This window comes from Cricetulus griseus, chromosome 2 (genome assembly GCF_003668045.3).
Source record: "Cricetulus griseus strain 17A/GY chromosome 2, alternate assembly CriGri-PICRH-1.0, whole genome shotgun sequence".
Classification (NCBI taxonomy): domain Eukaryota; kingdom Metazoa; phylum Chordata; class Mammalia; order Rodentia; family Cricetidae; genus Cricetulus; species Cricetulus griseus.
Genome location: NC_048595.1, coordinates 173,543,366 through 173,608,189, shown reverse-complemented (window position 1 = coordinate 173,608,189; position 64,824 = coordinate 173,543,366). Strand labels below are relative to the sequence as shown.

General features: G+C 44.3%; 1 protein-coding gene across 1 annotated transcript; it reads left to right on the top strand.

Moving 5' to 3' along the window:
• Positions 1-7,134: 7,134 nt before the first annotated feature.
• On the top strand, positions 7,135-61,658 carry LOC100769987 (O-acyltransferase like protein). Its single transcript, XM_027402717.2, has 15 exons — positions 7,135-7,282; positions 21,767-21,906; positions 22,834-22,912; positions 29,408-29,549; positions 30,384-30,610; positions 35,438-35,617; positions 36,361-36,463; positions 41,697-41,798; positions 48,710-48,875; positions 50,985-51,064; positions 53,077-53,190; positions 55,664-55,796; positions 58,440-58,626; positions 60,096-60,238; positions 60,543-61,658. The coding sequence occupies exons 1-15, from the start codon at positions 7,135-7,137 to the stop codon at positions 60,666-60,668; spliced, it is 2,070 nt and encodes a 689-aa protein (XP_027258518.1). The 3' UTR covers positions 60,669-61,658.
• The last annotated feature ends 3,166 nt before the right edge of the window (positions 61,659-64,824 follow it).

Genomic DNA, 64,824 nt, shown 5'->3' with positions numbered 1-64,824 from the left:
TTCTTCCACAGTATGAAGACTACTGTACACTCCTGCCAGGGCTTTGGCAGTGGCATTTCACCAGCATCTCTAGGCCTATGTGAGCCCATCTCAGTGTCCGACCAACACTGGAATTTCTACTTGATTACTTGGGGCAGCTACTATGAGCACCAAATAGACTTATAATAGACTTAGGCTGTGAACACTTAAGAAAAAATGCCCACTTGGAAGGGGAAATAAAGAAAATGTGCTGAAGAGCTTACAAGGACTCATAGAACTTTTAACCCAAGAAAATACTCTGAAAATACAGTGTACCAGATGCACGGGGGTTCTCACGCTGTGATACATACAGGGCAGGCTGTGGGTGGGCGCCCTGAACCTCGGGTCTTCTGGTAAAACCATGACCTCTTCAAGCATAGTGTGACCTTCCTTAAATGGCTCCTTCAACCTGCTTCTACTTGGTGCTTCGCCCCCACCCCCCATGAGCCTCACACTGTTACAGAGTCAACTGTAAGCCTAATGGTGTGATTGCATAACCTGCAGATTCACAGAACATGAATAGGGATTCAAAGCCACCACAATGGAAAACCACTAAACCACAAAGGAAGACAGCAAGAGGAAGATAGTGAAATAGAACTCCCAAGCCAGAAAACGCATGAGCCACTGTAACCTCAAGTTCTTAACTATTACTGCTGCTGTGTCTGCAGACTCATCCTATCCTCCAGTGAAGCAGCAAGCTACGGCATTTTAAAAGCTCAGCTGTAGGCTATATACAGGAGAATCTCCTTTACAGGTATACAAAGACTGGAAGTGATGGGTGTTCACTCAGGAGAAGTAAGAGAGGGTGGGGATTCTTAGGCAAAACAGGCAAAGTAAAAAACTAAAGGGATAAAAGACATTCTGTAATAAGGCCAATTCATCAACAGATTGTACCAATTGTAAATGTAACTGCACCCCCAACACTGAGCCCCTACATATATCAATGAAATGGTAATAGATTTGGAGGGAAAGATACTATATTACAAAAATAGCAGGGAACTTTAATTCCTCACGATCAACAAGGGCCATTCCCAGACCAACCAATTAGGGAAACATTGGACTTTAGTTACACTTTGGACCAAACAGACCTAAAAAAAGACATCTACCATACATTCCATCCAGCACCAACAGAGCACACATCCTTTCAAATATTCAGGAGGCAATCTCCAGGACAGTTACTATATTAGCTACAGAACATGTCTGAGCAAGTTTGGAAGGACTGAAAACATCAAGTGTCTTTCCTGGCCACAACGTATGAAGATAGTAATAGAAATCTTGAAATGTTCCATTAGAAATTAAAAGGGAAATCAAGAAGTTGGGTACATGAAATGATATGAAAGTAAAGCAAGCCCTGTGGGCCATAGTACGAGTAGTTGCAAGAGGGAAATGTAGAGCAATACATGTATCTCTACTGTTCCTAAGAACTTCTAGCCTAGCCAGGAATTCTGTAGTTATCACCACCCCAAAACACTCATTCTAAATACGTGGGCCTTGGTCCATCTGGCTCATGGTCCTCATGTCCATGTGGACATGAGGTTAATTTGAAACTTGGTTACTATCGGGCCTCCCTGAGTGTTCTCTTTTCACCCCCACGTTAGCTCTCTCTGCAGTGCTAATGGGTTCTTGTGATTATTTTAGTATACACTCAAAACATCATGCCTCTAAGGCCGGAACTTGAAAGGTCAAGGCAAGAAGAAAACGGTTGATTTTTAGGCTGATCTGGGCTAGCTATGTAATGATTTCAAAGTCAGCCTGTGCCAGAGTGAGACCCTGTCTCCAACAAAACCACAACCCCCTCAATATATTATGTGATGAAACTTTTATAACCAGCTTCCTCCTTTTCCTCCATGGGCTTCTGCTCACTTATGTTCTCTGTCTTCTTTGGAAGGGCAGATTCAGGGTGTCCAACAAAGATCTTGTTTTAATAAATTTCTCAGCAGAACACAGCGTTCTAGAAAAGATTTAACTCTAATGATATTATAAAATCTTATTTAACTTTGAAATTCATTACATTTATATGTGCAGGTTTGTGCACATGAGCGCAATGCCAGCAGAAACCAGAAGACAGGATCCCCTGGAGCTGGAGTCATCTGTGGGAGTAAGCCTGGCGTGTGTGCTAAGAGTCGAACTCAGGTCATCTGCCGGAACAGAATATGCTTTTCTTAACCACTTAGCCAGTCCTGGAAAGGATTAACTTTTAAGAGAATTCAAAATGGGCTCTACAAAGCTGTGCACTGTGCAAGGGATGCTGAGGCCCTTGGGGACTATCTAAGTGCAAACCTGCCCTCAGCCATGAGAAGACTAAGCAGTTTGGGACAGACAGCCATGGACCAGGGCCCCTCAGTAGCAGGCATTGCAGGAGCAGGCTGTGTCCGTTGCCAGAACAGAGGCAGCAGTCAGAAGCTACTTGTTTTCTTGCCAGCATGTATTGCATCTTTCCAGGTAGGGTGAAGATGGACCAAGGAATCAGCTCACCAGGTTTGTCCTGGAACTATATCCTCCTCCCTTGCCCCAAGTGGATATTTTTACTTGAGGAAATGGAACAGCATTTCTCAGAAAAACATCCTTTGCCAGCAGCTTCTAAATTCAGCCAGTAAGGCTATCTCCGAGTCATGACCGGACACTGTTTATATCACTTGTATATTACAGTGTTTAAAGGAACCGTTATTCAGCTGGCTTTTTCTGCAGCAAGTTGTTTATCCTGGAGCTGTTCTCAGAGTCCTACAGAGCACTGTCATGTCACATCTGTCTCTAAACACAAGAACAACCACCTCGTTTGCAAGAGTATGTGGGAAAATACTGTCTTTAGAGTCCCCCATGACAGACATTCCCCTTAGTTCCAGAAATTGTAGGCTTAGTCCAAGCTATTCTTTGATCTTTGTGTCATGTTAGGCTTAATCAGACCAGTTATTTCTGAGAGTATCATGTGTGGCAGAGAATAGGGCAGGCACAGGTCTACTGCTTGATAAGGACCAATAAAGCGGAGCTGCCCTAGGGAACCTGCTATAGTATGGATCTTGGCAGGGGACAGATGTGAACTACTCCTGTAGAGGCCAGAAGATCACCCACCTGGCACTCACTCTACTTCGACTCTTCTGTAGAAGCAGGGGCATTTGAAATGTATCCATGGAGGTGGCCATGACTGTGGTGGCTGCCCTTGTTTGGTTAGGGGGAAAGAGGCTGGTCACCTTGAAGGTTGGAGAGATGACTCAGTGGTTGAGTGGTTGCTTTTGTAGAGGACTGAAGTTTGGCTCCCAGCACCATACATACCTTGGGTGGCTCATAAACACCAATTCCAGGAGACCTGATACCCTCTCCTGGTCCCCATGGCCACGGACATAAACACACACATATTTTTAAAGTAAAAATAAATTCTTAAAGGGATCTTCAGAACCATTTTGAATGCTTACATTGTGGGGCACTGAAGTTTAAGCTCTGCTGCCCTCTGAATAAGTCACCTGCCAAGCAACATACCAATGCTGGCTATTTTAGAAGAGACTCATCAGGATAACTGGAAATGAAGTTGAGAAGTTGATCCCCATCTCCTTCCCCCACATCCTGTCTCTGGGAGGACCTCATCTCCCACTACTTCCTCTCTCCCATCCCCATTCTTTGCATACAATCTCACCAGGCTGTTCTGTCCCTCCTCTGCAATGCAATGCTCTCCCACAGTTATTCCCAGGAACGCTTTCCCCATCTTTTGATTCAACTTAGAAGAGCTCTGCTACAAGAGCTCTTTCTATTTCCCCAGCTAAAATGTGAGCCTGCCAGTGGCTGGTTGTGGAGCAGTCCTGAAATCTCAGCATTTGGAAAGGAGAGACAGGAAGATCATAGACCACTGAGAAAGATCCTGTTTTGAGGAAAAATGGATGGATGGACGGAAGAATCGATGGATGGATAGATGGAGAGAAAGAGGGAGGGAGGGAGGAAGGGAGGGAGGGAGGGAGGGAGAAAGGAAGGAAGGACACATGCCAGTCAGCTGCACACATACTGACTACATTAACCTCCCACTTTGTGCTGTGTTATTTTTCTCTGCAGCATCACCCCTGCCTGATGCTAGCCGTCTCTTTGCTAACTGTCTGTCACACTCTGGATGAGTGTCCTCAGCTTTTCCATAGCTCTGCTTCTTCCTAATCCAAAGTCCCCTTTCTTCTCACATCCCCACCCCAGAGCAGTAGAGACCAACTTCACTTTCTCCATCACATTTACGTGTACTTTTGTCAGCAAAGACAGGTCCTTGTTTTCCCCAGCCCATCTCCAAATGATGAGGTCTGTGGCCTTTCATTTTGCATAGCCAGCTCTAGAAGGAAATGACCTTGGCATTCAGAACTTTGGTCAGCTGACGGCTGCTGCTTCAGGAAATGATGAGGGCCTGTTGGCAGGAAATGAAGGCCCATGTTTATTTTCCTGTCCTATTTTTGTGCCCAGAATGGTGTCTTGCATCAATCAGGGGCCTAAAATATCCTTGCGAATGACTGGGTCTCCTTAAGCCTCGACTAGTCATAATTTTAATTTTTTAAGAGTTTGGAGAAACATTGGAAGGACCTTAAACCCTTAATTATCCAAAAGTAAGGTTTCAGTTGTTTGTTGAGACTCTCTCATGTAGCTAGGCTGGTCTTGAACATTTGATCCAGCTACCTTTATCTCCTCAGAGCTGGGATTCCAGGCATGTGCCACCATGCCTGGTTTATGTGATGCTTTGGATTCATTCCAGGGACTTTTGTATGCTAGGCAAGGGCTCTCCCAACTCAGCTATAGCCTCAGCCCCTGTCATTCTGATTTTTGATAAGTGTATACTAGCAACTATTTAATGAATAAATCCAAGGTTCAGAGACATTTCTGTTCAACCATTCATAAAGATTCAAATTAGCTAAACCTCGTTTTGTTGTTGTTGTTGTTGTTGTTTTGTTTGTTTGTTGTCATCATTGTTGTTTCCAATTCTCTCTTCACATTTTGGTGTGGGGGCACAGTACTTGGTATTGAATCTAGGACATTATTCTTGCATGGAAGGCAAACAGTCTACCATGACCCCAGCCCTGTATACACTTGAAAATAAAGCAAAACAAAAACTAGGGAGCTGGTTAGCAAAAATAAAACCGGTTGGCATGGAAAACTAACTGTAATATGATGCTTATGACTGGAGTTAAAGTGTTCGTGTGTCCTGAACTTTAACTCCATTCTACAAACACCTATGGGAGGCCAGTGATTGCATGATTTTTACAGACAGCAAAACTGAGCTAGCTCCTGATGGGCCTGGACCATAAGCTTCTGACCCCAGTTACTTGGGAGAATGAAGAAGGTGGACAACAATTCTAGGACTGCTTAGGCTACAGAGTGAGTTCAAGACCAGTCAGGGCAGCTCGGTAGGACCCTGTCTCAATATAAAAAGTAAAATGAGGGCCCACTAGTGGAGTGCTTGCTCAACAGGAATGGAACCCTAGGTTCAATCCCCAGAACCATGCTAAAAAAAGAATTTAAAAAATTGAGCCAGCATCTGACAGAGCTAGAGAGTAAACCTTGTCATGTAGACTAAAGAGTGTGCAAAATCAGTACAGGAAGTGGCTGTTCTCATGGGGTGGGGGGATCCCAGGAGGGTTTCCTAGAGGAGCCAAGAGTGACTTAAAGAATAAGTTGAAACGGGGCTGTGAGGTGGCTCAGAGGGTGACATGCTTGCCACAGAAGCCTGACAACCGGAGTCTAAGTCCTGCAACCCCATAAAGGTGAAAGGAGAGAACACAGACTCCTTCAAAGTTGCTTGCCAACCTTCACATGTGTGCACACTGTGAACACACACACACACACACACACACACACACACACACACACCAATAACAACCTTTAATTTTTAAATTTTTTCAGACAGGGTCTCATTATGTAGCCAGGCTGGCCTTGAACTCAGAGATCCATTTGTCTCTGTCTCCCCAGTGTTGGTGTTTAAAACATGCATCACCATGTCCAGACATAAACACTCTACTTTAAAAAAAAATTTTATTGTATGTGCATTGGTGGTTTGCCTGAATGTATGCCTGTTTGAGGGTGTCTGTAACTGGAGTTACAGACAGCTGTGAGCTGCCAGGTGGGTGCTGGGTCCTCTGGAAGAGCAGTCAATGCTCTTAACCACTGAGCCATCTCTCCAGTACCATGCCCCCCAATTCAATACAGCTTCAGAGGAGGATGGTGAGAAGGATTATCCAGGTAGGGTGGCCCAGGAGGACAGCAGTGTGTGTGTGTGTGTGTGTGTGTGTGTGTGTGTGTGTGTGTGTGTGTACATGCTTGTGTGTACCCTTTCAAGGCCAGACGAGCAGCCTGGGATACTAGAAGATTCTTTAAACATGTAGCAGGGTGTGCAACCGAGTCTGGACTCCCCACGAATGTATTCAGGCAGTGTAAACAAGGTGTTCAGACATGTCGCTCTTCAAGTGGAGATGCAGCAGCTACTATGTAAAGACAGCCTTTCTTGAGTAAGCATGTTTACCTGTGACCCACACATTTTGTTTTCTTAAAGTGCAACCAACAACCAGTATCGCGTCCTTTCCCAGATGTGTGTTCCAAACCTTCATGTGTGTATCTGCCTGGAGCACTTGCATCACGCCCAGGCTGACACTGCTTTCAGAGTCCAGTAAATCCATTAGGAGCTGTATGACCCTTCCTGCTGCTCACAGAGAAGCCCGGCTTTGCTTAACATCCAGCCAATCATTTTACAGGTCGGATTTATCATCACTCTTGGTCGAAACCCAAATATTGCTACTTCACATCATCGACATGTTTTGTTTTTAGTTTTTTTAAACCCAGAGAGATATACCAGGCCATCTATCCAGAGACAACCCGAGTCTTAGTCTTGTGTGCCGGACATGTTAATCTGCATAACTAAAGGAAGCCAGGTGGCCAGCGGCGCCACATCCACAGCACTGTCTCACTTGACAATAACAAATTGTGTATAAACTGGTTTCCATGGTTTATCTGTCCGCTTTGCAGGTGGCTGAGGAGATGCGGTTTGTCTCTTTGCTTGTTAAGCATGAGGGGCGTCACATTTACCCCCAACACATTACAGACAAGAGCTTCATAAATATTAGGCTCTTTGTCTAAGAAATGAGTTCAATCCTGACAGATTGAGAAATGATGGCCTTCACTTTGCTGGCTTGTCTGCACTTCATGTTACCTTTTGTTTCTCCTGCAAGAAATATTTCTCTCAAGTGCATGCAAGACACTGACGAATTCCTTTCTGATCTGAATGCACTGGAGCCCAAAGAATACGCTCTGAGAAGTAAGTAGGTTTCCCTCTCCCTCTTGGTAGCAGAGCATAGAACAGTCTGCCATATTTGCAAGAAGCATTCTAGACTAACCCATGGAAATTTTAAAAGGCACCAAACAGGAAAGAGAAGACAAACCCAAGGGTGGCTGGGAAGCATTGTCATTACAGAAGTCTGTGAAGCCAGTTTAGAAATGCTATTGTAATGAGAAAATTGTTCCTAAATACTGTGTGCTTAACTAATGAAATCAATAGCATTTTACTTTGCACAGCAAGCATGGATTTGTCTCCTTTTTGAGACATTTGATCTGCTTCTGATAGTTGTTTTCTTATTTCGTGAAACCAGCTCATCTGTTGTGCGGATAGTAGCAGATTGGAAGGTGTGTGTGTGAAAATACATGGGCTCAGGCGAGCAATGAGACCCTTTTGCATGTTCCTTGTCTGGCATGCATTCACATAGTTGACAATTTGGTTTTTGTGTGTTCCTCAAAATTATATGCATACCTTTCTGCCACAACAGAGGCTGAAATCAAGGGTACCTTCTCCAGGAGTGAGATTCATTGTTGTTGCTGATGGAAATCATGAACATGAAATGTAAAAACTTTTAAAGCCAGATAGGCTAACATATCCATTTCCATTTAGAATACACAGCCACTTTGTTCTGTATTTAAAACCACCTGTATCATAATAGGGAATAAAAATAGACCATTTGGGTAATTCAAAATGCCATGACATTTGAAGCAATTCCTGTTCTACATGGGGTAAGATAGCCCTGGATTTGATGAAATGGTGGTGAAATACAAACTCAGTTAGTTGAATAGATATTTTGTTTAAGTACTATGTTGGAATTGATTGTGTTTCATAGCAATACTTGGTGATAGTAATAGGGGATGTTGCAACTGAGCCAGGCAACTGGCCAAGAGACTCCAGAAGGTGTGACAGCAGGCACAGATTTCTGGGACTGAGATGGCAGCACACAGACATCACCAGTCACAGCCACGTGGACACTGTTGGCCTTGCAAGTGTCTCTACCCATTTGCTCCCTACTCATGTTCTGACTGCAGGTACCTGGGAATTGAAATTTTTCATTTTTCTCTTCATTAAAATAGAGATTTCTCAGGCTAGGGAGACAACTCAGTTATAAGGTACTTAACTATGCAACTAAACTGAAGTTCGATCTCCAGCACCCACACAAGAAAGCTGGGTGTGGTGTGGTCCACTCTTGTAATTCCTATTCTGGAGAGGCAAAGACAGGTAGATTCTTGAGGTTTTCGGGATTGCCAGTCTACCCTGATCAGTGAGTCCTAGGCCGGTGAGAGACCTGTTCCCAAAATCAAGATGGATGACTCTTGAGGGACAACAATAAGGTTGACCTTTGGTCTCCATATTTATGTACACACATACACCTGCACACACATGAACAAACCCCACCCCCACACACAAACGGGAATGGGTAGATGACTGTCAGTTGACTGCAATGGATATGTGTCTGTCTGGAGTGGCTGTGACTTGGCACAGTTGCTTTGACATTTGTCTGAAATTTTTGAGCACAGAATGTGCTGTTGACCTTGGTTCTCATCAGGATTTTCCTGGTGGGCATATGGAAGGAAAAATAAGAAGAGTGAAGAGTGAGTACTTTGACATAATTAGTAGATACCCTTTAGAACCTTGTATAGGAATTGTCCCTTTTGGGCTTTTCAAATCGCCTTTATGGGAAGGGAAAGTCATTGTTGTTTAGTTTGTGAAGGAGGAAATAGAGTCATGGAGATGCAAAGGGTTTGTGTGAATTAAGTTGTAGAATTACCATTTGAGCCTATGTCATCTGATTCCAAAGCCCTTCTCCTGTCTCTGCCCAAATATATATTCCTAAATATATAAATTCAGCCCTCTCATTCTGCATGATGTTACTTGTACATATGTTTTGAGGACTGACCATTTGGTATTGGATAACCAATTGGTATGCTTATCCCTGGGGAAGACTGTTTCTCCTGCCCTCAGCTTTACTTAGTTGCCCATAGTTCTTTGTGTAGGGTTCAGATCACTTTAGTGTGTCTATTGGTATCATCCTTGTTTATCTCATGTTTAGGCAGTCCTGCTGGTGAGACTTTATGAGTGTAGCTTCTGACATTACTAGAAGACACACACTCGGCAAATTCCCTGACCCTCTGGCTATTACAATTTTCTGCCCCACTTCCACAATGTTCCCTGAGCTTAGCTTTGGTAGTTGTGTTGTAGAGGTATCTGTTGGGCCTGGGCTCTCCAACTTTGCATTTTGATTTTTTTTTAAATTTTTGTACAGTTTCCTTCTATTGCAAAGAGAAGTTCCTTGATGAGGCAAGAAGTCTACATTTATCTGTGGGTATAAAGACAAATATTTAGTACATACTATGTTGATTTAGTAAAGTGGTGGTTGGAGGTTCTCCTCTGAGATCCATGACCTCACTGGGTCTGAGGGGTTGGCTAGGTTTCCAAATCTAGGTATGAGTTCTGTCTTTTTAAGCAGGCATTAAGTCCAATCAGAGAGCTGCTGGTTGCTGCAAAGGTACACACACCACTTCCACACCCTCAGGGTTATTATGCCATGCTGGTTGTTACCGTGGTTCACAGGCATCACAGCTGGGTAGGACTGATGGTTCTCTCCTTCCTTTGGAAGCTTGTACGGTACCTGCTGATACCATGAAAGACAGTCCTCCAGGTGAAGGCTTTCAAATTGCCAAGTCCTTACCTTTGATCATTGCCTAAATTATTCGACCAGAAAAGACTGAGACAAAATGCAGCCACAAAAAGGGATGGGAGGTACATCTATGGATATCCAGCCAGCCAGAAAAATGGCATCACGAGGGAATAAAGTACCTAAATTTAAACCAATTAAGGAGATTAAGACTGTCTGCTGCTAGTTGTATGCAGTGCAAGTGTTATGGAAGGTATTCTAATGACAGCCTCCATCTGTAGTCTGGGGTGGCATGGCGGTGGTGGTGAGGGTGAGTACAGCTGGGACCACACCAGATTTAAAATAATTGCTCATGGTTATTTGTTTCAAGTAGAGCGATGTGAACACAGGTATTTATGTTATTCTTTGTGCCTTCTATTGCAAAATTGTGTTTTAAAACACCTTTTCCAATCCAAAGCATATAGATGGTAATGGGCTTGGGTGGTGTGGGGCTGGATCACATGTTAGGGCCGAGGGAATGGTATGGCAAGAAGGCCCTTGAAATCTATGGGGAAATGCTTGGCTCTTGCAGAAAATAAAAGGTGGTGATTTAGAGAGACTCTGAGTGGGAAGGATGGACTAAAGGGCATGTTCTTTTTCTTTCTAGCAGCCTCGTTCAAGCTAGGCAGGTGCTCTATCACTGGGCTACACACCCAGGCTATTCTTATCTGTGATGGGGAAGCTATTGGCTTGGACTGTGTTAGTATAGTGACAATCCCTGCTGTGCTTTGGCACTTGGCCTTCGACTTCTACCGTAGGGTACATCATATCGGAAGGCAGAGTCGGCATGCTAGAAAGGAACTGAGCAGTTGCTACAAGTCAGGACTTGCTTATTTTTCAATACCGAACAAGCAAAAAAAAAAAAAAAAAGGGAACACTCTTTAGTGATCAATCTGTTACTGGATTCTACACAAGTTGCTCAAATCACACACAAATGCAGGCAGTTTTGTCATACATTTTGTTTCAACTTCGTATTACTTATTAAGGCAAATGAAACAACCACCAATGTTAATGCTGCGATTACACCTGTTGGTGAGCAGAAACCATATGGCACGGCTACAAGAGATAATAGGAAATTCATTGAAAGCAGTCTGTGAGGACCAGTCTTCTACTTTTAGATTTTGTACTGAGGAATACTATAGTATTCATTTTTATTTGCAGCCTGTGGTGTTTATAGATTCAATTCAAGTGTTTCTCCAAATTCATATATCGAAGTCCTACCCAAAGCATTGCAGTGTGTCATTGCATGTGGAGATGGAGGTCGTTAAAGAGACAATTAAGCTAAAATGAAATGAACAGAGCTCTAGTCCATTGCCAGGTTAGGACTCAGACATGCTTGGAAGAAGGACTATGTGAAGATATGTGGTGTATATCTGGGCCCATCTGAACCAAGGAGAACAGCCTCAGAAGAAACTAGTCCTGTCCACATTGCCATCCTGATGCACCATTTTGCAGAATTATGAAGAAAAGTACACTTGCTGATGAAGGGGCTTGTGGCACCTGCAGGTAAAGGTATCATGTGGCCTTTGTTATGGCAACCCTTGCAAACTAATAATGTGCCACATGTCCTTTGTACCAGTGTAAATTATAATATGCCTTTCTTGAAAGACGTAGGTTGAATTATGTCTTCACAAAAATATGTTTATAGTGCAGGGAGATAGCTTAGTTAGTAAAACACTTTCCCTGAAAGACCTATGTGTTTAGTAGTCCATGCTTATAACCCCAGTGCTGGGGAGGCCAACAGAGAGATCCCTGGATGGGACTCACTGCCCAGCAATGCAGTCTATTTGTTGAGTTCCAGGTTAATGAGATACCTTGTCTCAAACAAGGTGGACAGTGCCTGAGGAATGACAACCGAGGTTGTCATGTCCTCTGGCCTTTTCCCACACATAAATGCATTTATACACCTATGCACCTGCACACACATGAACATGAATGCACACAGAAAAATAACCTTGCTTACACTTGACCTCTAGTTCTTACTTGGAAATAGCATCTATGTTGTAAATAGTCAAATAATGTAACAATTAAACGGTAAAGATAGAGTGGGTCCCTGTGTAAGGACCATTGTCCTTAAAAGGGGGAATCTGGACACAGAAAGGTACAGGGAAGAACATGACATAATGGCAGAGGTGCCAGCAGCCATCAGCTAGCAGATGCCTGGAACAGATGCCCCAGAGCCTGTGGTATGAGCCTCCCTGTCCCTGATTCTAGTCTCCAAGATCAGAGAATAGGTTTCTAAGGTTTAAGTTACTCTGGGTGTGGGGACTGTCAAGACAGCTATAGAATAAGAAGACGTGCACTAATACAGGCTGTTCTGACCTCCCAAACATACTCTGCAGAATTAAATCATGTGTTCATGGCCTGGAGTGGAAAGAGAGAAGCCCATATATCTCTGGTGAGCGGTCCAAGCCTAAAATATAGTGGTACCATTTGCAGCCATCTGTCAAAGTCCAAGCTTGAGCTTGCCCATTTCTGTTGCTGTCCACAGTTGAGGCCTTGAGTGGAAGCTATACCATATGTACACCTCAGGACTTCTGACTTTGCCTCCATTTCATTTCTTCTGACAGAGTGGTAGGGGAGGATGGGTAGCCAGGAGTTCCCAAGCAATCTGAAGTGCTTTACATGTCTGGATTCTGATTATCTCATCCTCACAGCATTCCCCAATGGCACTTTTCCTCTAAAAAATGTCTTAACCCTGCACACCCCTTGTCCCTGCCTCAAGTCTCAGCCTACACTATGACAGGATGCCCAGCTTCCCATTTTGACTGCATAGTCTCTTTGGCTTCATGTTTTATTTCCTGTAGTCACTGATGTTTCGACTCTTTCCTAGACACCAAGCCCCACGGGGAACCCTTGTTAGAGGAGGCAGTTGACAGTGCACACTCCACAGGGCAGCACCAACCTGAGCTAGAATGTAGGTAACCTTTAGGAAGAAGCCTGTTGCAGTCTACCATAGCATGGGGGTTTTTATTGTTGTGTTGTTTGCACATATGCATGTGTGTGTGTGTGTGTGTGTGTGTGTGTGTGTGTGTGTGTGTGTGTGTGTAGTGTGGTATTGGGGATTGAAACTAGGGCCTTCCATATGGTAGGCAAGAGCTCTACCAACGGAGTTATGGCCCAGCCAATCTATTTGATTATTCAGTGTTTGGCTAGTGCCTGTTTTACCCACCCAGCTGTCTGTTGGGAAGGGCTTTGTTTGTTTGTTTGTTTTTGCTCAGGACCAATACCAGAGAAATCAAGAAAATCTCCCACTAGAGAGAGGGTGATATAGTAGAACCCATACAAAGTTCTAGGTTCTGTGACTATCAAACATCCATGCAGGTGTGGCTTGGTGGCAGAATGCTTATTTTACACAAAACAATAACAAAACATCCATACTGTAATAGGATGATGTGTTCCATCCTAAAAGAAAACTGCATCCTAGGTGAGCATGGTGTTGCAAGCTGCAATTCCCCACACTTTGGGGACAGAGGCATGTGTCTGTAATCCCCGGTAGTTAGGGAACAGAGGCAGGAGGATGAGTTCCTTAGGCCATTCAGAGAAACCTTGTTAGAAATAACTCAGTAGCAGAATGCATCCTCACTTATACCAAGCCCTGGTCCTGATCCCAGAGCTGTAAGAAAACAAGCCCAGAAACTGCATTTTTAACACCCACATGTCATTGCCACTGCAGGAGAAGGAAACAGCTCCAGTTAGCACAGCTGATTGAAACATGTTGCTTTCAATCATCTGGACATGAAAACTCAGAACAAGTGTGTTGATGTACAGTATTGTGCCCTTGGCCCTGATCCACTCCTCCCTTCCTAGGATATAGTGTTTTGATCTGGACCGTGCCTACGTCCTGGTGTCGCTTAGGTTCTTGATGGAAACTCATCAGGGCAGTGTCCAGAAAAGGGCAGTTGGTCATGTGAGCCCATAGTCAGAAAGGAATGCAATGTAATTTGAAAACCAAAGCACTTAGCTGGAAAACAGCCAAAGCAATCAGGAGAAGCAACAACAGAAGCTTCAACCAAGAACTGGGAACTCCAGGATATGTGCCTTGCAGACTCTGCCTCACTGGGCTTAAAGTGTTCCCATCCCGTTTCCTTCCTTGCCACGCTTACCATTCCAGACTCGTACTTACACTTCAGGCTGCATATCTAGGGGGATCTGTGACGGGAAATGTCATCTTTTGTTTGTTTTTTCGAGACACGGTTTCTCTGTGTAACAGCTCTGGCTGTCCTGGAACTCACTTTGTAGACCAGGCTGGTGGAACTCATAGAGATCCACCTGCCTCTGCCTCCCAGGTGCTGGGACTAAAGGCGTGCACCACCACTACCCAGCTGGGAAACGTAATTTGGAAACCACTCTCATCTATTTGTAACGAACACATCTAGTATTTTGTGATGCAGGGAAAAACCTCAAGATAATATTTTTGGAGCTGGATTTGAGCATTTGGACTAACCTTGTCAAAATTTAAACCAATTCATCCAACATCCACAAAGTTCTACCTCTAAGATGTACACACTAGGGTTCTTCGGCCCTGCTCAGGGTCACCTGATGCCAGGGTTCTGTTCACCAGATCCGAACTCGGCAGAGGGATCCAACACACCCAACAGGTACAAAAAGTTAAAATAACTCCCTGTATCTTATCAGACCACCATGCTTTAAAGTTAGAATTCAACAGCAACACGAATTGCAAAAAACCTACAAGCTCGTGGAAATTAAGTAACACCAATTGCACAACTCCTGGGTTGAGGAAGAAATAAAAAAAAGAAATTAAAGATTTCCTAGAATTCAATGAGAATGTGGACTTATGGGACTCTTTGAAAGCAGTGCTAAGAGGAAAGTTCATAGCACCAAGTGCCCACATGAAGAAACAAGAGAATAATCACACTAGAGAATTAACAGCACAACTGAAAGCTTTAGAACACAAAGAAGCCAATACGCCCCGGGAGGAGCAGAGGCCAGGAAATAATCAAATTGAGGGCGGAAATCAATAAAATGGAAACTAGGAGAACAATACAAAGAATTAATATAATGAAGAGTTGGTTCTTCAAGAAAATCAACAAGATAGACCAACCTTTATCCAAATTTACCAAACAGCAGATAGTGAACATGCAAATTAATAAAATCAGGAATGAAAAGGGGGACATAACAACAGACACAGAAGAAATCCAGAGAATCATCAGGTCATACTTCAAAAACCTATATTCCTTAAAATTCGAAAATCTAAAGGAAATGGACAATTATCTGGACAAGATTTCACTTACCAAAATTAAATCAAGAACAGATAAGCAACTTAAATAGACCTATAACCACTAATGAAATTGAAGCAGTCATCAGAAGTCTCCCAACCAAAAAAAGCCCAGGGCCAGGTGGCTTCAGTGCAGAATTCTACCAGAAATTCAAGGAGCAGCTAGTACCTATTCTCCTCAAAGTATTCCACACAATAGAAGCAGAAGGGTCATTGCCAAACTCTTTTTATGAGGCTTCAATTATCTTGATACCCAATCCACACAAAGACACAACTAAGAAAAAGAACTACAGACCAATATCCCTCATGAATATTGATGCATAAATCCTCAATTGCTTTTATTATGTTAAGGTATGTTCCTGTTATCCCTGATTTCTCCAAGACCTTTATCATGAAGGGGTGTTGGATTTTGTCAAAGGCTTTTTTTGTCAAATACTGGCAAATCGAATCCAAGAACACATCAGGGAAATAATCCACCATGATCAAGTAGGCTTCATCCCAGGGTTGCAAGGATGGTTCAACATATGAAAATCCATCAATGTAATCCACCATATAAACAGACTGAGGGAAAAAAAAAAAAACATATGATCATCTCACTAGATGCCAAAAAAGCCTTTGACAAAATCCAACACCCCTTCATGATAAAGGTCTTGGAGAAATCAGGGATAACAGGAACATACCTTAACATAATAAAAGCAATATCAGCAGGCCGACAGCCAACATCAAATTAAATGGAGAGAAACTCAATGCAATTCCTCTAAAATTGGGGACAAGACAAGGCTGTCCACTCTCTCCATACCTCTTCAATATTGTCCTTGAAGTTCTAGCTAGAGCAATAAGACAACAAAAGGAGGTCAAGGGGATACAAATCAGAAAGGAAGAAGTCAAACGCTCACTATTTGCAGATGATATGGTAGTCTACGTGAGGTACCCGAAAAACTCTACCAGGGAACTCCTACAGCTGATAGACACCTTCAGCAAAGTGGCAGGATACAGGATTAGCTCAAAAAAAATCTGTAGCCCTACTATATACTGATGACACATTGGTGGAGAAAGAAATCAGAGAAACATCATCCTTTACAATTGCCACAAACAACATAAAATACCTTGGGGTAACACTAACCAAAAAAGTGAAAGACCTGTACCGTAAGAATTTTGACTCTCTAAAGAAAGAAATTAAAGAAGATACCAGAAAATGGAAAGATCTCCCATGCTCTTGGATAGGCAGGATCAACATAGTAAAAATGGCAATCTTGCCAAAAGCAATCTACAGATTCAATGCAATCCCCATCAAAATCCCAACACAATTCTTCACAGACCTTGAAAGAACAATTCTCAACTTTATACGGAGAAACAAAAGACCCAGGAAAGCCAAAACAACCCTGTACAATAAAGGAACTTCTGGAGGCATCACCCTCCCTGACTTCAAGCTCTATTATAGAGCTACAGTCCTGAAAACAGCTTGGTATTGGCACAAAAATAGACATGTAGACCAATGGAATAGAGTTGAAAACCCTGATATTAACCCACACACCTATGAACACCTGATTTTTGACAAACAATCTAAATTTATATGATAGAATAAAGCGAACATTTTTAACAAATGGTGCTGGCATAACTGGATGCAGGCATGTAGAAAACTGCAGATAGATCCAAGTCTATTGCCATTCACAAAACTTAAGTCAAAATGGATCAAAGACTTCAACATAAATCCAGCCACACTGAACTTATTAGAACTTTAAGGGGGAAATACCCTTGAATTAATTGGTGCAGGAGACTACTTCCTGAACATAACACCAGTCGCACAGACACAGAGATCAACAATTGATAAATGGGATCTCCTGAAACTGAGAAGCTTCTGTAAGGCAAAGGACACAGTCAGCAAGATAAAACGACAACCCACAGACTGGGAAAAGATATTCACCAACCCCACATCTGACAGAGGGCTGATCTCCAAAATATACAAAGAACTCAAGAAGCTAGTCTCCAAAACACCAAACAATCCAATTAAAAAGTGGGGTACAGAACTAAATAGACAATTCTCAATAGAGGAATCTAAAATGGCTGAAAGACACATAAGAAAGTGTTCAACATCCTTAGCCATCAGGGAAATGCAAATCAAAACAACTCTGAGATACCATCTTACTCCTGTCAGAATGGCTAAAATCAAAAACACCAATGACAGTTTATGTTGGAGAGGATGTGGAGAAAGGGGAACACTCCTCCACTGCTTGTGGGAGTGCCAACTTGTACAGCCACCTTGGAAATCAGTATGGCGACTCCTCAAGAAAATGGGAATCAGTGTAACACAAGATCTAGCAATTCCACTCCTAGGCATATACCCAAAAGAAGCACATTCCTACAACAAGGACATCTGTTCAACGATATTCATAGCAGCACTTATTTGTAATAGCCAGAAACTGGAAGCAGCCTAGATGCCCCTCAACTAAAGAATGGATAGAGAAAATGTGGTACATTTACACAATGGAGTACTACTCAGCAGAAAAAAACAATGGAATCTTGAAATTTGCAGGAAAATGGATGGAACTCGGAGAAACCATTCTGAGCAAGGTAACCCGATCACAAAAAAGACAAATATAGTATGTACTCACTCATATGTGGATTTTAGACATAGAGTAAAGGATTACCAGCCTACAATCCACACTGTCAGAGAAGCTAGTAAACAAGGAGGACCCTAAGAGAGACACATACATGGCCCCCTGGAGAAGGGGAAAGGGACAAGATCTCCTGAGCAAATTGGGAGTTCTGGAAGAGGGAGGAGGGAGATAGAAGAATGAGAAGGGGAGAAGAGGAGGGGTGAGGAGGACATGAGGGAGCAGAAAGGTTGAGTTAAGGGAAGAATAGAAGATAACAAGAATGGAGATACCATAATAGAGGGAGACATTTTAGGTTTACAGAGAAATCAGGCACTAAGGAAATGTCTGGAGATCTACAAAGATGACACCAGCTAACTATCTCAGCAACGGAGGAGAGGCTACCTTAAATGCCCTCCCCTGATAATGAGATGACTAACTTATATGTCACCCAATAGCCCTCATCCAGCAGCTGGTGGAAGTAGAAGCTGACTCCCACAACTTATCACTGAACTGAACTGGAATCCAGTTGCAGAGAAGGACAAGTGAAGAGCAAAGGGGTCTAGACCAGGCTGGTGAAACACACAGAATCAGCTGACCTGAACATCGGGGAACTCTTGCTCCACAGACTAATAGCTGGGATACCAGCATGGGACTGATCCAGACCTCAAGAACATGGGTTTCTGTGAGGAAACCTCGGAAATCTACAGGACCTCCTGTAGTAGTTCAGTACTTATCCCTAGCATACGTGTGGACTCTGGGAGCCCATTCCACATAGAGGAATACTCCCTGAGCCAAGACACATGGGGGTGGGCCTAGTCCCTATCCCAAAGGATATGATAGAATCTTATGACACCCTATGGAAGGCCTCACTATCCATGAGGAGCCTAAAGAATATGTGATAGGTAGGGTTTTGGGGGGATGGTAGAGGAGGAGGGGAGGGAGAGGGAACTGGGATTGTCATGTAAAACAATCTTGTTTCTAATTCAAATAAAAAACTCTGCAGAAAAAAAAAAAAGATGTATACACTGACTAACACAGGGCACAATCTTACCCTCCTGGGAGACAGACGAGACACAGTGATGACACAGTGTGTCAGTGTGACACACTGAGCAAGCTGGATTGTTTCCTAGGAGAGAGAGTCCTCTAGCCCAGACTTGAAGGATGACTCAGTTATTGCCAGCGGACTGGGAGGAGGGACAGCCCAAGCTGGAAGGCCAACAAGTGTTAGCTTGGTAGGTCTTTAGACTGGAGCAAAGGGAATGTTCTGGCTGTGGCTGGGAGGGTGAGACCAGAGGGCAAGTCAGGACATGAAGGGCCCTTTGAAGCCCTGCTCAGGAGTCCAACAGAAATCTTAGTGGCCAGAGAAGTCACACTAGGCTACACATTAGTATCACCCAGGAAATATTCTTGTCCAAGCATCACCCTTGACCTTCATTGGCCTCTTCATGCTTTATGCTTTTCCCACAAATAAATGAATAAAGTGGAACTTAAAAAATAATATGGAGCTGGTACAAAGAAAAAGAGAAGGGGCTGGGAATAATGGTTGCCTAGCCTGCAAGAAGGTCTTATTGAAACCTTGTTTTGTTTAAAGGGAAGGAATAAAGGAAGGAAAGAAGGAAGGAAGGAAGGAAGGAAGGAAGGAAAGAAGGAATGAGGGAGGGAGGGAGGGAGGGAGGGAGGGAGGAAGGAAAGTAGCATTTAAGAAATTGATATCTGCATTGAGAGAAGGCCCTGGATTCTGTGGGCTGTGCCTGGAGTCCTGTGGGGAGTGTGTATGTGTGTGTGTGTGTGTGTGTGTGTGTGTGTGTGTGTGTGTGTGTGTACACCGTGTGTGTGCTTGTGCAACACACCTGTGCATGCATACATGCGTGTGTGTCTCTGTGTATGGGTGTGTTCACTTGTCTCCCTAGGAGTACAGTCATCCTCCATCTTCAAAATGAAGTCAAAAGCTGCTTGCAAAATGGAGTCTCTCAGGCAAAGGCACAGCCTGTTTTCCAGTGTGGAGTAACTTAGAATGGGGCATAGCCTGATCTCAAGGAACAGATAAGTCATAGTGAAAAGCAAAGAAAGGAGAGGTGTTCAATGTGGCTGCATCAGGCAGAGGAACAAAGTGATCCAGTGGCTGCTCTCCCTCTGCCTCCACAATCCGTCTTCAGGGTCCTGATACAAAATTTAGGTTTAAATAGAAGGTAAAAGGCATACGCACAGCTCAGGGTCTTGGTCAAAATGGCCCTGCTTATTATCATTGTCCCTGCTGTAGTCTCCCCAGCAAGGTGGTCTAACAAGTTACCAGCTGTGTGAAATCTGTTTCCAAGGAGACAAGCTCCCGCTGGTTACCACCCACCTCTAGTATTTTCCTTCCCCCAGCATGAGATCTCTGGGAAAATGTCTAATTTCCCAGAGTCCATTGTCTCCATAGTCTGATAGCTGAAGGGAGGGGCACAAGTGTCTGTTAATATTTTAGAGATGGAATCACATGTTAGAAGTTTTTTTAATTTAAAATTAAATAATATTTTATGCATATGGGTGTTTTGCCTGCCTGTCTCTCTGTACCACATGCATGCAGTGCAAGAGGGGGCTAGAAGAGGACTTCGAATGCTCTGGAACTAGAGTTACAGACAATTGCAGGCCGCCACATGGGTACAGGAAATTGAACCTGGGTCCTCTAGAACCCAGTGCTCTTAACTGTGAAGCCACCTCTCCAACTCCACAAACCTGTACTTGGTGTTTCATTCCTTTGAGGACAGTTACAATCTTTTTTTTTTTTTTTTCCTTTGAGACAGGGTTTCTCTGTGTAGTCCTTGCTGTTCTGGAACTCCATCTGTAGGCGACGCTGGCCTCAAATTCACAGAGGTCTGCCTGCCTCTGCTTCCTGAATGCTGGGTTTAAAGGCATGTTCCACCAGTCACAATCTTTTGTCTTCACTGTCCTTAAAATTCTGAGGGGAGGGTCCACCTGGGCTATGGGCTGCACACATTCTTCGCTGTACTCAACAAAGAGAAGAAGTGTGCAGAGACCACAGCACAGAAATCCCTGGGGAGTAAACACAGAAGAATGATAATGAACTAAGCAAATCCATGGGCTACATGAACTGGAACCCAATGGGCTGCCAAGAAATTAAAATAAGCAGATAAATATGCCCAATGTGATGAAAGAATATTGGTAATACAAAGTTATACACCAAAGTTCGATATTAAAGATAGTAGAGATATTGGAGTTGATACATAATGAAATGGGTAATATTAGGATGGAGAGAGAGAAAATTTGGTGAGCTAGCTCAATTCAATAGCCCTCTCAAAATAGAACAGAAAAAAATAGATGGAAAGTGAAAAAAAAAGAAAAATGAAGAGAGGGATTATAATGGCTATGGTGGGATGATAATATAGAAATAGAAATATAACAAAGGAAAGGAAAGAACATTTGAACAAGTAATAGCCACACTTTCTCCAGAGTGAAAGGGGGAAGAGGCTCACAGAACAAGATAGGTAAAAGACCTGGGTGGCAGTGGCATTCACCTTTAGTCCCAACACTTGGGAGGCAGAAGCAGGTAGATCTTTGTGTGCTTGAGGTCAACCTGGTCTACAGAGAAAGTTCTAGGTCTGCCAAGTCTAAACAGAAACCCTGTCTGGAAAAAATGAAACAAACAAACAAAAAACCAAAAGAGAGAGGGGCAGGAGAGATAGTTCAGTGGTTAAGAACACTTGGGGGGGGGGTCTTCAGAGAACCAGAATTCCTCACAACTGCTCTAACTCCAGTTTCAGGGGATCTGAAGCCTCTTCTGGCTTCCGCTGAAACCCACATACATAGTTCCAGGTACAAGCGCCCCCCTCCCCGACCTCCCCCTCCAGCTAAGCTTTTCACTTGGGTTCTGGGGATACGAACTCAAGTCCTCATAATTTATTCCTAAATGGCATAGGGAAACTAATTATGCAAACTTCTGCTCTGGAATTCAGTGTATGACTCTGTGGGGAAGCTTGGAAGCAATGTTCTCAATGGCAATGTGGACCGACTGGGATCCTACAGTGAGTGCCTTTCCACCCAGGGCCCTGGGGGAAGTTTCCGAGGCCAGTACTGCAAGCTTCACATACTGCAGGTAAGTGGAAGGGACCTGTGTGCTCGCTCTCAAAGGATGGTTTATAAGATACAGATCATGATAAGACTCTATCAATTGCTTTTCCTAACTGAAAACAGAAAAGGAAACTATTAAAACGTCTCGCAAGAAGTGGCGACTAGATTTTTTTTTTTTGCTTATTCTTCTGCTGCTTTTGAGACAAGATCTCACTATATAGAAAAGGTTGACCTGGAACTTGCATCGTAGCCCAGGGTTTTCAACCTTCCTAATGCTGTGACCCTTTGATACAGTTCCTCATGTTGTGGTGAGCCCCTGCAACCGTTAAAATTATATTCGTTGCTTCTTCATAGCTGTCATTTTGCTACTGTAATCCCAGCACTTGGGAGACTGAGGCACAGGAGGATTAAGAAATCAAGGACTTCTTGAATTACTAGAGGCCTGGCTTCAGAAAACAAAAGGGCCTGGAGGGATGGCTCAGTATATCATGTGACTGCTTCAGAATCGTGGAGACCCATGGGTAGATTCCCCAGCACCCATGTAAAGCTGGGTGAGGTCTATAACCCCAGCTCCTGGGTGGTGTGTGTGTGTGTGTGTGTGTGTGTGTGTGTGTGTGTGTATGTGTGTGTGTGTATGTGTGTGTGTGTATGTGTTTGTGTGTGTGTGTTTGTGTGTGTGTGTGTGTGTGTGTGTGTCAGAGAAAGCAGATCCTGTGAAATCATGTCTAGCCAATTTAGCCAAAGCTGATGAGTTGTAGGTTCAACCTTATCTCAAAAGATAAGGTGGAGTGTGATGAGGGAAAGACATCTATGTATATCTGGCCTCAACACACACACTCAACGCCCCCTATACACACACAGATGAGCGTGTGTGTGTGTGTGTGTGTGTGTGTGTGTGTGTGTGTGTGTGTATGTACCAAGCACTAACATTAAAGGGCATTGTGTTTCCCAGGATGGAGCTGACTACAGTGTGGGTGTGTGTGTCCCTGATTCTTGTGGTGAAGAGGATGTGACCATGATATCTCAGCTGGGTAAGTACAAAAAAATACAGTCAGACTACTGTCTCAGCATAAAGCTTGAAAATTCCGACTGCTTAGAGTCAACAAAGGCAATGCCTTCAGGGCCTTCATGGCCATACTAAGTCTTCATCTTGGTCAGTCAGCTTAACTAAGAATGATGGAGTCGAGGAAAGTTGGGAACAGAGGTGATAGGGTGGTAGTGGAGAAGATGGGAAAGGAAGAGAAAAGCAATAGCCAGTAGATAATTGCTGGATCCTGATGTAATAAAGATGGAAAGTTTAATAGTCTCCTCACAGCTGCCTCATTAGGCCTGGTGACAGGAGTGGGCAGTATCTGGTTTCCATACTGTGAATTCTCTGCTCTACCTGGGTGTCTGCCAACTGCAGGGTCAAAAAGGCCATTTGGAACTTGGATTGTGTGAGGCCAATAGGTTGCAGTGGATTAGTACTGAGAACCTAGCATTTGGTCCTGGTTGTCACTTCCCAGACGTGTGACCCTGAGCAAATCATGTAATGTCCCTGAGCTTCTGTCTTCTGTCTCTGCAGCAGGGGACTTCCAGGCTCTGAAGTTCAGAGGCTCCCATCGGCCTACCACCTCACAATGATGTCTGACCTCTGGCCATGCAGAGGAATACATTTCAGCCCATGAAAACTGGCTTGATCTTTTACAAGTATTTCAAAAATTTCTAAGCAAGAGCTTTAAAGCCTAAAATTTGTTTTTATCACTAGTGATGAATATTAATTTTGGTCATCTACAAAAGAGCTAACAACTCATGACTGAGAGTTCTCCTTCAAAGTGTTGATAGGGAAGCTATTCTTAGTAATTTTAATTTGCCCTCCGAGTTTATAATAACACTCACAGCTTTGAGTACATTATCTATCTAGCCGCGTGTTTCATGTGCTGTTTAAAGACAAGCAAACCAAACCAACCAACCAAACAAACAAAAAGCCAAGCATGTTGTCATATGCCTGCAACCCCAGCACTCCAGAAGATAAGGGAGGAGGGGTCATGAGTCCGAGGTCAGCCTGAGCTACAGAGCAAGTTTGAAGATAACCTGAGCTACATAGCAAGATATTTTGTATCAAAAATAAAAAATAAAATAAGAGCTGGTGACCTATCTCAGAGGCCCAGTTCTTGCTCAGTACTACAAATGATATGAAACATGTTATGAATCAAAGACAAATTTTGGTTCTTGATAGATAAGTGATGAATATAATAGAAACAAAGGCAGGTGTGTAGCTACTATGAAATTAGCATTTCAAATGAGTAATCAAGGCCCCAAGTTTAATGATTTGCCTTGCTTTAGGAGATTCGTCGGTTACTCTGATATTTCTGGCTAACACTAAGGAGCCCGTTTAGTATTAGCCAGAGCTGACTGAATGAAACAAAATGCTGACAGTCATTGCTGATGAGAAAAGATATTTTTATTCTCCGAGAGACAAGAAGAAGGTGCTTCCTGAGAAACCAGAAGAACCAAGCCAAGCTAGGGTGAACGCTGAGCTGACATGGGGCGGGGGCGGTGCTGGGGAAGTTAGGGTTGGCCAGCAGAGCCTCTCTTCAGCTTTGGCACAGAGGCAGGGCTTGAGATCAGAGCATCTTTCCCCCAGGGGAACAGTTCCCCATCTGGAAAGGATTTGTCAGCTATTTCTTAAAGTCTTTTGATGGCATTTCTGGTATCTCCCCTCCAGATGTGAGGGCGTGCAGTTCAGGAACACCAGGTGGCTGCTGTTGGCACAGGCGCTGCTCAGGAGAACAGGAGAACAAGTTCAGTCACACAGCAGCCAGGCCAAGGGAGGATGATCATAGCATTGCAGAGAGAGAGAGAGAGAGAGAGAGAGAGAGAGAGAGAGAGAGAGAGACAGACAGACAGAGACAGAGACAGACAGACAGACAGAAAGACAGAAAGACAGACAGACAGAGACAGGAAGACACACACACACAGACAGAGCCAGGCAGACAGACAGACAGAGACAGGAACACACACACACACACACACACACACACACACACACACACACACACACACACACACCAGAGACAGAGAGGAGAGAGAGAGAGAGAGAGAGAGAGAGAGAGAGAGAGAGAGAGAGAGAGAGAGAGAGAGAGAGACCCTGGATAGGTAGGAGGGCCAGAGCCTGGAGGACCTGCTGTACAGTGGTTTCTGTGGCATGTTGGAGCATTTCAACTAACAGACATTGCATGATGTGATAGTTAATCTTCATTGTCAGCTTGACTGCATTTAGAATCACCTGGGGGACATACCTCGAGTGTCTGTGAGGGTGTGTCTAGAGGTTACAGGAGGACACATCCTGAATGTGTGGCTCTAGTCCAATGTGTGGCTCAGGGTGAAGACTGAATAAAAGAGGAAAGGTAGGAAGTAAGGTCAGTGCCTGCATTCTCTTTTTCTGGGTCCACAGTGATGTGAGCAAGCAGCCTCATGCTCCTTCTGTCACAGCTGTGAGCCACTCATGCACCAGGACTTCCCTGACACAAGGGACTGTATCAAGCCATGAGCCAAAAATCAATCCTTCCTGCCTTCAATTACATCTTGTCAGGTTTTTGGTCACAGTAATGTGAAGAGTACTGAATGTGTGTGGCTTCCTGAGAATAAAATTGTGTCATCCCAGGGTATATAGACTCTAGATCAAATCTGGATAAAAAAGTATGAAATCTAGTGGGAATCTCTTACTGTATTCATTTCTCAAGGCTCCTGGTGCCAGGCTACAGTACTTCAGAATTTTATTTTCTTACAGTTCTGGACAGTAGACATATGAAATCAGGTGTTGATGAGATTGATTGCTTCTAGAGCTACCTAGCAGGGTCTAGTGTATGCCCCTCCCTTAGCTGGGGGCTGCCAGCAGTTCTAGACACTCATTTGCTTATAGCTATACCTTGTTTCCTTGGCTTGTTGACAAACAGGTTGCTTTGGCTATAGACACACCTTGGGTTGTAGATACACAGTGCCTCCTTGGCTTGTATACACACCATGTTCTGTTTAACACCGGGCCGGTGAATTTTATCTGCCACCAACAATAGGTAGCTCCACATTTCTATTCTCAGGGGCTCACTCTAGGTCTGTCCTTCAGAAATTTTCTAACATTTTTTGCTGTTCACACTCTCAGTTTGGCAGGAGCCAAAAGCATTGAGATCTGAGCTGCCTGGCATCAAGGTTCAGTGTAATGATGGTTGGCTGATTTTGAATAGCCTTACTTGTTAAAAGAACCAAGCTGACCAGTGGCTTGGCAAAAGCTGTCTTCCCCTCAGATCTCTCATGACTCCCCAATGCTGACTGAGAAGCTGCAATTATCTGGTAGAAACTCCTTGAATTAGCCACAGGTTTTTCTCTGGCTAGGATTCAAGAGGATTTTTTTTTTGTCCAGTAGTCTTTTATTAAAACATTTTCTCTTGTTGCTTCTTAATTACTAAAGCACTCCCCTGATATCACCTATGATTTCAAGAGAGTGGCAGCTATCCACACTGTAGCCCCCAGGATCTTTAATTAATTAATTAATTAATTAATTAATTAATATTTTATGTATGAATGCTGCATGTATACCTGCATGCTGGAAGAGGGCATCAGATCCTATTATAGATGGTTGTGAGCCACCATGTGGTTGGAGGGAATTGAACTCAGAACCTCGGGAAGAGCAGTCAGTGCTCTTAGCTGCTGAGCTATTGATCTAGCTCACCCCAGGTTCTTCTTAATAGTTCCTGAAAGTTCTTTGGCTAAATACTGGTGAGGCACCTGCAAGGAACTCTTGGCAACCTCATCAAAAGCATTATTTCCAATGTGCTTACTGTTTTCTGGACTTTTCTGTGTCCATAGCTTCCTGTGGGCTTTGATGGTGGGGCAGAGGCAGAAGGTGCAACCTTATCTGGGCCTGTTTGTCCTGAGTTGTCATTTCACCATCATCCTCAGATCTTTCCAGTCACTGGTTGCTATGGCAATGTCATCAGCAACTTTTCTTTTGCTGCTGCTGGGAATTGAACCTGGGTCCCCTAGAAGAACATTGTGCTCTCTCACAGCCTTCCTTCTAGCCTCCTGAAACTGTATTCTTAACTAGTATGTTCAATCTGATGAATTTATGTGAGGCAAATTCTCCTGTGTGTAAGATAGGGTGAGCACATCTCTTTTTTTGGAATTAGAAACAAGATTGTTTTACATGACAATCCCAGTTCTCTCTCCCTCACCTCCTCCCCTACCACCCCCCCAACTAAAACCCTACCTTTCACATATCCTTTCTGCTCCCCCTGGATGGTGAGGCCTTCCATAGGGTGTCATCAGAGTCTATCGTATCCTTTGGGATAGGGCCTAGGCCCACCCCTGTGTGTCTTGGCTCAGGGAGTACTACAGGAGGTCCTGTAGATTTCCTAGGTTTCCTCACAGAAACCCATGTTCTTGGGGTCTGGAAGAGCCCCATGCTGGTATCCAGCTATCAGTCTGTGGAGCAAGAGTTCCCCGATGTTCAGGTCAGCTGTTTCTGTGGGTTTCACCAGCCTGGTCTGGACCCCTTTGCTCTTCCCTTGTCCTTCTCTGCAACTGGATTCCAGTTCAGTTCAGTGATTAGTTGTGGGTGTCTGCTTCTACTTCCACCAGCTGCTGGATGAGGGCTATCAGGTGGCATTTAAGTCAGTCATTAATCTCATTATCAGGGGAGGGCATTTAAGGTAGCCTCTTCTCTGTTGCTTAGATTGTTAGCTGGTGTCATCTTTGTAGATCTCCAGACATTTCCTTAGTGCCTGATTTCTCTGTAAACCTAAAATATCTCCCTCTATTATGGTATCTCCATTCTTGTTATCTTCTATTCTTTGCCTGACTCAACCTTTCGGTGAGCACATCTTACAGGTTGGTAAAAGTTACAAACAGTAATGGAACCACACCTCATGTCTCATAGTCACTTAATGAACTGTGGCATCTGTGGCCATTATAATAATCAGTATGGTCATTTTGTGGAACCACATATCCTCAATGTTTGCCAGGGATTGGGCAGTGCTCAGGTCTTGATTCGGAGTGTGGCCCTGGGGAGTGAGTGGCAAGAGTATAGATCCAAGATCACTCCCAGACTTCCAGGTCTGAAGCCTCCAGGGAGGGGCCAATAGTTCTCCCTTCACCCCGGGTCACTCTGACTTGCCAGCATTTGAGATGGAACACTGGTCTGATTGGTAAGATTCTTACGTATTGATTCTTCCAATTCACCACACACCTGTCCTGAGTTGGTGTTCCCAAGTGAGCTTGAGTTTTGAATGGTGGTCATCCTGGAGTCTCTTGCAGAGACTTGCTCACAGACTTGAGTCAGTACCAGCACCTTTTAGATTTAGCGTTCCCAGGGCTGTGTGCCAGAAGGGATGTGAGAGATCTACGGACAGAGAGTTCAGAAGACTAGTCCATTTCCGCCTAGCTCTGTGGTATACTGGCTGCTTTTGTGTGTCAACTTGACATAAGCTAGAGTCATCAGAAAGGAAGGAGCCTCAGCTGAGGAAATGCCTCCATGAGACCCAGTTCTAAGGAGTTTTCTCAAGTAGTGATCAATGGGGGAGGGCCCAGCCTGAGGTGAGTGGTGCCATCCCTGGGCTTGTGGTCCTGGGTTATATAAGACAGCAGGCTGGGCAAGCCAGGGGAAGCAAGCCAGTAAGCAGCACTCCTCCATGGCCTCTGCATCAGCTCCTGACTCCAGAATCCTGCCATATTTGAGTTTCTGTCCTTAACTTCCTTCACTGATGGACAGCAGTGCTGAAGTGTAAGCCAAATAAACCCTTTCCTCCCCAACTTGCCTTTTCTTAGTGGTGTTTCATCATAGCAATCAAAATCCTAACTAAGACATGTGGCCTTCGGCACCTTTTTATGTTTTAAGAATTTATTTTTTAAGGTAGGTGCGTGTGTGTGTGTGTGTGTGTGTGTGTGTGTGTGTGTGTGTGTGTGTTTGTGTGTATGAATGCGTTTGCACAAGTGCCTGTGGAGGGAGGCCAAATGAGGGTGTCAGCTTCCCTGGGGCTAGACGTATAGGAAGTTGTGGACTGTCTGATGTAAATGCTGGGAACTAAACTCTGGTTCTCTGGAAGAATAGTATTCACTTTTAATCCCTGACACATGTCTCTACCCACTTTCGGCATCTTTGTTTCTTATTTCCCTCCCACTATTCTTAAAGCAGATAAATTTGGTCTTTGGTATTCATGGTAGATTGGTTCCAAGACCCGCAGGAGACTGAAATCCACAGGAACGCAAGCCTTTACATAAAATTCCATAGTGTTTGCATAGAATTTACATAATCCTCCTGCTCACTATTAACCATCTCTCGATTATTTATAACACTTAGTGTGAAGGCCATGTGCATAGTTACACTATAGTCATACTATATCATTTAAAGAATAATGATGAAGAGTCTGTAATCGAAAAATACTGTCAGCCTTGGAAAGCCAATGCATGTCAAAAAATTCCAGCTCTGTGTGCAATGAATACACTTGGGAAGGTCTAAAGCACTGACATGGCCTCTTCTTCTCTCTTGGTAGATATTCTAAGGTTCAGAAATACTTCATTTTTGGCGCCTTCCCTCTCCCTCTTTACAAAAAACTCTTCCTCCTCACCTTGTGAAAGTGTGGCCAGATGTGCTGCTGGGGTGTTTCCACTGGACACGTTTGCCACCGTGTGCCTGTAAGTATGGGCATCTGAGGTACCCAGCTGGGACTGATGTCAGTCAATGTCGTCTTATCAGCCTCTCTCACCAACTGCACTGTGTTAAACTTAATTCACTGAATGGCGACTGGCCAATGCTGCCTGGCTTCCAAGTTCAATGGTCTGAATTTTGTGTCCACTCTAACATTGAAACTTAATCCTGAACATGTTGGAGTCAGGTGGGGCCTTGAGTAGGTAAGCAGGCCATGACGAGCCACCCTTACAAATGAGATTAATGTCCTCCTAAAAGGTACCAAGAAAGGTTCCTCACACCTTCCTTCCTCCAATATGAGGTCAGCTAGAATGTATCAACAATTAGAAAACTGGCCCTTTCCAAACCCAAAGTCTGCTGGTGACTTGATGTGGAGACTCCCATCTTCCAGAATAATAATAAAAAAAATCATGTTCTATTGTTCATAAGCCACCAGCCCATGACATTTTGTTACAGCACCCTGTGTTGACTAAAACACAGGGAGATCACCGTTAAACAAGGAAATTTGAAAGCACTCTAGGGAAGACAGACCAAGCGCACATTTAAGTGGGGTCCAGGACCACCACCACCAAATGCATCCATCTCTAGTCTTTCCTGAAAGGGCTGAAAATCCCTTTTCTTGTTGTTGTTTTGTTTTTCTTTTTGAGACAGCATGTCTCTGTGCACATTAGCCTTGAACTCAGGACCCTGATTCAGCCTCCAGCATGCTGGGGTTACAGGAGTGCCTCCATTTCCAGTTGATGATTTTGTTTCTCCCAGGCTTGCTTTCTCTGCACCTTTGGTGTTATGTGAAGGCCTGGTCGGTTGTCTTCTTTCTACAGGTTCATCACCTTGCTAGGCCTTGTCCTTCCTGTGGCTGGGACTGTTTACATGATGGCCAGGGGCTGGGGCTTGGACCTCAGGACATCGAGGGCACATGGGACTTCTCCTGCAGGTTGTGAGAGTCTGCCTTTGAGAAACATGGAGAGCAATGGGCAAAGAAGGAGGAGCCAGCAGACCAGTTGCCAAGTTCACCTCTCCCCACCAGGACCCCTGAGCAGAGGAAAAAGTAAGCATTTTAAACTAGGACCACCCCAGAGAAATGACCTAGAGAAGTGTGTGGTTAGAAAATAATTCCTCCTGTTTGGATTCTAGCGAATGCCCAGCAGCTCCTAAATGTCAGTGGAGGCTGGATCTCCACTGTTCACAATTCAGTCTTTGTTCACCATCAGGGTGCTAAGGCAAGGCAAAGTCACCAACAATGATGGTTTATATCGGGTACAATTATCCAGTGTGTTTCTGTGCTGACAAAAGCCTGGGGCAGCAGAGAGTTAAGGAGTTCGCTGTAGTTATGCTGTGATCATGCTATTTTTAGTGCTATAGATTCTTGTACAACTCTGAAGCAAGTGGTTGGGGTGAATGTGCAAGCAAAGCTAATCAATGTATCTGAGTTGGAAAAAGATAACTCAACTCCAATGTAGCAAAATGATGATTCCATTGAGGCCCACTGTGTTTATGCTCTGGTGAAAAATTAAGAATATTAGTTTCAAGGGCCATGGTGACATACACCTTTAATCCTAAAACACAAGAGGTGAAGGCAGAAGAATCTTCTGTGGTTTTGAAGCCAGCCAGGACTACATACATAGTGTGATTCAGAGAGAGAGAGAGAGAGAGAGAGAGAGAGAGAGAATATTAACTTCATTTCCACCTGCCTATATGGAAGGGAAAACATAGATAGATAGATGGATATCTATCTATCTATCTATCTATCTATCTATCTATCTATCTATCTGTCCATCTATCTAAATCTATTATCTACTTATCTACTGCCTACTTACCTACATATCTATCATCTGCACACCATTCAGAAATTGCCTGTTTATGCAAACACCTTTCATCTATATGGAGTAATTTTCAATAAATTCCCCCCAGGTCTTCAAAATTGTCTTTCCTTACTCTAAAAAGGGTCTTAAAAAAAAAAACCTTCAAAAATCCCAGGGAGTTGGCAGGGTAAATATGAATATGTAACTAAGTAGCTTCAAGGAATATGTCCCACATGGAAAGCATAGCAGTGATTTCTCTCTGATCTTATTTGAAGTTTACACAAAATCAGCATTGACAGTAACTTAATTACAGTACATAAACTCCAACATCAAAAAAGCAATAAAAGACAGAGATAGTCTGAGAGGATGCTCAGAGGCTGAGAGTTCTGGGGACCAGTTCCTATGCAAAATGAGATGCAGATCTGCCTGGCAGGAGGCAATGTCAGTCCCTGCTGCCCCTCAGTGTGTACACAGAGCCCTGGAGGGAAGCCGTTCTCTGTTTGTTACATTGCATCCTCATCACATTTTGAGTACAGTAACCATGGACTCGCCCAGGTTCCAGAAGCCTACAGTGACCTCTTGTGATGTGGCTGTAGATCTTTCTCTGCACCTCACCGACCTGCAGACAGGTCCAACTTCAGTACGGTAGAGAAAGGAGTGCTTGGCCATTCCTAGTCAAATCTGCCTCGACTTCTAACCCTGACCTTGGCTGGATCATTTAGTCTCAATGAACCTCAACTTCCACATATGTAAACTAAGAGACGACATGGGGTAAGTCGATGGAGTTCAAAGCAATTATATGTACTTGCCTCTTAAATTTACCCTTTCCCTCAGTCTCTGTGGTTCAGTTGGAAGAGAGGGAAGAAGGGCTGTGCTAAGACCTCCTGCTGGGATGCCCCAATCTTTCTGAGCAAATAGCAGGTCCAGCTACCTTGCAGGGGCTCTGTCAGACTAGTGAACTGACAAGCATCACATTTCCATTGCTTTCAGCAATGCCAGGCTGGACCTCAGATACCCATGCTTAGGACAATCTCTTACTTAAAGCAAATACATGTATAAAGTGTTGGGCACCAGTGTGGGCCTTAGGTTCCTCCCCTAAACCGAGATCCCCCTGACCTGCATTAATTTTATTGGCATCTATTTATCTGTCTGTCTGTCTGTCTGTCTGTCTGTCTATCTATCTATCTATCTATCTATCTATCTATCCTTCTCTCATATATTACACCCTGACTTCAGTTTCCCCTCACTCCTCTCCTCCCAGCTGTGCCCCTTTTCCCCAGATCCATTCCTCCTGTTTCCCTTCAGAAAAGAGCAGACCTCCCAGGGATTTCAACCGAACATGGCATAACAAGTTGCAATAAGTTTAGGCACAAGCCCTCACAACAAGGCTGAACGATGCAACCCAGTAGGAGAAAAGGGTTCCAAAAGCAGACAAAAGAGCAGGGACAACCCCTGCTCCCATTGTAAGGTGTCCCACAGGAAGACCAAGCTACACAACCAGGACATATATTCAGAGAACCTAGTTAAGTCCCACACAGGCTCCCTGATTGTTGCTTCCGTGTCTGTGAGCCCTGCTTAGTTGATTCTGTGAGCCATGGTCTTGTGGTGTCCTCGACCCCTCTGGTCCCCACAATCCTACCTCCCCATTTTTCACAGGATTCTTTGAGCTTCTTAGCATTTACTTTTTACTATGGTTTCAAGATGGCCATTCTATGTTTGGTTGCCGTAACAATATTTTTCTTTTGTATTTAATACGACCAAAGGAAAACATGTCCCTGAATGTTTGGAAGTACAAATCAAGACGAAGGGACCCCTAAGATTCATTGATTTTTCCGTCTCCACTTTGATGTTCCTCTGTAAATCAAACCAATGTAAGACCAATGTTATCTTTTGGAAGGCTAGAGTTCAACTGGACATTTTGGATTCTTGATTCTTTAGCCTCTTGGTAACTTAAGTTTTTTTTTTTTTTTTTTTTTGTTTTTGTTTTTGCTTTGTGTGTGTGTGTGTGTGTGTATGTGTGGGTGTGTGTTTTCCTGGTGAGTGAACCTGCCTTGCTGTTTGGAAAAGGCAATACAAGGGAGTGAGGTGTGAGAAAGAGTTTTATAATTAAATAGCTATGTGTTTCAGCCATGAGTAGGCCTCTTACTCTGTGGTTTGTTGGCTAAAGTGGGACCCCTGAAATGATGGCTGAGAAACCTGAAGGGCTTCAAAGACGGTGAAAGCCTATGTGTGCCTGGTGGTTCTTGAGTTTTGGCAACATCAGAATCTCCCCTGCAAGGTGTCAGGTGCTAGGCACTAATCCTGAAGACTATGTCTCAGCAGGATTGCTCAGAGCCTGGGGATGAATATGTTTAACAAATTCCCCGGTGATGCTGAAACCACTGGTCCAAGAGCTCCCACTTTGAGAGTCAGTAACCATAGGAACTTAGGCCAGTGATGGCCTTTGTCTACCCTGTCTCTATAGTTTATAATTATTTCCATCCACAAATGAGTAAAACAGGACTCCAAGAGGCTGTCTTCCCTATAGCGTAGCTGTTTCCATAAGATTCTATAAAGCACTAATGATTCCATTCACTCAAAGTAGAATTTAGATAGAAAAATAACACTAAAGAACACTGAGTGGCTTGCTTGCCAAGGTTAGCATTGAGCCAGAGATGTTGCTTTGGAATCTTCATAACACTGCTCAAAATTACATGTATTCTACATGTGAGGCCATGTGGCTCAGGAGGTTGGAGAACTTGGCTGAGAACCCTGGTCCTATGCCTTTCATCACCGGAACCTGGGGAAGGAATCAGGTGACACCAGATAGATGCCCGGCAATGCTGCTCACAGTGCTGACTGCCAAGGCTTGGGGATCACAATTCCTGCCAATGAAAGGGTGGGTGCTATGCCTGAGGCAGGGAGAGCATCACAGGGAAACTCAGACTGACTGCCAGAATTTCAAGAGGCCAGGAAATTAAATTTCAAACAACTGACTTAGACAGCTAATGTGTGGCCATAAGCCAGCCTTCGTTTGTGAATACATTTTCATTCTAAAAGGACGTATCTGCAACCATAGTATTTCAGCTTTGCCCAGGAGAACATGAGGCCCTCAGGGCTGGCTTGGACTTTGGAGAGTCTTGTGTCCCAATTCCACTCATTCAATTGACTCCTGGCTTAGATTACATACTGTGGGTGTATCCATATACAGCACTTGGGAGATGGAGGCAGGAGGACTGCCATAAGTTCAAGGACAGCCTGGGCTGTATAATCAGACCCTTGTCTCAAAAACAAAAAACAAAACAAAACAAAACAAAAAAAAAACCCAAAACCCCCAAAGATCACAACCACCACCATCACAACACCAGGACATAAGCTAAGTAGACAAGATTAGCTATTCTTGTGACAAATACTGATAATTGCAAAGATGATCTTGCAAATGCTCATTACTGGGTGGCTTCTATTCAGAGTAATTTATAAGCATCATATCATTTGTTATTCATAATATTCTATGACTACAAGATCTACCTTGACTCTTGGTTTGCAGATGTGGAAACTGGAGTGCAGAGAAGTTAATTCACTTGCTGAGGTTTACAAACCAGACTTAGAGCCAGGAGGACCTAACTTTAAGGAGCAACCTGAATTAACATATCACCTCTTCCATCCTAATGCTTGTACCTGGCCTATGTTGGAGACATTAGTACAAAGTGAGAGTTCTTGGGACAGCCCCAGGACACTGTTTCAGGTGAAATGCTAGTTCTTTTGACCCACTGGTCTGATAGATGTTTCACTTTCTCCTGACCTTTGTAAAGCAGGCCTGGGGGCAGGGATTGGCCTCCCTGGTGCCTGAACTTGGGCAACACAAGGCATTGTGGAACACCAATATCAGGCCAAGACCGGTAGGGAGAGTCAAGGTCCAAAACAGATATAAGAGACCAGAGATAAGCCTTGAGGGGACTGTGGAAGCCCAAGTTGAGTACTCCAGGTTTTTGAACTGGAGTCTGAGGCCTCTTGTGAATTTTGGTCCACTTAAAGGTGTTGTGTGGATGGGTCTGGTTTTCATGAGGACTGGAGATAACTCCACTCTTTCTCAGGGTTTCTAGGAGCCATAGATGGAGTTCTACAGTGCTTTTCTTGGCAAAAGAACATTCCGGCCATCTGTACCCCAGAGCTGCCAGGACACACCTGCCAGACACTCAACGGGATCCGAGTCCTGAGTCTCCTTTGGATTGTCTCAGGACACACTAGTCAGATGACTGCTTGGCTGTCTTTGGGTATGGGGAGTTGACTGGCTTATTCTCCAGTGTCCACGGGAAAGAGAGCCCCTTATATGTGGGCTAGCAGTGGGCATGGGATGGGAGCCTGACAGCTGTCTCAGGAACAGACAGCCCTCCTTCTGTTCTGGAGACACACTGAGACTTGCCATGGCATGTGACCTCCTATGCCAAGTTTCCCAGGGCTGCAATCACTACCACTCCCCTAGGTAGAAATCAGGCACCCAGTGATGCTTAGCCATTGTGTGTGCTCTCTGTCTACTAGGTGTGCCAGAAGGTAGCTTTCCCCATTACTGAAGATTAGGCAAGTACAACCAAATGTGGTGCATCCATAGTAAATCGTCATTTCTGGACATTGCCACACCCACATCCATAATTCAATGTCCATCACTCAGTAACAAAGGCCATCTCTCAGCAGGGGACCAAGTAGGTGAATCAGAACTAGAGGCCAGGCCACTGAGGGCAGTTAACAGGGAGTCTCTGATGTGATGGGCACTTGTCTTAACTCTGTGAGAGTCCCAGAGCACTGTGTGCATCATAAGAGCCCAAAGGGAGCACACAGCCTGAGTGACAGGGACCTTAGTCACCACCCTCATTCCCACTGTAAGTTCACCCCTGACATTGTTCTTACAGCTCTCCCAGTGGGAACAGAAGTTGAAAGTATGCCTCTTGCTTTTCCTCAAAGTCCTCTGGTTTCCTTCGGCTGAACTAAAAGACCTTGCCTTTCTACATATTTGTTACAGATAATGTGCTTGAATGGAAAGCCAGAGTGCCTGTCAACCCGTTGTACCTCTACTCTCGGAGTGGCCCATTCTATCTCGGCGTGGATACCTTTTTCCTGATCAGGTGATAAGGCTGATGTGTAGTGTCTGTTGTTGCATTTGTTAAGGGATGTCTGGGTGAGGGTGGGTGGGGGGATTGTCATTCTCACCTTCCTAAGAAAGGGTACATGACACACACTAATTCACCTGGGACTGGGCTTCTGTCTGTGTTGTCTAAATAGTGCTCTTGTCATAGCTACTCTCTGCAGTATCTTCAGTTTGGTAGATGAGTTAAAATGATGCTGAAAAATGGCCTTTTATAAAAGTGGAATTTTTAAAATAGCTTTACTACATTTTATTTATTTATGGGTGTGTACGTGTGTCTGTATGTATTATGTTAGTATATGTGTGTCATGACATATGTGTGCTGCTCAGGGGACAGCTTGTAGAAGTTAGTTTTCTTGTCATCATGTGGGTTTCAGGAATTGAACTTGGGTCATCAGGTTTGGCAGCAGACATATTACTCTGCTGAGCCATCTCGACAGCCCACTCAAGTTGATTTTATTTGTTAAAATTATTCATTTCAGTGGTTCTCAAGCTCTAGAAAGTAGTGTAGATTCACACTAAAATCTTCAATTCTCACTCCAGCAAAATGTGAAGGAAAATAACATAACGAAACAGTATGAGGGCTCACAGCGTTACACTATCTTAAATTATCAACCTACACTTTCCTAATCTCTTTCTTAATTTTATAACTTCTCAAAACTATTAAGAGTTGAGAAATGGCACAAGAAACTACCAGGCAGCATAGGGTCAACTGGGTAGACCGGGGCACGGTTGTAAATACTGAATGTCCAGGGATGTTGCAAGCAGAGGGAGATACCATCTGCTTGTACATACTGGTTGATGCTGAGCTACTTGTCCCTGGAAGGTTGCTGGTGATCCAGGTGAATTCACGGGTCCCTCCCCAGATGCATGGGGTCAGCCTTTCTGGGGTCAGCCAAGCAATCTGAGTTGTCACGAGCCTCCAGATGATCCTGATGCCCACTCAGGTCTGAGAAGCACAGTGTGACCCCGGGTGGTAGGAGAGGATAGCAAGGGCAGTGGAGGCGCACAGACCCTGACACTGGGTCAGAAATGAGGAAAGACATTTCTCTTTGCGGTCTCTATTTGTTTCCATTTCTCATCGTCAGTCTGTGATTGCCTTTTCTTCCTCTAGTTTTTATTTTTTGTTTGTTCTTTGAGACAGGGTTTCTTGTGTAACAGCCCTGGCTGTCCTGGAACTCTTTGTATATTAGATTGGCCTTGAACTCACAGAAATCCATCTTCCTCTGCCTCCTAAGTGCTGGAATTATTTTGTTACTTCAGATGGTTCCCGTATTCTCTCATTTCAAATTTGCATGTATATGATGTGTGCATCTGTGGTGTTCATGTGTGTGCTTCCCTGGGGAGAAGGATCTCTGGGTAACAGTCTTGTTCTGCAAGCATTATGATCTGTGTTAGACTCTCATCTATCCATGTAAGAAGCTAGGCAGGGGATGAATACACTAGTCTCTATATGAGTACTTGCACCTTGTGCATGTACACACACACACACACACACACACACACACACACACACACACAAACCCTACACATACATACCACACACATGCACATACACACATACACCACACCCGCCATACATATACATAAACACTGCACATACACTACACCACACACATGCATAACACACAAATACCATACACATACATTTCACACACATGTGCACACATATACATGCATACATATACAACACCCCCACATATATACATATATACACACCGTACACCACATACACATATATCATACACACATTCCACACATATACCATACACACCACACATATACACATACATATACATCATACACATAAACACATACAGACACATATGTTATATCACACACATGCATTCTATATACACATACACTACACACACAACATACATATGATATACACCATGTATACAATGTATACCACACACCTCATACACAAGACATACATATATATACACATACCACACACATTTTTTTTTGAATGTAAGGTTTATTGTTCACAGCACACAGGGAAGAGATGTAAGTGAATTCCCAGCAAATGAATGTAACAACTAAGGAATCTGGCCCTAAATGATCTGGCTGGCATAAGGAGGCTGAGTACACTCACAGGCAGAGGATAAAGGTAGCTGGCACACGACCACACACTTTATTTATTTATTTGTTTAGTTAGTTAATTTTTATGTGCATGGGTATATTTTTGCCTGCATGTTTGTCTGTGTACCACACGTGTGTCTGGTGCCCAGGGAAGTCAGAAGAGGGTGTCGGGTTCCCTGAAACTAGAGTTATAGACAATTGTGAGCTGCCTTATGAGTACTAGGAATTGAACCCAGATTGTCTGGGACAACAGCCAGTACTCTTAATCACTGAGCCATCTATCCATCCCTACATATTTACTCTAAAAATTTATTTATTAAAATTTTATGTTTATGAGTGTCTTGCTTTCACGTATATTTGTGCACCATGTATGTGCCTTGTCCCTGAGGAGGCCAGAAGAAAGAGCATCAGATCCCACGGAACTGGAGTTACAGATGGTATGAGCTGCCTTGTGGGTGCTGGGAATTGAACCTGGAAGAACAGTTAGTTCTCTTAACTGTGAAGCCATCTCTCCAGTTCCCATCTCCCACAGTTACTATTGAATAATAAAGCATCAGCATCATTTTTGCAGATAATAAATTCAAGGTCCAGAAACAAAATAATTTGCCCATACTATTAAGGCTAGAAGCAGAATTTAAGAATACAAGTTAGTATCCCTAGAAACCTGAAACCCAAAGTATTTCAAACTCTGCAGCTTTTTAAGTGTTAACAAAATACCTTAAGTGGGAAATTCTACAGGTTACAGGTCATAGACAAAACATAGCTGTGCCAAAAATATCGTCTACAGTTATCTTTAGGTTATGTGCACAGCAGTGTATGAAACAGATGAACTTGTTCCTAGACTTGGGTCTCATCTCCAGTACCTCATTAGATGTGTGCAAACATTCCCACATGCTAAACCACACTGGGGTCCACACATTTTTGGATTAGAGCTACTCAGCTTGCAGTCTGTTTCATGGGTCTCATGTCTTAACCACCTGATCACTGATACTTACACACTAATACACAGAGAAGGCAGGGTTCCAGTTACCCTTGAGGAGAGCTGTGGGCCACTGTTTTGAAATCCTTGCCTACCTCTTGGTACTAATCTACAATGCATGATTTCCCCTTCCCCAGTCCCTTCAGGACTCTGGGACTCACAGCCTGTTTCCCCTTTTCAGCCGCCCCTCCTTGTGGGCTAGGCAGTACATTCCCACACATGGAGCAAGACTCTGCTTAGCAAGGCTGCCTGTTGGTGGGTGCCAGGTACTCTGAGAAGAAAGGATGGCCCAGATTCACCCTTTCCTGAGATGAAGAGGAGGCCAGCATAGGAATTGGCTGCCCTACTTCCAGCTCTCAATGGCTTCATTTATATGTCTTTTATGCATTTGGTCCCTATTATAAGGAATCCAGCTTGCTGCTTTTCAAAGGAAGTCTAAGAGGCATTCCCCAGCCCACCAGGATCCCTTCCAAGTAGGGCCCAACACAGGCATCCTTGCTGTGCAACAGGAAACACATTTGCTATTCCAAGGAACTCCCAAAAGGATCAGCGGGCTAAATGCCAAAAGGTCAAGGAACTCACAGGCCTGCTCACCACCAATCTGTAACTCAAAGCTGAACACTTGGCTGGTGAATTCACCATGACAATGTGCCAGTTAAGAATCCTATGATCTTCCTGTAATCACAGCACTTGAGAGGTAGAGGCAGGAGGACTAAGAGTTCAATGTCATCTTCAGCTACATCAAAGGTCTAAGGCCACTGAGGCCTATGTGAGACCATGTATCAAAATCAAAGAAATAAAACTGGAATTCTGTGTTCTTGAGCAGCCTGATTAGTAGTCTGAGTCTCACTTTCCCTGTTTGGAAAAACAGGAATAATAACGTTTCCTCTTTCTCCTGGTAGACTTCAAACATCCAATGGGTTGCTTGTTTTCTCAACAAATGTTTATTTAGAAGAAGTTGGGTGTGGTTGGGGAACTGGGAGCAATCTCATTAGGGAAAGTGGGTTGAAAATGGTGTGGTGCTATAGCAATGGAGTTCTTCATGGCATTACTTTAAAAGACCAATAGAATGCAGAGATGGCTCTGTGTGGAAGAGTGCTTGCCGTGCAAGCCTGAGGAGTCGAGTTCAAGTCCCTAGCAAACATCAAAAATCTGAGCAGGACCGCATGTGCCTGAAACCCCAGCACTGAGGGGCAGATCCTGAGAGCTCACTCGCCAGCCAGTCTACTCCAAATAGTGAGCTTCTAGTTCAGTGAGAGACTCTTCTCAAGGCTGTAAGGAGGGTGGTGACAGAGGAAGAAACTGATATTTTCCCCTGACTTCTGCATGAGCGACATGGGCACATGTACTTGCATACTAAATGCACGAACCACACAACCAGAGAGAGAAAAAGAGAGAGATACAGAGACAGAGACACAGAGACAGATACAGGCAGAGAGAAAGAGATGGAGAGAGAGAGAGCATACACAGCACAGCAGTTATCAATATTGTTAGTCAAATATTCCTGACCTTCTGTCCTCCAGGTCAGTGCTTCTCAACCTTCCTAATGCTGTGACTCTTTAATACAGTTCCTCATGTTGTGGTCACCCCCAACCATAAAATTATTTTGTTGCTACTCCATAACTATAATTTTGCTACTGTTATGAATTGTAATATAAATATCTGATATACAGGTATCTGTCATGCAATCCCCATGAACAGGTTGAAGATCCCTGCTCCAGATGCTTGGACCTATGGATGGACCACATTACTAGCTCAAATCAGCAAGTTATGCCTCAGATTATCACTAGCCTTATGTTAGAACCCTTGAACACTTATGCCAACCACTTTCACGTGTCACTTTAGGCCAGATCGTTGAATTGTTGGGTTGTTAATTGCTATGGTCATTTGTGAGCACTCATTGTCCCATTAGCCAAGAGTGAAGAAGACGCTGAGTCTTGGCCAACAGGTCATGAACACGTTGTATGAGAAAGACAAAACCAAAGTGATACAAAACAAACTAAGAATCAAGACTGCCACTTTAAGGCTTGGGGGTACCTTGTCACTGCAGCATCACTTAGCCTGTCCTGACTGAGATAGCTGAGGCAACTCACTGATGAACTATATTATTGCCATGTAACTTCTGAGGCTGCTCTTTTCTCTCTCTTAGTGGTTGGTTAAGTGCAAGGTCATTTCTAAAGATGCAGCGGAACACAAACACAGGAATAACCCCTAAAGTCATACTCGGATACTGTCTCAAGCGTTTTACAAGGTAGGTTTATTATGTAATTTTTCAGTTCATTATTGCTATGAAATAGATATTCTTAATGTTTGACCTTGTTTTGAAAGAGTTTTTGAAATAAATTGTTTTCTTCCTTAATTATGTTTTGATTCGGCTGGCTCAAAATAGTTCAACTTCCATGATGGTAAAGGTCATGAAAACCTGGTATCTTCCACCAGCAAACACATTCTCAGCTGGCTGGAAGTAGAGTTCCACAGATGTCCTATCCATTTCCATGGGATCTGTATTCTGCAGGAGAACTGGTATAGCTGCAAGTGATCCTGGAAGTCAGAGTGTGATGATAAAGATAACACCCCACAAGAAACAGCGCTTCTTTATTTTTTAAGCAGTATGTGGTCAGTTGAAGTGGAAGTACTTCTGATATTGGTTTAGACTACAAAATAGTGATGGCAGTGATGTAACGTGCGAGCTGGAATTAAATGGGAAGGACACCTCAGCTCCTGCTCTCCAGTTCTTCCCTTTCCACACTTTCTCAGACATGGCTGTACTGAACCAGAACCCAGCTCCCTGCTTCCTACTCTATATCCATTTTGCTATACTGCCCTGTATAGTCAGCGTTCCCTAAAGAAACAGAACCAATAGGATGAATCAGCATACATATACATATATATGTTCATACATATGATATATGTGTATATACCACATGTCACATATCTAAAGAATTTACTAAACCAGCTCTCACTGAAATAGTAACTATAGTTGTCTCACGCCTGAGAGGCTGAGACCCAGGCAGTTGCTCGGTCCACAAGGCTGGTGCCTTGGCAAGTCCCAAACTGGTGCTGAGAACCTGAAGAGCCACTGGTCTTTGGTCTATGACAGAAACCCAGAAATGTTGGTTCTGCTCTCAGTGATGGAAACAGCAACAGCAGCAGCAACAGGGTGAGTTAACTTGACAGCAAAAGGGAAGGCCACGTGGGCTGAAGGCCACTACCATTTCTTCTGGCATGTCCTTTGTATCTGGGCGGCTACCAGACGGTGACACCCACATTTGGGGTGGATCTTCCCACATCAGTTAAGTCAGCAAGTTAAGCCAGCATGATTCTTGAGTGGAAGCTCCCTTACTGAAGTGATTCTAATTTGTAGCAAATTGGTACTAAAAATAACCATCACACAGTCATGAAACAGTTAAAATGGTCCTCAGGGCTAGGGAAATGGGAGTGGGCAGGAAGAGATACTACAATTCCACTGCAGGCCTGTTTAACTATGCACTGTCTATGTGATTGTCTTAGCCTTTCTGTACTTCAGTTTTCTTATCTAGAAAATGAAACTAGGGGCTAGGGATGTAGCTCAGTTGGTACAGTACTTCCCTCAAATTCTCAAACATCACATAAATCCGGTGTGATAATTTATGCCTATAGTCCTGGCACTCTGGAGAAGGGACAAGAGGACTGGAAGTTTAAGGTCAGCCTCAGCTACGTAGAGAGCTTGAGGTCAGCCTGGGCTACTTGAGACTGTCTCAAATAAGGGGAGGGAGAAAGAAAGAAAAGAAAAAGAAAAAGAAAAAAGAAAGAAATCGAGGTGGCAGTGGTGAAACTAGTGCCACTTTGTAGATTTCTTGTGAGATGAGAAAATGTGCACAAAGAACTTAGATAAGTTTGTAATGGACAGAAGCCCTCTGTGAGTACAGCATCATCACTGTCTTGCTGGTACTCAAGCCTTTTGCGATTTTCTCTCTGTAAGTCAAGAGTGAGGAGGGGCTAGGGGTGAAGCAGCCCTGCTTCTTTTCAATGTGGTTTTGTGGTTTCTTCTGAGCTGTATCAGTGCAGCCGGCTCTTGGTGAAGGGGGACATGCAGGATTTCCGAGTCTTTTGGGTATGAGGCTCTGATTGAGCAACATATCCTGCCTGAGGTTTGGTGGCATGGTGGGCTTGCCACACAGGCCACAGGTTCAGAACAGCTTAGCTCAGGGCTGAGGGAACCAGTAGCGTGGTAGGTTAGCCTGGAAAACTTGTTTTGGAACAGAACAACTTGGGAAAAATGGGAGAAAGTTTTTTTTTTTTTCTTCCAGGCAGAGGGCACCAACGTTGGGGGGCAAAGGGGCACTGGGTGGAATGGGTGATGATGATATGACTTGTGGGCAGGATGAGGGGTGGAACCCAATCTGGCCATGAGCAGTGGGGACAGGGACAGGGGAACTCACAGGCACATGAATTTCCCAACCTGAGTCACATAACAGAGCAGAGGCAAAGAACTCTGGAAGCATGGGGACTTGAGTCAGCGAGGAAGAGAATGACTCCAACTTGAGCCAAAACTTTATTCAAAAATGAAGGCAGGCTGTACCAACCACATTCTTTCCTTGCCCTTTCCAAGATCCTCAGGGACAGGATAGCCATGCCCCTGGCAATTGGGATATTCTCATTTATGAACTCAGAACTCACTGTTCCTATTCATTTAGGATTTATCTCTTTAAGAGGACAGGTGATAAACTGGGCATGCATGGTAGGACACTCGGGAGATGGAAGTTGGGAGATCAGGAGTTCAAGGCTAACCTTGACTGCCTAGTCAATTTGAGGCCAGTCTGGGCTACACAAGGAAAAATAAAAGGACAGGAGTTAAGATGGCTAAGATGGCTTCATTATTAACAGGTCATTGGGTACCAGCCATGGTTCTAAGCTTTGATGATTAACTATTTAATAGCCCAACAAAAGTAAAATCCCTCCAGTGGGAGGTAAATACAGATACATAGTAAATAAATAGCCTATCATTAATGTACAGTATGCAAATAAACACAGAATAGACAAGTGATCTGAGAGCCATAAAATGAGAGTTTAGGGACAGGAGTGGGGTGAGCCAACCTCCTGAAGGGGAGCCAGGGAATGTGACTTTTTGTCCAGGATCTTGAAAGAAACAGGAATGTTCCACACAAAGAAAATGCTTTAAGCAAAGAGCAATCCATTCAGGGGTAACAGACATGCAAAAGCTCTGAAGACAAAGTGTAACTGGAGTGGCTGTGGAAGCTGAAGAGCCCCCAAGCTCTAACTGGGGGGGGGGGGAAAGAAAGCTGGGGTGAGGTCAGAGAGGTCAAAGGTGAAGGACTAGACCCAGGGGCAGCCAAGCTTTCTCCACTTTCTTCTGAGGTCATTCTAGGACAGGATCCATTAGAGAGTGCCAGCAGGGGAGGCATGGTGTCAGATGTGCAATCTGCAAGCATCACTCTGCCTGCCAGGCAGCAAGGGCACCAGAATGGAACGGGCATGGGAAGTCAGGATGTGGGCTGGAAGCTATTGCTTTATAAGAAAACTCAAGCCAGGAGTAGTGGCACACACCGTTAAGCCCAGCACTCAGGAGGCAGAGACAGTGGATCTCTGTGAGTTTGAGGCCAGTCTGGTCTACAGGGTGAGTTCCAGGACAACCAGGGCTACATAGTGAGACCCTGCCTGGAAAAAAATAAGAAGAAAAATCCACTCACTTGCCCACCTTCTAGGTGTAAACCGGATCTGGGATCGTCAAATGGGAAATAGAGGAGATGTTCTGGGGTTCTTAGCACTGCATGATCTCTCTAACTAGGAGCCACACCTAAAAGTTCATAGCTAGGGAACAGGGGAAGTGTCTAAGTTGACACTGTTCTGCATGTGGCTTTTTCATTTAATGTCACAGCACCAGTCTCTTGTCTACTGGCAGGACCCACACCACTGATGTGGCCTATGGGGCATCGTACATACGGACCATTGTGTGTTTAAGTTGACCCCACTGATAGATATGGAGGAAGTTTCCAAGATTTTTGCTTTCTTAGATTAGAAGGTGATCTGTGTGGCCGGCCTGGGTGGGCAGATTTGGGTGGGCATGTTTATGGAATTGGTACATGTCTAATTTTTCCTGTTTATCATCCTACCCATGAGATATGCTTCTCACACTTCCACAACACAGGCTAAGATCTTCCAATCTCCTGGTAACCAGGACAGAAATGTAGCACAGGTATAATTTTGTGGCACTGGAGACTTGCCTTATTTACCTCACAGGATTCCCCAGGGATCTTAGGAGGCAGCGATCATCACCCTCTTTGTACAGGGGAGGAAAGAGACAAGAGTGAAATGACTTTCATACATATGAATGATTTAGGTAAAACTAGAACTCACCATTCTGGTCTGGCTCCCCAGCCCACCTAATTCAGGTGTGCCACACACCCACCCCCTACGGTGGTCCATTGGCTTGGAGGCTTCATTTTGACACCATCCTCTGGAGGGTTTGCCCAAAGGGAGGAGATGCTGGAGGCAGGGTGGGTGGGATAGCATGCGCCCTCTCAGAGCATATGTCCTAAGCCCTGTTTCTGAGAGGGGCAGTGGCTGATTCTCTCTCAGAGAGAGGAGAAGTGTGACAGGAAGGGAATCCAGGCTTGTTGGAGTCCAAGGCCTGTGAGAGCAGCTGCAGGGACTTCAGTTGGATGGCAAGCACAGTGGGCCTCGGGCTGCAGGGCTCAGGGAGACTGGCACCAAAGCAAATGCAGGTGAGCAGATTTGGGACATGGTTACCTGCTTTTCCTCAGTGACACTGCTCAGTAATTCCATCCCTATGCCTTGAATGCTCTCTGGGTACTCTGTATGGAGGATGCTGCCATTGCCTGGGAAGGGAAGACAACAGGTCTGTTCCCCCAGGTTAGTCCTCCACTGTGCTGGGCTGGTGGTGGGCACCTTTAAGTGGAGTTCTTCCATGACCTACTAGCTTCCATCTGCCATACCCCACCGAGCCCTGGGCTCTTATCCAGATGTTTGGAGGTGCTGTGGGACCTTGGGTTTTGCCCTACTGGAGTGAAAACCACCTAAAATTTCTAAATGTTTTATTTATGTATTTATTTATTTGGTGCTGGGATCTCATCCAATTTTTTTTTTGTTCATAGTAAGCAATTGTTCTACCACTGAGCCACAGTGTAGCTTAAAATATCTCTTAAAAGAGGGCTCCTGGGGCTGGGGATGTGGTCAATGTTACCTAAGTGACCCACTCCCTAGGGACTCAAGTAAAATGCCTGGTAGGCATGGCAGCCCATTGTAATTCTAGCCCTAGAAAATGGAGATGGGGGGGGCGGTCTCAGAGCAAGCTGGCTGCCTAGACTAACCATATCAGTAAGCTCTGGGTTTGGGTGAGATACCTTGTCTCAATGAATAAGGTGGAAGAGTGATAAAGGATAATTCCCCTACAATCTTGGGTCTCCACATGTCTAATCTTACAAGTGCATATAGCCCTGATTCCCATGTGGCCACACACATACAAAAACATACATATACACACATGCGTACCTCACACACAAGAAAAATGAAACACCCCAAAAGAGGGCTTCTGTGGGGCATGGTGATGCATGTCTGAAATCACAGTACAAGGAAGGCAGAGGCAGGAGGATCAAGAGTTTGAGACCATCCTGAAATATATAAAAAAGAGTCTGCCGGCAAAATCCAGCCAACCAACCAGAAGGGCTGTGACTTTAGCCCTATCACCATGCCACAACTTTGCACCCCTTCCAACCATGTCTTATCTTCCAACTTCCCATATATGCAGTCCCAGCTGCAGTCAGTGGACAGAGTGGTCAATTGAGAGGTACTATATATGTAAAGAACATGCTGGTTCCTAAAGCTATAGTCAAAGAAGCAGCTAGCTTGTTAATTTTATGTTGGTTAATATGTTTTAAATGATCATATTTTGAGTCTATCAGGCTAAAGAAACAGTATTAAAGTTCTTTGTAGTTAATTTTTTTAATTTTAAAAGAGCAGCAACTGGGAAATGCCTAATGAGTGGCAGATTGGCTTATTCTATTTCTTTTGCACCCCAGTGATCTAGACTGTGCATGTGGTAGATTGAACACAATTGGCCCCCATAAACTCATAGGGAGTGGCGCTTTTAGGAGGTGTGGCTTTGCTGGCGTGGGTATGGCTTGTTGGAGGAAGTGTGTCACTGTTGAGGGCAGGATTTGAGATTTTGTATGCTCAGGATACCCCCCGTATTTCAGTCAACTTCCTGTGGCCTGCATACCAAGATGTAGCCAGCACCACATCTGACTTCATGCCGCCATGTTCCCTGCCATGATATAATGGACTGAACCTCTGAAACTGTAATCTGCCACCCCAATGAAATGTTTTCCTTGATAAGAATTGCTGTGTCTCTTCCCAGCAATAGAAACCTAACTGACACCGTGTATGTATATATATATATATATATATATATATATATATATATATATGTATATGTATATATTTTACTTTTCTTTATTTCTTTATTTGGACAGGGTCTCACATAGTCCAGACTGACCTCTCTCTCACAGTGTAGTTGAGGATAGTCTTGAACTTGTGATCCTGCTACCACTTGCTGAGTTGTGGGATCATAGGCATGTACTAATATAACATATCCAGTTTATGTCGTGCCAGGGATCAAACCCCAGGGCTTTGTGCATGCCAGGAAAGGACTCCACCAACTGGGCCACGCACCCAGTCCTGGACCCTGTGTATTAATCATCAGTCTGTAGTTGTGTGAAATCCTGCTTGGAAGGATGAAAAGTGTACAGCAAAGAAGGAAGGAAGGAGGAGGAGGAAAGAAGTTTCTGTCTCACGGGGCACATGGGAAGAACCTGAACATCTTACGATGAGTGATGAGTCACCCTTACTTCTCTGGGCTGTAATTTGAGATGGGGTAAGAGCTACCTGACAGGATTATCTCTAGTTTTAGGAGTTCCCCAAAAGCTTCCATTTCAGTGGTGACATAAATGGCTTTTTCAGCCAGCAGCAGTACTTTTGCCTTTGCAGCAGCACGTGGTAGGCAGCTTAGCACGTGTGGGCCCTTGAGGCTGCCCACCTGTGTCATAGGTTTCTTATAGCATCCCTCCCGCTTTCCGTGCGTGCACGGAGGTGCGGGCGTGACACCCTCTTGGCGTCATCTTCTCTCCCATATCTCTCTGTCAGGTTGCAGCTTCTTCATCTGTACTCAGTGTGCTTGCTGGTTGGACTCTTCTCTTTTGTCCCCTGGGGACCTGTCTGGGAAGTTCCACAGTTCCACTGGGATAACTGCCGGCAAGTCTGGTGGACGAATCTGCTGCTGCTGAATAACTTCGTGTCTGTTCAGAATGCCGTGAGTTCCCAACAGCAGATTTGTGAGGGCATATTGGTGGACACAGGGCATCTCAGTCACGTGGTCTGGCCCGTTTCCCAAGGACCAACCTAAGCTCCTTCTCCATGGGTTTTGGGGACACCGCACCAGTTGATGTAGGGGTCCTTGTTATAATGCAAGAAAGGGGTGCAGTTTGGGTGGACTGTCTGGGTCTCAGGACAGCTCCCCTCTCCACCAATGCTCCTCAAGCAGTCCAGGTCACCATACCAGAAAGGACAGTTCCTTTGCCTTCACACAGGGAGCCTATGCTGGGGTGAAACATTACAGCCATGCCTCACCCACACACCACCTTGGTGAACTCTAAATAAATTTCAATCCAGTCTGGACAGAGCTGGTTCAGAGCTACCAGATGTATTCCTACATAAGCCAAATCTTCATCATTGTTTCAGTTTGCTTTCTATTGTTGTGTTAAAACACCATGACCAAAAACAACCTCAGAAGAAATGGGTTTATTTGGCTTAGACATCCTGGGTCACAGTCCATCACTGATAGAGAAATCAGGGTAGATTCTCAAGGTAGGAGTCAAAACAGAGACCAAGGAGGCTTGGTTGTTCATCATTACTTTCTCAGTCTGTTTTCTTATATAACCCAGGACCACCTGCCTAAGGGTGGCACCACCCACAGTGGGACTGGTTCCTCCCACAGCAGTTATCAATCATGAAAATATTTCCCAGGCTGGAGAGATGGCTCAGTACTTAAGAGCATTGGCTGGGATGGGAGAGATAGCTCAGAGGTTAAGAGCACTGGCTGCTCTTCTAGAGGTCCTGAGTTCAATTCCCAGTAATCACATGGTGGCTCAAGACCATCTATAATGAGGTCTTGTGCCCTCTTCTGGCCTGCAGATGTATATGCAGGTAGAACACTGCATATGTAATAAAAAGTTAATTAATTAAAAAAAGTTTCATAAAGTTCAATTCCAGCAAACACATGATGGCTCACAACCATCTATAATGGCATCTGACGCTGTCTTCTACCATGCAGGTGTACATGCAGATAGAGCACTCAGATACATAAAATAAATAAATCTTTAAAATAATGTTCCCAGTCTTGCCTATAGGCCAATGTGATGTAGACATTTCCTCAGTTTAAAGTTCCTTTTTCCCAGAAGATGCTGGGCTTGTATCAAGTTGACAAAACAACAATGCAAACCTAACAGGATAATAATGATCTTGGAGTGAAAGAAAATGAGGTAGCTATAACTCAGTCATGTCCTCAAGTCTTCCTATGAACTGAATAGCAGGTCCTAATTTTTGCCATAACCACTCGTTTAATGAGATTGCCAATCCCAGCAGCTTTGACAGGACATCCTCCATGCTGATCTCTTGCAGGTGAGGGCATATCTGTGATAGGGTCCCAGGAGACAGGTGGGGCCATTTTCCTGGATGCACACTAGCTTGGGCAATGGTCCTCAAACCTGACCATTCATACTTTCTCCATGGCAAAGTTATCTTTTTAACTGTGACAGTGCTTCCTTCTATTTGAGGAAGTTTGACTTCCTTTGGGCCCAGGGACCCAAAGTGACAGGAAAATCATCCCTAGGAATTTCTTTATGTGAGACAAAACATGTCGACAATGGCCGGCTTCATCTACCACAAGCATGGAGAGCGGGTGGTCCCCTGTGGCTTTGGCCAGGCATCCATGTGAGTTCTACTGGGAACGCTGAGTGTGAGCCAAATACTTGCTTTCAAAAGGACACAATTTCTCCACCTAGAGTTGGGGGTGGGAACCAGGCAAGGGAGAAAACCTCACTGGCTTCTTGGAATTCCAGTCACACCATAGGGACAGCCACCTCCTGCATTCTTGAATCTTGACCCCGGTCAGTTCCCATGGCTGTCCTGGGAGACAAGCTATGTTGGTTTTTAGAAACAAGAGAGAAGTGTGTCTGAATGTCCACAAGATCTGTCATCAGGCTCAGTCCAAAGACCTATCTGAGGATGGATGGAGGCTGTCTAGTTCCTTTTCCCATGGAAGCCGCCTGCTCAACTCTCCCTCACAGGCCAAACAGCAGACACCCAACAGCGCTGCTACCTGGAAGGGCGGAGCCACACTTACTTCTCCTTTTTTTCCCAGTGCAATGGCTGGACTTGGTACCTCGCCAGCGACTTCCAGTTCCACCTCCTGACACCGTTGGTCTTCTTCGTCCGTGGAAAGTGGGTCTGAGATCCCCCACGCCCCCACCATGTGTCCTTTGGCCAGGAACTCTCAGAGATGTTCCAGCTTTGTAGAAAGCAGCTTTTTAAAAATCTAGGAAATCAACTTTCTAGAGATGGAGGCACCACTCCCTCTACTGCCCGGCTTCCATGTCCTCTTCTAGCACTGCATAAATCAGTGCATTTCCCCAGATTTATCACCAGAGTGTGTGATACCCAGTGCTCAGCATTTTCCATCCCAGCTGCTCACATAAACATATCCACATATTGACACAGCTCACATACCTGTCAGTTGCAGGATTTATATTCCATTTTTTATGGTTGAGTATCTGGATGGTGCCCAATTTGTCACGATTGTAAATGGCACTGTGATGACTGCGTTGGAACACTTTCTTTTCCCTGTAGCTATTTCCACAGGGACATATTTCTATGTGGAATTACCAGGTCAAAGGGTGGCAATGATTCCTAAGTGTTTGTTACATACTGGGAAATTGCTCCCTGGAAAGAGGGAAGTAATTTACAGTGCCCTTAGCAATGTATCAATGTACCTGTGCCCCATAGCTGTATCTATCACCTTAATTGTGGTAGTTTTGGGAACACTTTACAGTCTCAATAATTCACAGGGAGATTTACAGTGTGCCACTTTAAGAACAAATTTATTATTCTTTCTTGTTAAAATATGTGTTCAATTTAGGAAACATTAGGATTAAGAGAAAGGAAAATATCCACCCCAGTCCATCACTCATGGCAAACTAGGTTCACTGTTAAGGCCCTGATGCTGTCTTTCTGATTTTTTTTTTCTGCCTAGTTTTTTAAAAAGATGACAGCATGCTACTCCACATCTTTTAAAAACAGTTTTACTGTATTATTTTCCTGATGGCAAACATAACTGAAATGTCTGCCTAACATTCAATTTCCTGAATGAACCATAATTTACTTGTTGTACCTTCTCCCATTGTTATATACCTGGATTGTTTCCAATTTTATGCTTTCATAAATAACTTCCCATGAATATTTCCATGACAACCATTTGTCTCAAACTCCAGCATTTCTTCAGAATGCATATCCTGAGGGGAATTAGTGGGTCAAAGGGCATGAATGCCTTGAAGCTCTTGAATCACAATGGGAATCTACTTTTTTAAAAAAATGGAGACATGAGTGTTCCACATTTCTGTGTCACAGCAGATCCTCACAGTCCCCATCTGCTTGGTTCTGTCCCAAGTAACCAGACAGTACCTCACTTAGAGTCTGCGTCCTCAGACTTTTAACTTGATGCAGAATCCTGCAGGATGACAGCTGGGACTCCCTTGTGCACAACCCCTGAGTGTGCAGGGATTAATGTGCGTAGCCACATGGGGAACAGAAGATATTGGGGAGATACATTTTTAATTCATCCCCTCAGATGGTTCTGAGGTGTATTACATTCTGGAAGTCTTGAGTGTTGGCCAGCCACCTCAACAGCTTAGCTTGTTTTGGGTCTCCCTGCCTTCCTGCTTCTCTTCCCTGCTCCCACAGGAGCCTCCCACACCTAGACATTTGTGGCAAGGGAAGTTGGGTTCTCATCCCTGCTCTCTTCTCCCTCCCCTTCCCTGGAGTGGGTGGCTGTGTCCCATCTGTGTCCCATCCTGCCTTGAATAACTTACTTCTCTCCTAAATCAATCACCACTTATGTCCATATAGTGTTCTGTAGATGGCATCCCAAGATGATAAGCAACATTCCCAATGTTCCCAAGAAACTGCGGCTCCTTTTGAGCCACAGTATAAGCTTCTGGGCAGGGCAGGCAAGGGTGCTATTACTATCCCTGTCTAGAAGCGAAACCCAAGTTCAAGGTCCTGTCCACGGTCTCATTGCTGGTCAGTAGTCAAGATCAGTCAGTTCAGGAACTCCCAGCCTGCCCAGCTTTCCCTGCTCCCTTGAAAGCAAGGCCCCAGGGCTCCTGGGATTGTAGCACCTCTTTCATGCTGCAGTGAAGGCAACTGAAAGGTGCTCTCCTCTGCTCTCTCCTCTACAGAAGTAAACGTGTCCTTGTCCTCCTCGGGACCCTGCTGTTCCTGACAACTTTCACCACCACTGCTCTGCTCACATTGGCTTATAAACTTCCTGTGGCATCTCCATCAGCAGCCAGGTAACATGGCTCCAGCCTGGTTCTCTCAGTCCCTTGCCTAACCTCTCCAGGGCTGGGAATCATCAGGCTGTTAGTCCTGTGCCTATCAACTTATAGAAAAATTGGATTATACAACTATCTGAATGAAAGTTCCAAATTTCCCAATCTTTCAATTTGCAGGTGTGCGCAGGGTGTGTGTGTGTGTGTGTGTGTGTGTGTGTGTGTGTGTGTGTGTGTGTGTGTGCTCTAAGAATGCATTCTGCTCAAGGAAATGCTTCTCAGAGGGTAGCAGCACCCCCATGTGGCTGAAATGGGGCTCTCCCTTAATGTAGCCGACACCTTGCTAGATGGAGAAACTGAACCCATAATGAAGTTGGAGTTACCCCCTCAAGGTCATACAGCAGCTAAGGGGTGGCATAGGTGTTATTTGAACTTGGGATCTAACTCTCAAAGCTCTTTTGCCTCCACAACAAGCTACTTATGATCATGCCATGTAACTCAGTGTATTAGACAGGAGTGGGAGTCTTCTCAATTCAGCAGTCAGAACTGCACAAGGGACAATCAGGTGAGCCAGATGGTCACTCAGATTCTTCCAAAAGCCACCTGGCTGTAACCTTTTATTTGCTGACTTCAGACGAGCCGCACTGGTCTCCTCCAACCTGTCCTCCTGATGTTCTCCCAGTATAGAATAATCTTCCATTAGAGGCTGAGATCTGTCAGGGCTGTCCCAGCACTTTTTTTCAGATGTGAGTGTAAGTGTCCCATTTTCTGAAGCAGCCATTTCTGACTTGCCAATAAAATCACCAGCCTAGAGGGGCTGGGAAGATAACTCAGTCAGCGCTTGCAAGCAAGTATGGGGACCTGTGTGTGTGCTCCAAAACACAGATAGACATGCACACACACACACACACACACACACACACACACACACACACACACACACACACACACACACACACAGAGCATCATAGTGCATGCTTATATTCCCAATGCTGTGGAGGTGGAGACAGACAGATCGGGGCTTGCTGGCCAGCAAGCCTAACCTACTTGGTGATTTCTAGGCCAATAAGAGACCATGTCTTAAACAAACAAACAAACAACAACAACAAACCCAACTACCACCAACAAAGATCTTGGCATGGCTCAGAGAGTAAAGGTGCTGTAAGCCCGAGGACTTACATGGTGGGAGGAAAGAATTGATTCCTGTTTGCAAGTAATTTCACTGCCAGCCTCCTGGCTAGGAGAGCATGGTGTCCTTTCCATGTCATGTCGTCTGCTTTTGTGGGTGTCCTGGTTGGCAAAGGAGGCAGCTTAGTTATGCCTAGCCCATGGTTCTTACCCCTAGAAGTTCATTAGAATCCCTTGGGGAATATTATTTGTGTTGAGATTTTTTTTTTTGGTTTTCTATTCTGTTTATTTTTCTTTTTTGACAGAGTCTCACTCTGTAGCTCAGGCTGCCCTCAAACACACTGAGCAGTGCAGGCTGACCTTGAACTCACAGTCCTCTTGCCTTAGTCTCCCAAGTGCTGGGATTAGAGAGAGGTGTGTGCCACCAGTGCCACTTTAAGCTCAATAGAGGCTTCCATCCTAACTTGAACCAATTGATTAGACTTCCTGGTGCTGGTGCCCAGGGAGATGATGTTTATAGGAGTCCCTGGTCAGAGCTGAAGGAACTTCCCCACCTCTGATAACGTCTGTGTGGACATCGAGGGGACCTCAGCTAAATGTATCTTTCAGCCTCCATGGGAAACAGTGAAAACTTCTCAAGCTTGTCAGTTTTTTGGAGTGCCAGGGAACTTTGATAATCTTCATCCTTGGGTCCCATCTCCAGATTCAGATATCATGGGCCTTGGTGTCACCTGGACATCTGTGACAGATACTGTAGGCAGGACTTTTCAAACTTGATGGACAATGAGGTCACTTGGAGGGTGTGTTACCACACATGTCCACTGCTAGCTTCTTCCTGTGTTCCTGGAGGAGGCATCAGTGTGGTTTCTTAATAGGTTCTCAGGGCTGCTGCTGCTGGTGTTAGGGATATAGCTTGGCAACCACAGCATTGAATAGCATGACTTTCTTCTTTTATTTATTTATTTAGACAGGGTCTCTCTATAAAGCCATCGCTGTCCTGAAACTAGCTATGTAGACCAGACTGGCCCAGAACTCACAAAGATCTGCCTGCTTCTGCTTCCCAAGTGCTGGGAAGTGTTCTAAAATATCTCCTGCTGGTTTGGAATTCCCCTTCTCTTCTACATTCTTCTGGGCACTACATTCATTCCTAGAGGCAGTGGCTCAGCCACCTTGAAGGAGTATTTATAATTTAAACAAGCCAACTGTGGCCCAAGGCCCTAGAGTCTAGGGGCCTGAGCAGTTGCCGTGCTTAGATCGTTATTGGGAAATCTGGCTCTAGATATGAGGATCACCCAGAGGACAGTCCCTTTTTTTGTCCAGCTCAAAACTGAGCTCTTGCCTTGCTTTCTTGTTTGTTTTCTTCCAGTGAAAAGGAATCTGCACTGTATTTCTCAGAGTATTACACCAAGCCCTACTGCCGGTGTGGCCCGTTCCTTGTGGGCCTCTTCCTGAGCATGTTCATGCATTCAGATCACCAAACAAACATTCTCAAGACGACGGTATGTTGTCCCTTTGCCTCCCTGTAAGGGCATCAGTCTTACTGGGATTGGTGTGGTCTCTTTGACCTGGCTCTTCCAAGCTAAGTGCAGACAGAGCCAGGTTGCTGCATTTGTTCCTGTGCTGCAGTGTGTTGTACATCCATGCTAAAGCATGAGGGGGACTTTTCTTACAGCCGAAGTCCAGTCCTCCTTCCTGAGCTAAAGGACCAAGAATCCAATTGCACTACGGGGGCACAACTGTTGTTCCTCCAAGGGACCTTCATTGGCCTTGGCTTTGTCATAGACAGTTCAGAGAAGAGGCTCCGGTTCCTTGGAAAATCTTGTATAACTCACAGCAACATCAGGAAATAGGATATTCTGGGAGTGGTGGGGCACACCTTTAATCCAAGTATTTGGGAGGCAGAGGCAGGCAGATCTCTGTGAATTAAAGGTCAACCTGTTCTACAGAGCAAGTTCAAGGACAGCCAGGGCTACAGAGAAACCCTCTTTTGAGAAACCAACCCTTCCCCTACCCCAAAGTTCTCCAAACCAAAACAACAAACTCCCCCAAAACAAATCAAAACAAAAAACCAAAGAAATCACTCCAACAAACAGGCATGCAAACAAAAAAGCTTCATCAGAACAAATGGCTATATAGAAGAGTGTATCTTTTAGATGTTAGCATTTTGATGTTCTGGAAATGAACCATCCAGCTGTAGAGTATAACATCAAAGAGACCCTTGACTACAGCCCAGATGACACGAGGCTTCAGGGAGAACAGGGTATTAGGAAAGGGGAGAAGGTAAGACAAAAAGGAAGCATTGGGAAAACCACGTCAAGGGCAGTGTCATGGTTGGGAGCTTGGTGCTGGGGATACAGACAGAGTGAGCCGGAGAAGCAAACTGGAATGTGGGGAGGAAAGAGGACTCCCGGTTCCTACTGAAGGAAGTCAGGCATGCAGTGGCTGCTAGGAATGAAACAGGGAGGAGCCTGTGAGCAGACCTGTAGGCAAAGGGCAAGGACAGCCTCAAGCTCAGGTGTGCTTCTTGAGGTTGCAGGCCTGCTGGCACTTAAAGAATTAACAAAGGGTGAGGGGCTAAGACTGACTTAGTTCAATCTAAAAGAGTAAAAAAAAAAAAAAAAAAAAAAAAAAAAAAAAAATCCCTGACAGCTTACTTTCCTTCCCTACAGCAAATGGAGGACAGGTAGTTGAGCTCCAAGTAGGTCTCAGAGACAAGGTGATAGACAAACTTCTTACTTCAGCCTGGTCATCATGGCAGCTTATGAGCTAGAGCACAGAGAAGCAAGAAAGCCTTGGAAGATAGGTCTGGGTCTGAAGAGATCAAGAGCTGTGGCGTAAATTCCAGGAATTAAACCAAGTCAGGCAATGGGACTTAACTCATCTGTTCTTGGAGCTGGAAGTTGCTCTCCTCTCACTTGTCAAGGTGCCTCTTCATGTCATTGAAGAATCCTTTTGATTAAGGGACAGAATGGGACATTAGGAGTGTAGTGAGTGTTGGAGAGGAAAGTTTCCTTCAAACTGATTTTGAACTGATTATATATGTGTGGGAAATGGTTTAAAAACAAAAACATTGTGAGAGTTCCTGAATGTCCTTCAGCCAGGCTGTGCATCAGGCACTGAGCCAGGAAACCATGGTGTATTATTATCATCCCTAAGAACTGACATTGTTCGACCCATAGACCTTAGCCAGTTTCCCTTGTACTGTGTGTGTGTGTGTGTGTGTGTGTGTGTGTGTGTGTGTGTGTAGTTCTGGGAATGACTGTCCTGTGTAGAGATCTGTATATATCACTACAATCAAGGAGCTGGGCTCTTCTGTCACCATGAGCCCTTAATCCCTCACCCCCATCCCTCCCTGCTGTAGGGAGACACCCTAGCCTCGCCCAATAGTCATGGGACAGGTGCCAGGTGGACCCGGGACTCGCCCATAAGGGCGTGGTGAAGGAAATCCGATGTGACGTAAGGGAGCTTTATAAGGGCTGCACCGGAAGACCCTAGCCCTTTTTTTCTGGTCACGCTTGTTGGGTTCCTGTAACCTCGCTCTGGTCTGCGTCTTGCCCTGGTGTTTTCTTGAATAAAGAGACTTCACCATCCCGGATCACAGTTCATCTTTGGCGCACGCTCCAACCCATATTCTTCACCCTGCTTTTCTCTGAATAGACTGAGGCTTATTAAAAACTAAATGTGTAAGAGTAGCTGAGTGACTATCAGGATGGGAAGGTGTCCAGAGGGAGGGGAGATGGGGTATGTGTGGATTAGCAGGGAGCAAACATGATCTAAGCATATTATATGTGTGTGTCAAAGTGTTCTAATGACAACTGAACATGCACAGTCAATTTGTCACTCAATAGGCTATTATTTTGTGCAATTACTTTTTGGTTTTTGAGATGGGGGTCTCTCTGTGTAGCCTAGCTGGCCTTGAACTCATAGTTCCCCTGCCAGCTCATCCCTTTATAGTCACACACACCCTTCACCCCCAGTGTTCCTAACCCCTGCCTATCACTAAACTGATCTTTTAGTGAAATCTGCAGTGATTGAGGTTCACATAGAGAGATCTAACGTGATAGAAATGGCACCAAAGAAGTGAGCATGTGCGAAAAGGTGCCCTGGTTCATGAACTGTGAACTGCCTCTTGTTCCCCTCAGGTGCAGGCCGTGCTGGGCTGGACTTTCTCTCTGCTGACACTGTTTGTAGTTGTTGCCCTGGCATACATAGTGGACGACACCTCTCCAACCTCTGCCATGGCTGCTGCCATCTATCAGGCCCTCCATCGAACCCTGTGGGCAGCTGCTGTGGGCTGGGTCATCTTTGCCTGTCAGGAAGGCTATGGAGGTAAGAGGGGGCCACTGGTTCTGCTCTTGGGCTCACACCCTATTCTAGAGGGTGACAAAGTTAAAAGACAAGGTGTGCATCCAGAGGTAGGGAGGATTAATTGATACCAATGGAGAAAGAGCACTTTATCTCTATCCTTGGGGTGAATAGCTCTCACACATTATTTTTATTTTTTGTGTTGGTTTATGAACTAAGTTATGTCCTAAAAGACAAGGTTTGGGTCCCTCCATGAAATAAGAGGTAGACCAGAACTCCGAAAAATAGTGAGAAAATGATGCAGTGTAGTAACAGAGGACAAGGTTCTGGTCACACCCACCTTAGGTCTCAGTTTCCATCTGAGAGGAGGAAGCCAAAGAATCACTAAGACCCCTTCCACAACAAGAGAGAATATCTTTGTGCCATTGGATTTTGGTGTGCAGAGGGGCATACAGATGAAGGACAAATATAGGAAGAAAGAAATCTTCTGACTAGAGAGAGATGGTCAAGACTCCTGACATTTTCCTCACTTTCTCTATTTGGCTTGAGGTAGGAATGAGGTAAAGAGATACCACCAAACATCACTCATGCACCATCCAGAAAAATCTGTTTCCAAACTTCCTGAATCTTTAAAGCCATGGAACAGAGCCTGGGCTTGGGGATGATGTGGGGATGGGCAGGACAGCCGTGTACTCTAGGGATATCATGGGATGAGTTCAGAATCAGGCTGTAGATGAAAAGAGCTCAGCTTCAGTCAACTTGGCAGGAACTCAAGGCTTAAAGAGAAAACAGGTGATCCCCACTTGCTGATTGAACACACATCTTCCAGGCCTCATGGACACAGTCACCAAAGGGACCCCAGGTGTTACCAGTGGTTGGGGGGGGGTGGTCTGACAATTTCCAGGTGTATTCACTTAATTGTGTAAATGTGTTTGCATATTTGTTTTGTGCTAGACAATGTTCTATATAGTTGGGATCTGGCAATAGATAAGAAAGAATTTTCCCCCTGCAAGGCATTGCAATTGAGTGGTGGCTAGGAGATGTCAAGAGACAGAATAGGGCTTTGAAGGGGCTGGAGAGATGACTCAGCAGTTAAGAGTGTTTGTTGCTGAAGTACCTAAGTTTGGTCCTAGCACCCATGTTTGGCAGCTCACAACCACCTTTAGCTCTAGCTGCAGGGGATCCAACATCTTCTTCTGGCCTCCAAGGGACACATGCATACATGCACATGCATGCATGCATGATTGCACACACACACACACACACACACACACACACACACCACACATTCACACACACACACACACACACACACACACACACACACACGCACGCATGCATGCATGCACACAAACTCATGTACACACATGCACACATAGGTACACATGCATACATGCACACAAATGCTCTTTTAAAAAGAGAGTGCCTACAATGTGTCAGGTAGCACCAGAGATAGGCTTGCAACTCTGTGACTCTGTAACTCTTCCCACCAGGTCTGGTGAAGCATGTGCTTTCTTGTGGCATCTGGCGTCTCCCGGCTACTATCAGTTACGCTTGCTACCTTGTGCATCCCATTGTGATCATTCTCTATAACGGGCTGCAGGAGACCCTTATTCACTATACTGACACCAATATGGTGAGCAAATGCCTGGCCTTTGGTCCTGTCTTAGCTCTACCACTCACTCTTCTTGAGCAGCAAAGCAAACCCGCTGGCTTTGTTAGGAACTGACTTGGTGCTGTTCTTGTCTAGAGTTGCTCTGCTCTCTGATTTAGCTGCAGGAAGTAGGGGGAGGACTTCAGTCTAGGGGAAACTGTTTTAATGTTTGGGACCGTTTATTCCCTGCTCTGCTTTGCTTCGTAGCATTGGGGCTGTATACTCTCAGATCCAGACATGGGGGAGCCAATGGATAAGCTGTTCACTGTGCCTTCTTTGTCCACAGTTCTATCTTCTCTCTGGACACTGTGTGCTGACCTTCCTCTGTGGGCTGGCCCTGACACTGCTCATTGAGCGGCCATGGCAGGAGCTGAAGTGGGGCCTGTGGGGACCAGAACCTGTTGGACTGTGAGCAATCCAACTGAAAGCCAAGAGAAAGACAGTCTACCTGTGGTTCTCGGAAGGAATGTGAATCTGATTTTGTGAACATTTATTGTGTACAATGTATTCAGATAACCTGTGTTCACTATACAAAGCAATTCTATCATGATTCTCTCTCTCTCTCTCTCTCTCTCTCTCTCTCTCTCTCTCTCTCTCTCTCTCCTCCCTCTCTCTCTCCCTCTTGGCTTGGACCTGATTTTCTCCATTGGTGACCATAGTGTTAAAGCATTAAAATGGAGGCCAAGCCCAAACCATAAAAAACCGTGAAGTCTCAGTCTTCTTCCTACATGACCTTAGCTTTGCTTGATTTGAAAACATAAGCAAAATGTAAGTTGAACTAGTTTTTATAAATTTGCGTATTAAATAAAAAACAAAAAATTAAACACAACCAATCAGAAGTAGACAAAAAACAAAACAAAACAAAACAAAAACCCCAAAACCTACCAACTTACACAATTAGGAGCTCTCCAATGGGAAGACACCAAATAAACAGCTGTGGAACTGTAACCAATCCCATTGGCTTGGCTTCCATGTCACCCTGATGAGTTCCCATGTGAAGGGCCTGGACCACACTGGGTTTGGAGCTGCCCAAGAACTATTATTAGTGTTTGCTCAAATAAACTCTAAAAATTTATTGTGTCTCAGTTGACATTTTAGCATTAGGCAGTTACCCAATGTAGTGCACATATCATAATTTGAATCCTAAAGCTCATGTGGTTTATACAGAAGGCTGTTATCGTCACCAAAGGTGTGTCACAGCAGCCTTGGGAAGCTGTAGTGGCCCCCATAATCTTCAGAGGCTACATTTCAGGAGTCCCCCAGTAGATGGCTGAAGCTGCAGACTATCAACCCCAGTAAGTCTGTTTTTCTGTATTCATATATATCTATGATAAAGTACAATTTGTAGATTAGGTGAAGAAAGAAAGAAACAATAATTGATAGTAACTCATAGTAGGATGATTATAATATACAGCAATATACTAATTCTATAGCTATGTAAGCAATACTTTGCAATAAATGTTTTGTGAATGCACCCCTCCTCTCTTGAAGAAAGTACTTTGTACTGTCTCTTTGGCTATCTGAATTGTCAGCATCATTACTCTTGGGCTTTGGGGCCATTATTAATTACAATCAGGATACCTAAACATAAACTCTATGACACAGAGGTTCCGATCTGCTCCTAAGTGGAAAACAGGGAGGCATTAATGGTTGAACCAAGGGGTGATTCATCTTCAGGGAGAATTTAGATAGAGACTTCATCACACAACTCAACATGGGGAGTGATTGAAAATGGGAAGTGTTTAACATGTTCAGACAATGGATAACTGTGAATAACTGAGCACTGGGAACACAAAACACCAGAGACAGTGGACTGTTGGCATATAAGTGCCAGGCAAAAATAGCCAAGAACGAAGGGACCTTGTGAATGGCTTCTGTCTCATCCTCCTCAGTTTCTATAAAGGAGTAGATACAGGAGATACTTGCAAAGTCAAATGGAGAATCTGGGTCCCAAGGTTCCCTGCGTGTATGCAACATGGCATTAACTGACGCCTAACATTTGTTTATACTGCAGCTGCCTTTGTTTATGTAATTATGGAAACATGAACTAAGGATTATGGGAAAAGCAAGCCAGTAAGTAAGATGGCCTCTGCATCTGCTCCTGTTTCCAGGTGTCTGTCTTAAATTCTGCCCTGAATTGCCTCTGGGATGGAGTGTGACCTGAGAGAATTGTAAGCTGAAATAAACCATTTCCTTCCTTAAAAAGCAAAAGAAACAAACAAGTCACAAAACAAAACACAAGGAGTGAGCTACAGGGTGCTCACATCTGTACATGTTCTCTGTTGTCTAGCAGATGTGTAAGGAAAACCATTGTCTGGTGGGAGGAGTAAAAACACCAAACCCTCTGATAAGACACATGATGGCTAAGGTTGGCCTTTCCCAAGCACTGTAGGGGCCAAAGTGTAGCTTCCTGAGACCTGTTTCCTTCTGACCTGTTGGCAGAATTTGGCCTGCACCAGGGAAAAGTCCAGCTACATATGGGCATTTCATTCTCCTCTGTGTTACTGCTGCCAAATTGTCTTTTAGGCAATGCTGACCTTCAGCAAGTTCCTTGAGTGCCCCCTGGTGGCTTCATTGGCTTCTGAACCCTCAAGCTTTTTCTTTTTTAAATTTCTATTTATTTTACCTTTTGTTTGGGTGGGGGTAGGGTGGGGCTGGGGATTCCCCTTGCCAACTCCTCTCATGTCCCTTTCATTCCCGATCAACTTCATGACCTCATCTTTAATTGCTTTTATTACAAATATACACAAACACACACACACACATACAACCTGCTAAGACTATTTACTGTTACTTGTATGTGTATGTTTTTAGGGCTGGCCACTGGGATTGGATAGTCTATCAAGGGGCTAGTCCCCGGGGATGACTGAGTCTCCTTTTCTCGGCAGCCCTTAATTGCCTGTTGCTCTTCATCTAGGGGTGGGGCTTTGTGAGATTTTCCCAGTCACGATGGAATGTCAGCAGACGGTCACTGTGGAGGTCTTGTTTAGGTGACCATATTTAATGGGTGAGATTTAATGGGTGCAGCTTTCCTATGTAGAAGATGCTATCTTGCAGCAGAGGTCCCGTGAACCTTTTAACTTAATACGGCTGCACAGGAGCACTGGAGAGCTGAGGGCATAGATGGGGTGACTGCCAATGTGGCTGGACTCCATTGGGAAATGACTGATCTGCCAACATGTTCTGCAGCTTAACAACCAATTGCTTCTAGTTGTGTAAGGCTCTAGACACAGGACCCACGAGGACAGATTTCTAGTGAGTAACACAGCCTTGCAAGACCTTTATAATAATAATAATAAAATACCCTCCCTGTTATTGTCCTTCCATAAATATAAGGGAGGAATAAAGAAACTTAATTTTGATTCTGTCTCTATTTGAAAATACAAAATTTATAGAATGTTTGAAGTTATTTTAATCCTGAACCAACTATGTTAAAGAATATGATATTTATGAGACAATTAAAAATTTGATAATCAGTAGGCATTTGATGATATTGAGGGCAATAATGGTATTGTGGTTATATTTATTTTAAAAGCCTTTATTTTTTAGACACATATTGAGATATTTATGGATAAAATTATATAATAAATCTGATTTCTGCCTCCCAAATACTACTGGAAAGAATTGGCATAGAGGACAGACCATCAGCTAGATGGGTTGTCTATCTGGTTTTTGGAGCTGACCAGTGGGTTTATGGGACTTCATTATACATTTTCTCCCATCTTAGACGTGTTTGAAACTCACGAAGTAATGAGAAAACAAATTTGTAGGAATAGCAATTTCAAGGTGGAGGGTCAGTGTTTGAGTGCTTCCATCAATTCTTCTAGACCCCCTCTTTTCTCCTCCCTCATACTTGATCGTCCTGGGAGGTTCCAGCTCACCCATCCATAACTGTCTGTCCTGTTTTCCTTTCCTATGGAGATATATCTTTCCCTCTTCACCCCTTACTCTTTACCTTAACCTCTGTGGTTATACCAATTGTAGCTTAGTTATCATTGACCTAACAGCTAATATCCACATATAAGTGAATACAAACCATATTTGTGTTTTGGGGCTGGGTTACATCGCTCAGGATGATTTTTTTTATAGTTTCATCCATTTACCTGACAATTTCATGATTTTGTTTTTTAATAGCTGAGTAGTATTCCATTGTGTAAACATACCACATTTCCTTTATCCATCCATCTGTGCCGCAATTGCATGGCTGAACAAGTGTGTCTCTGTGGTGGGATGAATTATGCTTGGTATATGACTAAGATTAGTTTAGCTGGATCTTGGAGTAGATGGTTTCCCATCTCCCTGAGAAACCCCCACACTAATTTCCAGAGTAGCCGTACAAGTTCACAGTCCCACCAAGTGATGATTTCCCCTTATTTCACATCCTCTCCAGTAAGAGCTGTAACTTGTTTTGTTGATCTTGGCCATTCTGACAGGTGTAAGATTTCCATTTTCCTGATGACTAAGAATATTGAATATTTGTTTAAGTGTTTCTCAGCCATTTGTGTTTCCTCTTTTGAAAATCCTGTTTAGATTTGTAACCCATTTTTAATTGAGTTATTTGTTTTCTT

Bases quoted from the DNA above. Each gene is read 5' to 3' on its own strand.
- LOC100769987 (XM_027402717.2), top strand. From the start codon at position 7,135: ATGATGGCCTTCACTTTGCTGGCTTGTCTGCACTTCATGTTACCTTTT. The intron at 7,283-21,766 runs GTAAGTAGGTTT...TCTGGAATTCAG, and splicing joins CAAAGAATACGCTCTGAGAA to TGTATGACTCTGTGGGGAAG. The intron at 60,239-60,542 runs GTGAGCAAATGC...CTTTGTCCACAG, and splicing joins ACTATACTGACACCAATATG to TTCTATCTTCTCTCTGGACA.